The sequence below is a fragment of the Choloepus didactylus genome, chromosome 6, assembly GCF_015220235.1.
Source record: "Choloepus didactylus isolate mChoDid1 chromosome 6, mChoDid1.pri, whole genome shotgun sequence".
Taxonomy (NCBI): Eukaryota; Metazoa; Chordata; class Mammalia; order Pilosa; family Megalonychidae; genus Choloepus; species Choloepus didactylus.
This window is the reverse complement of record NC_051312.1, coordinates 78,717,843-78,789,931: the sequence shown is the minus strand read 5'-3', so window position 1 is coordinate 78,789,931 and position 72,089 is coordinate 78,717,843. Positions and strand designations below refer to the sequence as shown.

Below are 72,089 nucleotides of genomic sequence, written 5' to 3'. Positions count from 1 at the left end.
GGATGATGGAAATATAAAAGGGAGGATGAGATGTAGGAAAAGAGAAAAAGGAATAATTCACCATTAAAGTTTTAGACCATTGCTAACCTTTTTTCAGAATATATATTCTGTCTCTTGGTTTGGTAACTGAAGTTCTACGTTAGATGCCTTTACAAACCAAAACCATTCAGTGGACTCTTTATGCATGACCCTTTTATCTCCTTCTAAAAAAATTCACTCACACTTATAGCTGGATTTTGCACTCTCCCCACTCAGGGACCATGCACAGTTCCTTCTCTGTCTGGAAAGCCCCACCATCCACCACACATTCTTCCTCATCTGAATAATTTTGCCTTTGCTGTCAGTTGTCATCCTGAAAGTAACATCTTTCCATTGTTCATTATTAGTTCAGAATATTTTCCATCTATAGATTATTCAATGCCTAACTTCTTATGTACACTGAAAAATCCTATGCACCAGAAATAACTACTTTAAGTATTTATATATTATTTATTTATTTATTCATTCATTTATTCATTTATTTAGTTATAGTTTTTAACCACAACTCCTTACTCACAACAGGAGTTGGGACATAGTAGGTATGCAATATATATTTGAAAAACAAACGAATGATCTGATTTGGTACCTGGTCAACAGAGCATTGCAGACTATTTCAGAAAAATATCCAAAGTAGTTAACAAAATTAATCTACCAAAAAAAGTGCCAAGATTAGCTTATTGAGCCTATTCTGCATTATATTTCATGTCAAATATATGCAAATATTTTTATTAAAGAAAAACCTATGTTTTGCTTTTCAGAAAAACAGGAAAAATAAGACAAATAATGAGGATCGGTTCATGTAACTATGGGGGCTAGGACTCTGAATTCTGTAAGGCAGGTGCCAAACAGGAAATTTTATTAAAGGTGAATCTACATATGCCCCAGGGGAAACAGGCAGAATGAATTAGAAGCAGAAATTATTCTTTCTGCCTTCTGAAATCCCCAGTTCTTCCTTTTAAGACCTCCAATTTATTGGATGAAGAGAATTCCCACATTGCTGAGGGTAATCTGCTTTGTCAATTGTGGATTCAGTCATCCAAAGATGCTATCACCTGATGAAATGTGCAAATCCATCTATGAAAGACCTTCACAGTAACAGGTCAGCTTGCTTGACCAAAAACCGGACACCATACATAGCCAAGTTGACACATGAAATCAACCATCACACTGGTAGACAAGTGCAATTTTGATTTTGATTTGCATCTTTCATATTGCACTATAATTATACTCAATCTGTTGTGATCATTTACCATAACTAACTAGTGCAAAAACTAAAAATAAAAATAAAACCTTACCACAGAGGTGAAGGGCATAATAAACTGAATAGAACATTTATCAGCTTTAACAAATTTAGAGAAACAGAATAACTGAATACCTACAGGTAAAAATTAATCTATGCATACCAAAACTTCTTAACCTTATCTTCAATCTAAGTCAGTATTGTATCTGTTCCAGTTTGCTAATGCTGCTGTTATGCAAAATACAAGAAATGGATTGGCTTTTATAAAGGGGATTTATTAAGTTACAAATTAACAGTTCTAAGGCCATAAAAGTGTCCAAACTAAGGCATCAAGAGATGATATCTTCACTGCAGGATGGCCGATGGTATCCAGAAATCCTCTGTTAGTCAGGAAGCCATGAGGCTGGCCTCTGTTGATCCTGGGTTGTGTTCCATCTCCTCTAAGCTCCTCTGCATTCTTGGTTCTCCCAGGATATTTCCCTTTAAGTGCCTCGGGTTCCTGTCTGAGCATATCCTGTGGCAAACTCTGGGTTTCATTTCATATCTAAGTGTCCTTCTGTTTGCATCATCTCTAAGTGTCAGTGTTAGCAAGCGTCTGGGCCTGTGTGGCTCTTGTAAAGGACTCCAGTAAGCTAATCAAGACCTACCATGAATGGGTGGGGTCAAACCTCCATGGAAACATCCAATCAAGAGATCACACCTTAATCAAAAATTAATCAATCTGCCCCCACAAGATTGCATTACAGAATATGGCTTTCACTGGGGACATAATATATACAACCTGGCACAGTATCACTATTGAAAGTGTTGACTTTTAGAGAACTTCCTGGAAAGACGGCGAATAGGAAGTTCTAGTACTCACTTCTCCAGAAACAGCCAGTGGACCAGAAGAAACTCTCTGCAACAACTGTTTTGGGGCTTTGGGGCCAGGGGAACCCTCACAACATCCAAGAAGAGTGAATGAGGTGAATGAAAAACTGAGGATAAAGAACTGTGAGTACCTCTGGGGGCAGCAGCCAGCACCTATCCCCCACTCTTCAGGTGAACCAACTTGGGTCAGTTGCTGGCCTGGCTGCTATAGACAGAGAGGGACATGGAAGCCCACCTCCCCAGGAACAGGGGAGGGTGGCAAGCCAAGTAATGCTAAAGGTAATAGTTCGGCAAATTTACTTTCTGAAGTCCCAGCTCTGGACTGCTGTTTTAGCCTGGACTGGGACTGCCACAGCCATTGTTTCAACCCTACCCCCAAGAGGTGGCAACACTGCTTAACACATTCTCTGAGGCCAACATTACTGAAAAGTGAAGCCAGATAATGATAATACAAGGACAGACCAATTTCTGTTATTTGGAGATGCAAAATCCTCAACAAAATGCTTGCAAATTGAATCCAACAGCACATTAAAAGAATTATACACCATAGTCAAGTGGGTTTTACACCACGTACACAGAGGTGGTTCAACATAAAATCAATTAATATACCACATAATATTAATGAGTTGAAAGGGAAAAAAAACATATTATCATGTTGATTAATGCAGAAAGCATTTGACAAAATCCAGCATCCTTTCTTAATAAAAACACTTCAAAAAACAGGAATATAAGGAAACTTCAAAAACAAGATAAAGGGCATATATGCAAAACCTACAAAACCCACAGCAAACATCATACACAATGCTGAAAGACTGAAAGCTTTTTCTCTAAGATCTGGAACAAGACAAGGATACCCACTATCACTACTGTTATTCAACATTGTGCTAGGTGACCAGATTGGAAAGGAATAAGTACAACTTACACTATTTGCAAATGGCATGACCCTGTATATAGAAAATCCCCCCATATCTACAACAATGCTACAAAGCTAAAAAGTGCATGTAGCTGAGTGATAGGATACAAGATGAACACACAAAAATCACTAGTGTTTCTACACATTAGTAATGAGCAATCTGATGAGGAAATCAAGAAAAAATTCCATTTAGAGTAGCAACGAAAATAATCAACTATCTAAGAATCAATTTAACCATGCATGTAAAGGACTTGTACATGGAAATGTACAAAGCAAATGCTAAAATAAACCAAAGAAGACCTAAATAAGTGGAAGGACATTCTGTGTCCATGGACTGGAAGACTAAATATCATTACGATGTCAATCCTACCCAAACTGATATATGGAATCAATGCAATCCCAATCAAAATTCCTACAGCATACTTTACAGAAATGGAAAAGCTGATTATCTAAATTACTTGGGAGGACAAAGGGCCCCGAATTGCCAAAAACATCTTGAAAAAAGAAGAACGAAGTTGGAGGAATTACACTTCTGACTTTAAAGTGTATTACGCTGTTACAGTAGTCAAAATAGCTTGGTACTGCCACAAATATTGATATATTGACCAATGAAATTGAACTGAGAGTTCAGAAATAGATCCTCATGTCCGTGGACAATTGATAATTGACAAGGCTGCCAAGTCCACTCAACTAGAACAGAAGAGTCTCTTCAAAAAATGGTGTTTGCAGAACTGTATATACATATGCAGAAGAATGAAGAAGGATATATATTTCACAGCTGATACAAAAATTAACTTGTAGTGGATAAAAGTCCTAAATGTAAGAACAAACTATAAAACTCTTAGAAGGTGGTGTCGGGAAGCATCTTCAAGATCTTGTGGTATGTAAACATTAGAGTTAAGACAATAAAACCATTAAAAGAAAATGTTGGGAAATTAAATCTTAAAGATCTTTTGATAAGAAGTGGATTCCTGGAACTTGAACCCAAAGCATTGGCAATGAAAGAAGAAATCGATAAATGAGATCTCTGCAAAATTGAATAGTTTTGTGCACCAAAGGACTTTGTCAGGAAAGTAAAAAGGCAGCCTACACATTGGGAGGCAATATTTGGAAACCACATATCAGATAAGGGTTTAATATCTAGAATATATTAAGAGATCCTACAACTCAATAACAAAAAGAGAAGCAACCCAATAAAAAAATGGGCAAAACACATGGTCAGATGCTCCTTTGAAAAGAAAATACAAATGGTTCAAAAAATATGAAAATATGCTCAACTTCTCCAGCTATTAGGGAAATGCAAATCAAAACCCCACTGAGATATCGTCTCACACCTACTACAATGGCCATTATAAACAAAACAAAACAAAACAAAACAAACAAAAAAAACCAGAAAATTAAAAGTGCTAGGAAGGATATAAAGAGGCACACTTATTCACTGTTGGTGGAAATGTAGGTTGGTGCAACCACTCTGGAAGGCAGTGTGGCAGTTCCTCAGGAAGCTTAGTAGAGAAATGCCATATAATCCAGCAATCCCTTTACTGGGTATATGCTCAGAGGAACTGATAGCTAGCACATGAAGGACATTTGTAAACTGATGTTTATTGCAGCAGTGTTCATAATTACCAAGAGATGGAAACAACCCAAGTGTCCGTGAACAGACAAGTGGATAAACAAACTCTGGTATATACATACAATGGAATATTATGCAGCTCTAAGGCAGAATAAAGTCATGGAACATATAACAAGGTGGATGAAGCTTGAGAATGTCACATTGCGTGAAATTAGCCAGAAACAAAAGGACAAATATTGTATGGTCTCAATAATATGAACTAACAATAATGAGCAAACTGAGAGTTAAAACAGAACACAGGTTATCAGCAGATAGAAAGTGAGTAGAGATTGGGCTGTTGATACCGAAGGAGTATAGAAAGTTCAACAGTTTTGATTGTATAGATCCAGAAATTGATAGCACAGAATTGGGTGATGGTAGCACAATACTGTAAGTACACTGAACAAAGAGAACTGTGAGTACAGTTGAAAGAGGAAGACTAGAGGGCATGTTTGACACTCAAAGGAAATATACAAGATAAAGACTGGGACTGTATAACTTAGCAAAACCTAGATGGTCAATGATTGTGATTAAATGTACAAATATTAGAACATTTTTACATGAGGGAGAACGAAGGATTGTGAACTTTGCAAGGTATTGAAAATGGGATGGTATTGGGGTAATATACAATCAATGCAAACTAGAGTCTATAGTAAACAGTCTCATTGTAATATTCTTTCATTAATTGCAACAAAGGGAATATACCAAAGCTAACTATCTATAAGGAGAGAATATAAAGGAGGCTGTGGATTCTTGGTGATGGTGTAGTTGTCTGAACTTTTTGTTGAATTTTATTTTATTTTATTTTATTTTCACTTTTTTATTATTTTTATTTTAACTTTTTTGGAGCAATGAATGCAGTCAAAGGCTGATTGTGGTGATGAATGCAAATCTATATGATGATACTGTGAACAATGATTGTACACTGTGGATGATTGTATGATATGTGAATATATCTCAATAAAATTGAGAGGAAAAAATAAACAGAGAGATACAGGTGCTGGAGAAAATGGGAAGAGAGGGATGTACCTTTTCACAGTTGGTGGGGAAATAGAATGGTGCAGCCCATCTGGAGGGCAGTGTGGTTGTTCCACAAGAAGCTACATATGGGGTTGCCATAAGGTCCTACAACCCCATTATTGGGTATATACATGGAAGAAGTGAGAGCAGGGATATGAATGGACATTTGCACATGGGTGATTATGACAGCAGTATTCACCATTCACAACGGACAGAGGTGGCCTAATGACACATCAAATGATTTTGAATAGAATGGTGAACTGTGGTGTATGTATACAATAGAATATTGAGCAGCTGCAAGAAGGAATGAAGTTTGAGGCATGCAACTAGGTGAATGGACACTGAGAACAGCATTTTGAGTGAAATAAGCCAGAAATGAAAAGACAAACATTATAACGCCTCACTAATACAGAATAACTATAATATGCAAACTCTGACAATTGAATCGTACAGCATAGGTTATAGGGGAAGGCTTATTGTAAAGGTCCCTAGATTGTAAGCTCTTATAGCAGTCACATCTATTCCTGAGTTGTAATGGTTATTTCTAAATTCTGAGATGCTGAACCCTTTCTGTATAACTTGGTCAGTCCCTGGAACTTGGGTATCTGTGTGACACCTGAGACTCAGATCTAGAGTTCAGCAGCTATGGATGTCAGTATTATCCCATACAGCAGTTGTTGAAAAAGCTGAAGAGTTCAGACATCAATTAGAGACATAAATGAAGTTGATCTGGTTAGGACCAAGGCAAATCAGACTAAAGGATAAAAGACAATACAGACTGTGCTTTAAAACATCAACTTCTGTGGTAGACCAAAAGAAGAGAGTTGGTGCAAAGTATATATACTCTATAGCATGCTATTTGATTTAACTTGAATGGTCATTTTATTCAAAACACATAATTGCATGTATCTTTGAGTAGGTTGTGATATCTAGTTGGTTTGTATAAATTAGTGTGAAGCCCGAATACATCCCAATGTAATTTGGGCAGAGAATAATAACATATTTGCAAACCACCTTGAGGGTCTGGGGGAAAATTGGAAATATAATATTCCCTACTTGGGGAATGACTGATATTCTCATAAGCATTGGGAACAACCTTCGATCTTGGGGCTTGCCCTTACGAAGCTTGTTACTGCAAAGGAGAGGCTAAGCCTACTTATAGTTGGGCCTAGGAGTCACACCCAGAGAACCTCTTTTGTTGTTAAGTTCCGGCCTCCCTCTCTAAGCCCACTTGGCAGGTAAACTCACTGCCCCCCACCCCCCTACATGGGACATGACTCACAGGGGTATAAATCTGCCTGGCAATGTGGGACATGACTCCCGGGGATGAGTCTGGCCCCAGAATCATGGGATTGAGAAAGCCTTCTTGACCAAAAGTGGGAAGAGAAATGAAACAAAATAAAGTTTCAGTGGCTGAGAAATTTCAAATGGATTTGTGAGGTCATTCTGGAGGTTATTCTTATGTGTTGTTATAAACATATCCCTTTTTAGTTTTTAGTGTATTGGAATAGCTAGAAGGAAATATCAGAAACTATTGAACTGCAACCCAGTAGACATGTTTTTTGAAGACAATTGCATAACTACATAGCCCTTATGGTGTGAACATGTGATTGTGAAAATCTTGTGGCTCATACACTACTTTTTTCCAGTATATGGACAGATGAGTAGAAAAATGGGGACAAAAATTAAATGACTAATTGGAGGGGTTCGGAACGATGGAATATTTTGGGTGTTCTTTTTAGTTGTATTTTTATTTATTTGGAGTAATGAAAATATTCAAAAATTCCTCATAGAGACAGACATACACACCCATCTTCAGCATACTGGGGGAATTACAAATTCAGTAAGCAATTAGATAAGAAGCAGGTATTGAAAAGGAGCAATAAATGTATAGGTGCATTTAGTCCACAGGTGAAGTATAGGTAGGATGGACCCTGATTGAAGTACCTGCCAGAAAGTGTACATTGCACCTGTCCTTGGGACAGTGAATAGGCAGTCATAAGAGAATGATGCTCCATGAGGAAGAGAAAGACACTGGTGAGACTTTGCAAGAAACTGATAATTAGGTTGAGAACACATCATATCATGCTGTCATCAAGGTATACATAGGAGAGAGAATGTGAAAGAAATGAAACAAGGTTGCATTATTCTCCATGTTGGTTGTAAAACATCCAGAACACACAGCTCTAACTCTGGCTGAAGTTGAATAAAGAGGGAAAATAACACTATCATAAACAATAATAAATATGTTGAGCCCATAAAAATACCCTGGTAAGAAACAATAAATAGCTTCTAAGTGAATGAAAAGAATATCACAGATTTATAAAACATTGACTGTTAGATTAATAAGGCTGTTTTAGAGAATTTTTCAAAAATGGACATAATTCCCTATAATCTATGAAGAAACAGGAAAAAATTCATAGGGATGGAAATGCTTGGATAGCCAGAACAGAGGATGAGATATTATGGTAAGAGGATGAGATCACACAATAGTAAATGTATACAAGAAATTTTAATTATGAAAAAAACATAATAAAATTTTGTATTAAATATTAAATAAAAGCAATTATGCTTTTAAATCAGTAATGTTGAAGGCAAACCTAAGAAGCTGTTATAGACTACAGTGGGTAAAGTGGTCCCATCATTTTACACTCCCACCAATAATGTATAAGAATTACAGCTTCAGGAGTGTATTGTGATACATTTATAAAAAAGCACTTTCAACATTTGCTCCGAGTTTAGGAGAAATCCTCATGCATTCACCCACTGAAATGACAAAAATCATTTCAATTTCTTTTCAATAATTTCAGGAAGTCTTCTTCAAAATAAAGTATTAGGGTGGAAACATAATAAAATATATCTACAAATATATGCAAAGCTGCATTACCACAATCCCTAAAGTATAAAAATATAAGAATTTGTGTACACATGTGTGACTTTGTGTGGACATTCATTAATTCAGTACACTCAGAACCACATGCTAGACACAATTCAGTTCTGTTACTACTCTTGTATGATAGATATATCCCAGGTAGTGAGATTGCTATGGTGGATGCTTTCATTTGTTTTTAACAGTTTGGGGAATTTTCTGGTTACACATTTAGACTATTATTTTACAAATCAAGATAAATGAAAAACAACTAATTCCTATGGCTCTCAGACTTCTTGCTCAGAATCCACACCTGGGAGAAGCTATGGCCCTATGATTGTCTTGTTTTTTACTCCCCCTTGCTTAAAGTGTTTGTAAATATAGAAATAATCTCAAAAGGCCCAAAGGATATTTATCCTCTTATGGGAGCAATCTGAGACATCAAATTGTGGGGATCCAATCAGGTGTAGACCCTCAAGTCTGGAGAATCCTCAAAGGGGACACAAATGTGATGAAAACTTTGGGCCCAGATGTTGTGGAACTCTTGGTGCTCCGGAGACTCAGTCATGCACACAGGTCTGGTCTTTGCTAACACTGAGGTAAGTTTGGGCAATTCTCAAACACTCCTACTTTCCTAAAGTTCAAAGTTTTTCTTAAAATAATACAAGTGTTTGAGATGTGGTTGATGGAAGTGCAGTATTTTTTCTTGATTTCAGCCACTGTAAGTGCCCATTTATTTGGGGACTGAAAAGGGAAGCAGGTTTCCTTAATTGTGAAATAAGCCTAAAATACCTCAAGCTTCACTGGAGATGGAGGAGTCCAGGAAATAGTGGGTTCAAATGGTAGGGAAACAAAAGTTTTTACCTTAATTAAGGGAGACCTAACCTCATTCAGAGCTGTTTCCAGTGAGAAGTTTCTTTGTGGGGAAATGGAAAGTCATCCAAGACCAGACTTGAATCCTAAAATGTGTTGGGGGGAATTCTTCCTGAAAGAATTGCTACCATTTACTTCCCTACTGGGTTCCATGCAGCATCCGTGTGAAATGAGTCCAGGAATAGGAATCTGGCTCTCTCCACAGAGATAGAAACCCTCACTCTTAGAGGCTTCTTTACATTAAGATGAAGATTGACATTCTGTAATTACATGCATTTGTTGTATCTTGTCCCTCACGTACTATTAAGAACAATTTCTCTCTTTTTCACTAAACAATTATCTTCTTCATGTCTCATTATGGCCCATCTAAACTATTGATGCACAGTTTATGCAACTATTGATTAGGGTTAGGATAAATGAACTAGGACAACAGGTGCAGATTTATTAAGCAAAAGACTCTGAAGTGAAAAAAAAAAACAAAAAGCAAAAAACAACAACTTGCATTTGAAATTTGGCACTACTGGTTTTTAATTTTGAGGACTTTAGTCATTTTATACACTCTCTGTAGCCTCCATTTACTCATCTATAACATGAGAATAATAAAATATACCTACTATGTGATTTTAAGTTTGAATATACAGTTAAAATAACAGGGAAATATGAGATCTATAAGTAGCATAGATTTGGGCTCATGTTTTGTTTTTTTTTTTTTTTTCCACTAATGTATCCCTAGAAACTAGAGTAGTGCCTGGTCTGTGAAAGACAATCAGTAACTATCTGCAAAGTGAATTATCTGGCTATTATAACAGGCAACATGTCTTACCTGCATAGCTGCTATAAAAAATACCACAGAATGAATTGGCTGCAACAACTAGCATGTATTGGCTCATGGTTTCAGAGGCCAGAAATCCAACATCAAAATATCAGTAAGGCTTCCTTTCTCCCCAAAGTTTATAGTTTTCTCATGGTGCTCTCCAATGATCCTTGAAGTTTTTGGCTTTTTTTTTTTTCTCTCACTTCCAGCTTTGGCTCTTTATAAGGCTGCCATTAATCTAGATTAAGACCTACCCTTATTCAGTCGGGCAACACCTTCACTAAAAATGACAGCTTCAAGAGATCCTATTTACAATTGGTTTATACCCAAAGGAATGCAAATCAATAATAAAAACCTGTCTAAATTTTAGTACGTAGTTCAACCAATCACAACATGCATTGCTTACTTACTAGATGCCAGGGACTACCTGAAGAATTATTTCTCATTTAACCTTCTAACACTCCTCTGTAGTAGGCATTACAATTACATCCTTCCAAAAGTTATGAAAAACCTACAAAGAAAATTTTGGGACTTGCTCAAGTTCCTTTAGAAAGTCAGTGTGGAAAACAAGATTTAACCCATGCAGTGAGAATGCCCATGCCTCTACAGCAAGCATGCAATAAAATTATGCTATCACTATATTTTCAGAGAGCAGACACTTAGCCATTTGGTTTTCCTTCCTTTGAATATATTCTAAGTTGTAAATTGTTCACTTGATAGCAGATTTCATGTGCATCTTTGAGAATCATCTGAAAGAAAGGTTGCAGAGAGAAATCATTTACTGACGAGGTGGCAGAAGTGACTGGTTCTGTGTTTAACTGTTTTTTCATTTTTGATTTTACAAATGTGAATTGATTGTTTAGTTATATGGTGTTGATGCTTGGAAGGCCCTGAGAGTTTTCAATGGATGAGTGATCAATTTTAGTGTACATCCCAGGTTGGCAGAGTCAAGAATTCCTACTCCTTCTGATTTCTAATATCTTGGTCCCTTCCTTCCAGTCTTGTGGCTCAGGTGCCCTGTGGCTACCTTTTAAGGAAGTGGCATGTCACAAAGACCAGTTCCCTGTGTAGGAAGTCTCAAGTTCCACCTCTTTAGTTACCTAGAGTTTTCTGTCAAGAGACTTGCAGAGCTTTACTTGGATTAGATTTCCCTGGATTTCATTCCAGGGTTAAGGGACTTTCACAATTATTTTTTCCTGTCTAAAATGTGATGATGTATTTAATCTGTTAGAGAACCAGGTAACTAGTATTTGCCTTCTAAAATTCACTTCTGAATCTCCCAATAGAATTAGGGTGTTCAAAATATCATACTCCTTTTCCCACCCAAAAGTAAACAGAGGTACCTGAATTAGAGCAAAAGTATAGTGCCATTTGAATTTCCACTTATTAATCAAGGTAAATTTGATCTCATGGGATGGTATATAGTGAGACCAGAAATGATAACAGTAAGAGTAATAACAACAGTAGTGATTACTGTTAAAACTTATTGAGAATTCCCTAGGTCCTATGCACAGATTTAGCACTTTGTATACACTATCTTAACTGAATAATCCTGACAGCATTCTGAACTTGCCACAATTATTACCCTCATTTTAGACTGAAAGAAACACAAGGTATGAAGAGGCTAAGTGACTTGCACATTGATAAGCAGCAGAAGCAGAAAACAAGGCTAGACCTGAATCTAGAGGGACTTAATCATCACATCATTTCAAAGGTCTTATTAGTCTTATTAAGGAAACTGCCTTTTTGCATTTAGTTTCCAAGACTTCCACACACCTTGAAGTTATTTTCTTTTCCAGGAAACTGCCACTTTTAAAGACTGTAATATGCTCTTCTCCTATCTGCCACTATGTCTGCAGCCAACAGCTCCAGCCTGACCCCAGGATTCTTTATCTTGAATGGCATTCCTGGGCTGGAAGCTGCACACATCTGGATCTCCCTGCCATTCTGCTTCATGTACATCATTGCTGTGCTGGGGAACTGTGGGCTCATCTACCTCATCAGCCATGAGGAGGCTCTGCACTGGCCCATGTACTATTTCCTGGCACTGCTCTCCTTCACAGATGTCACCTTGTGCACCACCACTGTACCCAATATGCTGTGCATATTCTGGTTCAACCTCAAAGAGATTGACTTTAATGCCTGCTTGGCTGAGATGTTTTTTGTCCACATGTTGACTGGGATGGAATCTGGCTTGCTAATGCTCATGGCCCTGGACCACTACGTAGCCATCTGCTACCCCTTACACTACACCACCATCTTCACCAACCCTGTTATTGCCAAGGCTGGGTTTGCCACCTTCCTGAGGGGGATGATGCTTATCATCACATTCACTTTCCTCACCAAGCAGTTGCCCTACTGCTGGGACAACTTCATTCCCCACACCTACTGTGACTACGTCTGTGGCCAAAGTGTCCTGTGGCAATTTTAAGGTGAATGCTATATACGGCTTGATGGTTCCTCTCCTGATTGGTGGCTTTGACATCTTTTGTATCTCTGTGTCTTACACCATGATCTTGAAGGCAGTGGTGAGTCTATCATCGGTAGCTGCTTGACACAAGGCCTTCAGTACCTGTATATCTCATATCTGTGCCATTGTCATCACCTATGTCCCAGCGTTTTTCACTTTTTTCACACACCATTTTGGGGAACAAAATATACCCCACCACATACACATCATTGTGGCCAATCTTTATCTGCTACTGCTACCTACAATGAACCCAATTGTTTATGGTGTCAAGACCAAGCAGATTCGGGAAGTTGTGATCAAATTTTTATTTGGAGAGAGATTGTTTTTACCTAAGACAAATGAATCATAATTTAGGATTATTTCTTTGGGGTGGAGGGGGGAAGAATGGAAAAGAAATTTGTAAAATATCTGAGCGAACTGGTATTAAAAACATATGTCATTCTAATATATACATTTACTAAAGCCTTTGCAAGTATAGATTTTGAAATGCTTCTGATAAGGAAAGATTTCCTGAAAAAGAGAAAGCAGAATAAAGACGTAATCTACCCATTCCATTTAGATCATATATTTTACATAAGAGTTATAGACTTACATGTCTAGGGGGAACAGACAAGTAATCAAAGGAAGGGCACAGGCATGCTGTCAATGTATACATTTACTATAAGAAAAGGAGGCAATTGTGACCTAGAGCAAGCAAATGCCCTCCAAAAAACAAATCCTACTCAGTGCATTTTTGCCATGAAGCAATGTGAGCCCAGTGTTGCAATATTTTCCAGTATTTTAAAGGCAAACTAGATTCAGATGTTTTGTGAAATCTCCCAATTTTAATTGTTGGCTAAATGTCTTTAAAAATATTCTACAGTTCATACAAAACATGTCTGAGGGTTCTATTTTTTCCATGTCATCAGTTTCCCATATCATCATTTAAAATGTATCTAAACCACATAATTGTCATGTAATCAGCCAACATTAAATTACTGCTACCTGTTGCAATTCATTTATTCATTCACTTATTCATTCTATTTTTCATTCAACAGATTCTTACTTAGATCCTATTACTGGTCATACCTTGAGTTTAATGAAAAGAAGACAGAGTTGAGTGGCATACGGTGTGCCGGTTTGAATGTATTATGTCCCCCAGAAAAAGCCATATTCTTTGATGCAATCTTGTGGGGCAGACATAATAGTGGGGATTAAGTTGGAACGTTTGGATTAGGTGGTTTGCATGGAGATGTGCCCCACCCAACTGTAGATGATAACTGATGGGATATTTCCATGGAGGCATGGCCCCACCCATTGAGGGTGAGCCTTGATCAGTGGAGCCATATAAACGTGCTGACTCAAAGAGATGGAACACAAAGTGCAGCTGTGAGTGACATTTTGAAGAGGAGCAAACTTGCTAGAGAGGAACGTCTGAGGAGAACCATTTTGCAGCCAGAACTTTGGAGCAGACGCCAGCCATGTGCCTTCCCAGATAACAGAGGTTTTCCAGATGCCATTGGTCATCCTCCAGTGAAGGTACCCGATTACTGATGTGTTACCTTGGACACTTTACGGCCTTAAGACTGTAACTGTGTAGCCAAATAAACCCCCTTTTTATAAAAGCCAATCCATCTCTGGTGTTTTGCATTCTGCAGCATTAGCAAACTAGAACATAGGGTTACTTTCCTCATGGTGCTCAGAATCTTTACTCTGGTCAGGGATACACCAGAAAATTAAAAAAAAAAAAAAACTTATGAAGGAAAGGGGGAAGATGACAAAAAAAAGATGTGATACAGTGGGAGCACAAGGTTAGAGTAGAAAACAGTTTGGTAAATATAATATGAGTTTTGGATTCAGATAATCCAAAGGTTTAAATCTTGTCTTTTAATTTCTAGACTTTAAAAATTGGACAGGCCACTTATTCTAAACGTCACCTTCTATATATTTTTACAAATGTGAAAAATAAACTTAAAACAAAGAGTTATATGGCAGATTAAATATTCTAAAGCCAAAAAACACAACCACAGTATAATTGCTGCTATATAATAGTCACTTAATAAATTACAGTTGATAATATTATTATCAGCTATCAATTTCAACTCTGATTCATCCTTAGCACCATCATAGTTTAAATAGATATCTTTGAAATTGTGTAGGCAGTAAAATCAATTTATATGGGCCAGCTTTCATTGAGTTTTCAATATCAGTCAACAAAGTTTTCTGGGTATCTTCTATGTATCTGTATTCATTTTATGTACCAAGAAATGTAAATAAAATCAGAAACACTAATGGGTTCCTAGTTTAGTAGAGGATACAAAACACAATGGAATAACAATTCTAAAGTGATAATAAGGTAATTGCTGAATGGAGATCATTACAGAACTCATGGGAACTGAGAGAAAGCTCACTGATATGTCCTGGAGGTGGTGACTGAGGTCTCCCAGGGAAGGTAGTAAGTACGTGAGACTGACCTGGAATTACATGTATGTGTATTCCAGGAGAAACAGCAGATAGGAATTACTTTGAACAAAAATGGAATAATACTAAGGTTGAACAAGAATAGCACGTTTAAGCTACAAGTGTTTTAGTATGTCTCTTTGGAGGTAAAAGAGAAAGGAGATGGAGGAGCAGAAGATGGAACTAGAAAGACAGTCAGAGGCTCTATCAGAAAGTGCTTTATCTGTGAATCCTGTCAAGAACCCCAGGCCTGCCAAGCTCTGCTCTTCACCTTTGACTGATAACAGGAGACTCAGAATTATCCTCAACCCTGAGGCAGACTGCTCATATCTTCAGCACATCCTCTGCTTGATAAGTCCCATTTCCCTCTCCTTTTCCCTCCTCCAACTTCCTCTTTCTTCATAGAAACTCCATTTTTCTCTCACTTTCTACTCATGTCTTCAGTGCCCTTTCCAAGCTCCTTCTCAGCACTCAAGGCATTCCTCTGTGAACTGGAGATCCCTCATGCCTTCCTACATACTTACTTTCTTTTAAAGGATTGACTGTTTCCCCCACAGAAAATGGTTTTCAAGGTAATTATAAAATATAATAAAACAAATATACATAGCAATTACAGTTTGCCAGGTACTTTTTAAAGTATTGTACATTCATTTGATCCTGAAAAGAATTCTAAAAGGATGCTACTATTTTTATGCCCATTATACAGACAAGCAAACTGAAGCATAGAGAAGTTAATAACTTAATGAAAGTCACATAGCCAGCAAGTGGCTGTGCCTGGATTGTAAACAGGCTGCCCGGTTCCAGAATCTTAGATTTTAATGATGAAATATACTTCCACAGTAGTCATTTCTTCAAGCCATTAAAAAACTTAAAGGATTTGGAGCTTATGCTTTATGATTGGGATAAGGATAAGACCTCAGATGATGACCTTGCATAAGCCTTTTGGGAGAACAGCTTACTAGCTTATGGGGAGCTAACATCAAATTCTTAAATGTTTCTCAAAGTACTTCACACCTGCACACTGTTTCATGACCAAACACCATTACTGCTCATTTTCTAACTCACCCTAACAAATGTCTCCTACAGAAAGGCTGAAAACAAGTTTTAGCAATTAAATACTTTATTTCATGAGGTTGGATTTGCTCTTACTGTGAATGAGGCACCAGTTCCTTGCTCAAATGTCACCATATCAAAGATGTCTACCCTGACCATCAGACTTACAAGTTCCCTTCATCCTGCACTCATTTTTTTTTTCATAGCACATATCTGCTCCTAATTTATAGCAATTTCTACACTTTTGCTCTTTATTGGATGTCCTCCCCCACTCTTCTCTCTAGGGTATTAGCTCAATGAAGGCAGAGATTTTTACCTGATATGTATGCTTATGTGCCTCAAGCACCTGGATGATTATCTGCCACATGGTAGGTGAAAGGAAAGCATATCACCTGGGACCTAACCTAGACAGGGTGGGTAGGAAACTCATTGCTGGAAAGAGACATTTAAATAACCACCTGTGAGTAGAGAAAGAGCCAATCAGGCAAGAAGGTAAAAAAGATCCATATTTGACTTACACCTTTTTTTTAAAAAAGTGATTATAGATGAATGGTTATACGTCTCATTTTATTTCATAACACACTATAAACATTTTTTCACATCCATAAGTATACTTGCAACTTATCATTTTTGTTTCACATATTGATCATACATTTTGTTTCATATATTGGTCACATATGCACAAAATCCAACATTCCAAATTAACAAATTGCATACAGTGAAATAAAATCTGCCACAACTTAATTCCCCTCTTTGGAGACTACCACCATAATCAAGTCTTGCCCATTCTTCCAAATTTCAAATTCTTTCATGTACAAGGTTTTTATAAATCTAAATGGTTAACATACTCAATAATGCACTTTTATCTTGTTATCCCTATATGCCATATTCCTATAAATGGAGATATATTTGTATATCCATATTTTTCCAAGTAATGTTGCAGTGCATACAATTCACATACCTAATTTTGCTTATATGGAAGTTTAAAAATATTCCTAAAGAAATTGCTGGGTCAAAAGGCATCTTTCATTTTTTCAAAGTTTATGCCAAATTTCATCTCAACAAGCAAAGTACAAGATCAACTTTTTCCCCAAATCCCTTTAAGTACTGTTTTAATACTTTTTCAAATATTTGCCATGTGGAGAGGCAAAATGATATATTCTTATAATTTATAATTCTCTTATTTTGAATTGTTATGCATATTCCCATATTCATATGACTGCTTTGTGTTTATTTTTATCTGAACTACCTACTTATATCTATGCCTGATGATTTAAATTGGGCTTTTAAAAATGATTTTATAGAGCTCTTTACTTATTAAGGTATTTATTCCCTTGCCTGTGAATTGAGGAACCTCTATCCATCTCCTCAGTTTCTCTGTTGATTTTGTATATGGTGATTTTTATCACAAGGAATTTTTTAAAGAGTCAAATTTATCAATCTTTCTTCTCCTTTAATGACTACCAAGTTTTAACTCAGGTTTATAATAGATTTTGCTCTTCTGAGATCATTAAAAGAAAAATATTCTCTCATTTTTTGTACATTATTTCTTTCATTTTTAACCTTCAAGTTTTTTATAAGTGAAGTATAATACATGTGCAAAGCAGTCCTTAAAGCTCAATAAATTTTCAGCATCCATGTAAGAACCATACAGGTCAAGAAGTAGAAACCACCAGAAGTCACTCTCATGACTGTTCTGCTGATTACCTTTTCATCCTCTCCCCTAGATGGTAACCACTATCCTAACTTTCTTTGTTGATATGTAATTGATATTCTGAGTATACTTTTATCATTTGCATTCATCCCTAAATGTTGTAATTTAGTTTGATATATTCTGGTATCTTTTCTATAGAAATGGAATTGAACAGTATGTATTCTTCTGTGTCTAGCTACTTTGCTCAATATAAGTCATCCATGTTGTTGCACATATCTGTGATTTACTACTCTGCCTCATTTAATTGACAAAGCAAATCACATGATGAGCCCGTATTCAAAGAGTGTAAAAGTAAATTCTACCCTTTCAGTGGGAAAACTTCAAAGTCACAACGCAAAGGACATGGATATTAAGAGAAAGGAATATCTGAGCCATTGATTTACCACAGTCTGCCTTTGATATCACAACTAATCATGTCTCCTCCACCACATACCAGATATATTTATCTCCATCCCAGGGACGCTGAAATTTTTTCCAATCTAAGAATTAGTTTTGAAATTCAAGATATAGTAATTGACTTCAAGTCTGAATACAGTTCCTCTAGATTCTCAGCAGATCAATAAAGCCATTTTTAAAAAGTAAACAACAAATAGCAGAAAAAACAAAAAACAAAGAAAAAACAAAACAAAACAAAAAAACAAAAAGCAACACCAAATGAATGATCCTTTCCTAGCTAAACGGAAAAAAATAGAGAGTAACAAAATCCCATCTTTTAAATTGATATTTTCTTAATTTTATTTTCAACTATTTTAACTGTTTGTGTTAGGCAGTCTCTAAGACAGCCTCCAATGATCCCCTCCTCCTCGTGTTGACATCCTTCCATAGTCCCCTCCACGTTTTACCAGGGCTGGTCTCTGTGATACCAGGGTTTCCAATTTGGTGTCTTTTTTATCTCTGTCTCTCTCTGACTACCTCTTTCTGTCTCTTTCTCTCTGACTCTCTTTCTTTCTCTCTCTCTCTCTCTCTCTCTCTCTCTCTCTCTCTCTCTCTCTCTCTCTCTCCCCACCCCTCACTCTTCTGGAGAAGAGAAGTCCTGTTCACCTAAGGAGGGACCCACTGAACAAGGAACTGAAGCCTCCTGCCAACAACCCTGTGAATGATTTTGGAAGCAGTATCTCCAGGCACAATCAAGTCTTCAGAGACTACAAAGGGTCACAAGACTGACTGCAACCATATGAGAAACTCTTAGCTAGAAATATGTGGCTAAGCCTTAACCAGGTTCCTGACCCTCAAAACCTGTGTGAGATAATCTTTGTTGTTTTAAGGTGCTACATTCTGGCATAATTTCTTACAAATAATAGACAACTGAAACATTTTTAAGGTAATTTAACCATATTTAACTATTTTTTGAAAAGAGAGTTTCTGTGCCATTTTAAACACAATCACAGAAGAGTTACAAAGTCTTCCTCCCATCATTGACATTCATTATCCAGATTCTCTTCCCAAAAGAAATGCCTGATACAAATTTCATTTGATTCCCTCCAAAGTCAATTTCTGCATGTCTCTTCATTTCTTTTCAGAGCTATGTAGCATCACATTATATTGATAAATAGTAAATAGTTTTAAGTGGTGCTCAGTTGATAATCATCTAAATTACATCTAAACTCTACTAATAGAAGAATTATAAAATATAGAGTCACTAATTTTCAAGGAGTTAACCTTTTGTCAAATAAGGGGAAAATAAAGTTTCACCGAGCACAGAACTTGGTCAACAGCAAACAAAAAACTATAGTAGGATCATTGTTTGCTCACTGATATGCCTCTAATGTCTGGGATGACTCATAGAACATAAAAAGCACAAAATAAATATTTATTGAATGAATGTGAATAGATGACGGTGGAGGGATAAATTCAGTCTACAAAATATTAGTGCATTCATTAACTGGAAGGTGGTATAGACTGAAATGGTAAAAGGTTGTAGAAAAGTGTGTGAGCACCATAGTTAATACAGATATAGTGGATGATTAAAGAGGGTTGGAAATCTTCTTCAATCTGAGTATAGGTAAAGAGTAAGAGTTAACTGAATGATTTCCTCCATGTAGGCTTCCCAGAAATATACTTGACCTTCAACACACCTCCATGAGAAATGGTTTCTGTGGATTGTTCAAGCTTATCAGTATTGGCAGTATCCTGAGGTAGTGCATCATGGCACTAGCCAGCCACATAATATAAACAGTAACTAGACTTGATGGTAAGTCAGGGCAGGGAAAGGGTTGATGTTCACATAATTATAAGTACTGAAGGGTAGATATTCGTGTGTTGCCAAGTCGTTCACATTATGCACTGATGTATAATTTTTTGGACCCCAGGCCCCTCCTCATGGTAAGAAGGAGCTAGTGTCCCCCAAATAATGAATGCTGAGGTAGTGGAATAGAGTTAGAAGCCAATTTACTGGTCTGTCTCTCCTATCACTATCTTTGTTTATTTTCGGGAAGGAACTGGATGTTTTAATGCAATTTAAAGTCACAAGGCTCAAGGATCAGGATTCCTTCCTTAGAGTCAGACATCCGTCCTCACTAGATGCTACCCCAGAATATAACAGACAAGGAAAAATCTGCACTATTGCTACTATTCCTGACTCCATAAATGTCTTTCAATAATTGCTGTTCCAAAATGCCTGGTAAGGGTGATTTCTGTCACATTATGTTTCAGTGAGCTGAACATCTGGTCACTCTAGTGTCATTTCTAAAAGTGAACCCAGAAAGTGGATATCCATGAACCACTTGAAAGGTAAGAATAGTCTGCTAAAAGTGGCACAACAGCTAAAGGACAGCAATAGGGAAGGCGTTCAAGAAATGTTTATGGTGAACTGTTTTCAATGCTTGGGATTTCCCAGTGTAGGTGTGTCATATGCAGGGTTAGTATTTCATGTTTGTTATTAAGGCCTTGGAGGGAGTTGCAGAGGAGGGCGTAGATCTCACAGAGAGACAGGTAAACCAGCACCTCAGTTTTAAAGAAGTAGATAGACTCCACTGTGTCAAAGGCTAAACTGGTACTGCAGAAGAAAATATAATCTAAAAATTGAAATGCATGGAAGAGATTCCTGATGAAATGACACTATATCTGTACCTACACAATATAAAGGTGAGACAAAATAGAGGAATTCTTTGACTCTCATCCTGAGACTGGGAGGGTCATGCTTAGGTAGTGTGCTGCTTTGAATCTATTATGTCCCCCACAGAAGCCATGCTCTTTAATGCAGTCTTGTGGGGGAAGACTGATTAGAATTTTGATAAGTGTGGTACCTTTTGATTAGGTTGTTTCCATGGAGATATGACCCACCCAACTGTAGGTGAGAATTTTTTTGAATAGATCATTTCCATGGATGTGTGACCCCATGGTTCACCGGAGTACTTTAAGAGAACTCACAGAAAGGAGAAGCTCAGAGAAACTGAGAGAGACATTTGGAGAGGAGCTAAGATATGTAATACAGAGTTTGCCCCTGGGAGAAGCTAAGAGCCAACAGACACCCTGACACTTGGACTTGCAGACAGAAAGATGTTTGGAGATGCCAAGCTAGGAGATGAAACCCAGAGTTTGCCCCAGAGAATATAAAAAACGACTCAGAGACATTTGGAGAGAGACACCCCAGGAGAACCAAACAGAGATTTGAGAGAAGCTGAGAGAGAAAAAAGCCCAGAAACATTTGGTGAAAGCCATTTTGAAATGTAACCCAAGAGTAAAGGACCAGCAGACACCAGCCACATGCCTTTCCAGCTGATAGAGGTGTTCAGGACACCATCGGCCATTCTTCAGTGAAGATAACCTCTTGTTGATGCCTTCATTTGGACACTTTTAGGGCCTTAGAACTGTAAATTTGAAACTTAATAAATTCCCTTTAGAAAAGCCTATCCATTACCAGTATTTTGCATAATGGCAGCTCTAGCAAACCAGAAGAGGTGGCACACTATTGCTGGGTTTACTACTTAACCTTCCTAAATAGGAACAAACAGGAGGGAACTTCAAGTGTATGATGCATGTCACCACCTGCTTGCGGCCTCCCTATCTGCATCCCCCCCATTATAAAGTCGATAACTCTAAAGAGACCAAGAAAGATCACTGAACCAATAGGTGAGCCTCCCTGATCAAGGAGACAAATGAGATGAGACACAGGGTCTCTCGCATGACTGTGGAAGGGTTTGCTGCTCATGCACCAATTACTTACTTCATAACATAGAGATGATATTAATGGAGTGTGGACTATCTGGAAAATGAAGACAATGAATGTTACAAAAGTGTTAAATCTCCATGAAAGTTTGGGATAGTCAAGCAGCTATTCCACAGGGGTGACCCTGGGAGAATCAAAGACCCTGAAATCTTCTGATAGTTTGGAGGCCAAGACATTGAATTCTAATTGTGGCCCCAACCACATGCCAATTAAGGCATTGGAAAGACAACTCTACCATTTAGCCATTCAGACATGGTCTCATTATTCAGTCATGCTTTGTATCTTCCACAGAGCCTAAGAGTCAAAGGACACTGAAAAGGCTGCCCAAAGACAAACTGTGTGCCCAGGGCCTGCTTCCCCTGAAGATATGAATGAGACACTTGCCTAATGGTATAAACATCCTGAAAGAAAACCATGACTTAAAAACAGCACTGTGGGGTGTGTCACAAGTCAATTCTTAAACATCTCCCAGTGTCATCTCCAATAATGTCAGTGACTAGGCTCTCAGCTTTATGGATTAAAATAGTCTGGGTTTCTAATGGAGTTGAGTACAACGAATGGAGACCATGCCTTAGGATAAATGTTAAGACTGGCAAATAAAGTTAATCTTTTAGATTCCTAGCAGGTTGTCTACCCAGAGAAGTAGTGAGTCTCCTAAAGAATACTATACAAATAGGCTACAAATGAGTAATAAATCTAATCAACACTGGAAGTATGCTGAGTGAGTGGACCATGCTATTGATTTACCATGTCATATATGGCAATAAATAATTTAGTTCTCTGCTAGTTCTTCACCTTGTCTTATTCTCCACTTCCCTCTGACTTCCCAGTTTCTAAATTGCATTTATTAAGCTGTGTCTACTTCCATGTGGAAGACTTTCCAGCCTCTTTACACTGATCACTTCTGTTCTGCTGCTTGGGTAAACTTCCTCATCTGTGGGGCAGTCTACACCCTGGGAACCTAACCTAAAGAGATCTGAATAAAAAGGACATGGAATTTAGACACCATGAGAAGGAATGCCTGGCTCTGAAGGCTGACATGAATGCTGGCAAAACAGGGCTCCTTCTGTGAGGTCACACTGTTGTGGGATCCCAGGGAAGGAATCTAGATCTCTCTGCATGGCTCCAAAATGCATTATGTTACAGGGGATCTGAAAACCTGCTATTGTTCTAGTATCTGGGAATTTTCACTACTTATCATGGTTCTAGAAGATTTGGCATATGTACTGTCTGTCCATTTCCCCTTATTGGGAATGTCTCAGAAGGTCTTGAAGCCTTAAGTCTCCCTGCTATTCTACACCACTATTATATACCATGGGGTTAGCATTATCTTTATACCCACTATCTCTCTGGGTTATATCATACAATTGCAGTTATTTCCTCTTGCTTCCAGTAACCCAAAAGTTAACATCTCCTAAGAGTTAAATTCTGTTGCTCCAAAAGTGAAGCTCAGGGATATGGTCTGTGGGGATGGTCAGAGAGGAGACTAATAACGGAAAATGCAAGACAAAGATCATATGGTTCAGATAATATAATCACAGGAGGATTGCCTGTTTTCTTTCAGGAAGAGGGAACACTCAGACCCTAGGGATTAGTGGTTTTATGGGACATGGGCTGGGGTGGGAAGCCTATTGCTGAATAAGTATAAATGTTCCATTGTAGGAAATGAATAATGTAGTGAAGTCAGAAGGGCAGATATTGCAGCAGTCTGATCCTGAGAGGAGCCACAGGTCATGGCTGAGCAGGTGACGTTGCTCAAGGCTGGACTCTGAGAGCGAGACACCTGAAATGAGGAACGGGAGGTCCGAGAAATAGTGATGCACCAAGACACCCCTGAAATGGGATGCGAGGAGCAGAGGAGTTTCAGCCCAAATGGCAGAGGCATAAAGTAGGGGTTTGAGTATTTTTGAGTATTTTTGTTAGGCAAAGTCTTTCGTGCTCTGTTTCTTTTTAATTTCAGGTTTCCTAAAAACATAGATCAAAGATGGTGTTTACACATAAGGTATATTCTTCCACTTATTTCTAGCGAAAATTTTTAGAGGAACTTTCTATAAAGATAATCGGTAGAAACCTTGAGAAATCCCTGGGAAGTGGTTACTTTCTTGGTCTGTCCACATCTTGGGACTCATTTACTGAAAGTCTCAGGAAAACCCCAACCCAAGCAGAGGTACCCCAAGCTTTAACATACCACATCAGCCACTAGCAAAGAAGAACGTAGCATAAGGAGAAAGAGTTCAGTTCCAAAGTTTACTTTTCCTCACAAACCTGCTTTCTGTTCTCCTAGAGGGAGGTTGACTGACTTCCCTAAAGCACTGTTCCTTATTAGAGAAGAGCAGTTGTCACCACTTTCTGTTCATGCTTCACATGACAGAAGGAGCATTCTTTCTAGAATGCAAATCAGTCTTTAAAGTTTAAGATAAATCAGTTCTATACTGCATTCATATCTCTGCTTTAATTTCACTACTTTATAAGACACAACATCCCTCATGACCATATTTAAAATGACCAGCTTCATTATTGTCCATTTGTCATGCTTTGATTTTCTTCAAATCACTTATATATCTTAAATATTATCTATATACATAGATATACATATACACATACACACATGAATACATATAAAACATATATTTTCTGTTTATTCTGTTTTTATGTCTCATCCCAAAACTAAAGTATCATGAAATCAGAAATTGTTCCTGATTTGTTATACTTTAGAGAAATTAATATTTTTAATGTTCAAATGAATTCATAATTCAGACTGACATATAATTTCCTTTATGACTTGTGTTTTCTTTATGTATATTGTTTGAAATTTTAAATTGTTAACTTCTTTTCCTCAGATTTAAAAAGATCAGAGAGGGGATGTGCCCCTTAAATGACACCAGGTTCCCCCCCACCTGCTTCCTCTTGTTGGGCGTTCCAGGTCTTGAAGAGATGCACGTTTGGATAGGTTTTCCTTTTTGTTGTATATATTTGATTGCTCTTGTGGGGAACATCACTATCTTGTTTGTGATCAAGACTGAACACAGTCTTCATCAGCCCATGTTTTACTTCTTGGCCATGTTGGCCTCTGTTGATCTGGGCCTGTCTACATCTACTATTCCCAAGATGTTGGGCATATTCTGGTTTAATTTAAGGGAAATCAGCTTTGGGGGCTGTATCACCCAGATGTTCTTCATTCATATGTTCACTGCTATGGAGACTGTTGTGTTGGTTGCCATGGCCTTTGACCGTTATGTTGCCATTTGCAACCCTCTCCGGTACAGCCTGATTCTCACTAACAAAACTATTGGACTCATCCTTGTGGTGGTGTTTGGTGTCAATTTCATTTTGGTTATCCCTCTGGTGTTTCTCATCTTGAGGCTTCCCTTTTGTGGGCACCATATAATTCCACACACATATTGTGAGCACATGGGAATTGCTCGGCTGGCTTGTGCCAATATAAAGGTAAATGTGATATTTGGATTAATTCTTATATCAATGGTGCTTAGTGATGTGATTCTGATTGTCATCTCCTATGTAAGAATACTCCGTGCTGTCTTCTGCCTTCCTTCTCAGGATGCCAGACGCAAGGCCCTTAATACGTGTGGCTCCCATATCTGTGTCATCCTAGTCTTCTTCACTCCAGCATTTTTCTCTTTTATGACCCACCGGTTTGGCAGGAATGTTCCTGGATACATTCACATTCTCCTGGCCAATCTATATGTTGTTGTTCCACCTGCTCTTAATCCTGTCATCTATGGAGTCAGGACCAAGCAGATTCATGAGCGGGTATCAAGCTTATTTTTGAGAAAAGACTAACACAAAACTGTCTTGAAAATATACATCTTAATCTGGGACAGAGGCTATACTTTTCCATGACAGAATCTAGCAACCATACAAATACTATGACTTTAATATTACTTCATTCATAATTTCCTGTGATGCCCACACCAGACTACATGATGTAATTAATGTCAGAATAATCACCATGAGAACTTCTGGAATAACTAAGGTTTGGGTCAACTTATTTGCAGGGTATTATTGGGGTTGTTTCCTTTTAATCTCTACAGAGAAAAGTCTAATAGTCAGGATTATATGGAATAAAATGCTTATTTTCTTTTGCAGATAGTTGATTTTATTAGTCACGTAATAAAATTGATATATATTCCTATGTCAAGGACTACAAGATTTTAATACTTGTGACATGTTTTTTCATTCTTTTCTTTTTTAATTCTTTGTATCCATAAATTTTAATATTTCATTATATGTCAGAAATGGATATGTCCTAGGACAATAAAAATAGAAAATACATTGTATTTTGAGAGTCTTAGAGGAAAGAAAATTTCAAAATATTTTCCCATGACACCATAAGGGATTTCTCTGGGCTCATAACATCTAGGAATCTCTTTCCATAAGGAAACTTTCACTCATATTGGATCAGTATGTAGATGTGTGGTGTGAATATGTGTGTGTGTGTGTGTGTGTGTGTGTGTATGTGTACATATATTGAGAGAAAGACTTCATAGAAACATCAGTATGATGCTCAGATATGAACACCCCAGAAACGGGTGAATTCCCATGCATGTCAATTACAGCCTCAAAAGTCAAATCTAATGATTTAGACAGTCTAACAAATCTAATGCTCTCAGACTCACAAACTTAATTTATTCATCCTTCTTGTATTAAGTACCCTGCAATGTCCACATGACTAGTTACAGAAATGAGGACTGCAGTGGTTGTGAATATTTCTTTCTTGTTTTGTTATACATATGTTTGTGTATATACATAAAGCTAATAACTTTGTTTTCTCTCCTATTTTGGCCTGTTATCACTGGATACATGTTATATTAATTTTCTGTTATACTATTTAATACAGGATATAAAGCTTATAAGAGTGTATATTACCCAAAGACTTCTTGGACCCTCTTCTGGGGAAGGATAGTGTGTTTCCAGTTATATGCAGGACAGTTGACAGCTGAGTATTTTTAGTTGAAAATATGATTGTTATTGTTTTTATTTAGAGATTATGTGTGGTTTAAGGAGATGCATAAGGGTGCCATGATGAGAAGGGATAGACTGTCATGGATAAGCTCATGTGTCAACTTGTCCAGGTTATGGTGTTCAGTAGTTCAGTCAAGCAAGCACTGGCCTGATTGCTACTGTGAGGTTATTTGGTGGGTTTATAGACAAGTGAGTACACTGTATCTATGGCTGATTACATCTACAATCAACTGAGGAGACTCCAACACTGAGAGAAGTTTCATCCAATCAGTTGAATTCCTTAAAAGGAGAGCTGATTATTTCACTGTCGGAAGGAAGAATTTCCATCTCTACTTGAGCTAGCCAGCTTCTCCTATATAATTCATCATAAACCTTCATCAGAGTTTCCCGCCTGCAGCCTGCCCTTTGGAATTTGGACTCTTCCATTTCCACAGTTGCATGACCCAATTCCTATAAAAAACTCATACCATCCATTAAGATTCCCAAGAGAACCCTGACTAATACACATATAAGTCTCCAGATGAAAATGCAGCCCATCTGATATCTTAATTGCATCTGAGTGAGCTTCACAGCTTTAGCCGTGCCTGAATTTCTTACCCATAGAAACTATAAAGGTAATAAACATGGTGTTTTAAGCTGCCAAATTTCCTACATGGTTATAGAAATATAATACATTGTGGAACATATCTTTCCTATTTTAGCTCTACCAGTTATCTGTGTGTTTTTTTATATATTCTCAAGTAAAGTTCAATTAATATCAGTGAGTCTTAATTTACCAACCAATACAGTCAGAAAGATACAAGTGCTGGAGAAGATATGGAGAGAGAGAGAAATCTATTCACTGTCAATAGGGAAGAAGAATAGTGCAGCCCCTGTGTAGGGCAGTGTGGTGGTTCCACAGGAGGCTAAGTACAGGGTTGCCATATGATCCTGCAATCCAGTTACTAGGTAAATATTCAGAAGAACTGAAAGCAGTTTCATGAACAGACATTTGTACACTGGTGTATATGGTAGCATTATTCACACCTGCCAATGGATGAGGTGGCCCAAGGTTACATTGACTGATGAGCTGAAGGGTGAACTGTGGTGAGTACTATGATGGAATATTGTGTGGCTGCAGAAAGGAGTGAAGTCATGAAGCATGCAGTCAGGTGATTGAAACTTGATGGCATTGTGTTTTGTGAAATAAGCCAGAAATGAAAGGACAAATATTGCATGGTGTCACCAACAGAAACTAACTATGGGAGCATAGGTTATCATGGGATAGAAAGTGGGCAGATACTGAGCAATCAATGAGTAAGGAGTAAAGAGTGTTAAATAAGGCTCATTGTAAAGATTCCTAGATTGTAAACTCTTACAGCAGTCACATTTATTCCTGAGTTTTATCTGCTATCTCTAAATTCTGAGATGCTAGGCTCTTTGTGTATAACCTGGTAGTTCCCTGAAACTTTGGGTATCTGTGTGAAACCTGAGACTCAGAGTTAGAGTTCTGGAGCTCTGAAAGTCAGCATTACTCTAAACAGAAACTGCATACAAGCTGAAAAAGAGATCAGACTTTAATTACAGATATGAATGAACCTAATCTGGTTAGGAATAAGGTAAATCAGAATACAGGATAAAGGATGATACCGTCTACAATTTAAAACTTCAACTTCTGCATGAGACCAAAGGAAGAGATTTTTGTTTTGCCAAAAATTTAAATTTTCTGTACCACACTATCTACTTAAGCCTGTCTGGTCAGTTTTTTTAAACAACCTAATTACATGGAACCTATAAAAGGAATGAGATATTGTTATTCTCTATAGGTTATTGTAATACCCTGATCCCTTCAAGAGAGTATTGGGGGCAGAGAATAAAAAATTACTTACAAAGTTCCTTGAGGGACTGGAGAAAAAATGTGGAATTATTAAATTCCCCCATCTGGGGAATTTCTCATGTTCTTTCAAGCATTAGGGACTCCCAAATTAATAAGCCATCCCTCAATTTTGAGACTTGTCCTTATGAAACTTATTTCAGTAATGGTGAAGCTAAGCCTACTTATAATTATGCCTAAGAGTCACCCCCAGAGAGCCTCTTCTTTTTTTTTCTCAGATGTGGTCTCACTATCTAATCCAAACTAGGCAAATAAAGTCACCTCCTTTATCCAGTGTATGGGTAGATGAATAATAAAATAAAGACATGCATAAAGAATAATGAAAATGGGTTGGAATAATGGGGAAAATACCATTACATAAACTATGGGCTATAGTTTATAGTACTACTTGAATAATCTTTCATCAATTTTAACAATTGTAACTACTGTTAAAAAAATAGAATTCCAAAAAGTTTTATTGTCAATTGTAACAAACTTTCCAAGGCAATACAGGTGTTGGTTGTGGGGAGGTGTATGGGATTCCTGTATTTGATGCATGATTGTTCTGAAAACCTAGAACTTCTGCAATACATTTTTTTAAATTAAAAATGCCACAGAAATTTAAAATAAAAACTGCAGAAAAGAGCATAAGGGAAACTTCTGACACATACAATGAAGTCTCAGGAGAGTAGCTGAAAAGGAACAGGAGCAATATTTTAAGAAATAATGGCTAAGAATTTTCCAGAATTGACAGAAGACATTAACCCACAGATTTAAAAAGCTCTGTGAAATCAAGCAAGATGAATGAGTTTTTTAAGTAATAAGCCCAAAATAAGTAAAATAGCAAGTAAATTGAGATAAATAATTGTTAGACTTTCTCACTGTATTTTAGATAAAATTTAAAGATAAAAATCTGTTTATACTGCAATCACTTAAAGTGCTTGTTATATTTTAAAGGGTAAACTGTAAAACAACAGATAAAATATGTATAAACAACAAAGCAAATGTGGAATGGACTGCTAATATTTGATATTCAAAAATACGGATAAAAGAGGAGAAATATAAAAACAAAAGAATCAATAAAACAATCAATAATGACAATCAACAATTGATAATAAAAAAGAAGACGGAAAGGAGACAAAAGAAATCAAAAATGGAGTTGGTTAAATAGGGAAAAAGTAGGAAGACTGTAGAAATAAAGCCAAATTTATTGGTATTGCATTAAATTTAAATGTCTTAGATTATTTTTCCATTTCTTTTAATTTAGTGACTTAATTTGTTAATGATTTAAAGATCTGTAGGATTCTGTAATCATGCTCCCTTTTTCTTTTCTAGTATTGGTAATTGTTTCCTATTTTCTTTTCTTTTTTCATTCCTGCTATAGTTTATCAATTTTATTAATCTGTTCAAAGAGTCAACTTCTGGCTTAGTTGATTTCCTCCAAGTTTCTTCTCAATTTTATTGTTTTAGGTCTTTATACTTATGGTTACAGCTTCTACTTTCTTTGGATTTAACCTGGTCTTTTTTAGCTTCATGAGGTAGAATTTATATCATTGTTTTCAAACTTTTTTGTTTCCTAATATTTTAATTCTATTACTTTTTCTGTAAGCATTAATTAACTACATCCCACTATCTTATCATTTAGTTAAAATATTGTCTTTTTCCTTTGTGCATTCCTCTATGATCAGTTAATTAGCACTGTTTCTTAATTTTCAACTGCTGTGAGAGTTCTAGTCAGATTCTGTTATTGATTTATAGTTTAATAAGACTGTGGAGAGAGAGGATACAGTGTATGATTTCAATCATTTGAAATTTATTAAGCCTTGCTTTGGATTCCTTCATTTGCTTTGTTTTGGTAAATGCTTCATGTATGCTTGAGAAGAATGCACATTCTGTAGTTCTTGGTTATAATATTATATAAGTATGAATATATCTGAATATATACATATACAGGCATACACATATCCATATAGATATATAATCAATTCATTTAATTCAGCTAATACTTATATGTTTATTGATACTTTGATCCTCTTGTTCCATTAATTACTGAGGAGGTGTGCTAAAATCTATAAATGTAATTGTAGATTTGACTGTTTTTAAAATTTCTGTTACTTTTTGTTGTGTACATTTTGACAAAATGTAAAGCAAATGGAACTTTCATATACTGGTGGTTCAGATGTAAGTAAGTACAACCAGTATCAAAATCTGTATGACAGTATCTCCCTAAGATACACTTATGCAAACCTATGATACAGCATTCAATCTCAGCTACTCTTTTGGTTCACTAAAGCTGCTGGAATGCAATATACTAGAAATGGATTTGCTTTTTCAGTGGGGTTCTGTTAACTAACAAATTAAAAGTTATAAGGCCATGGAAATGTCCAAATTAATGCATCAAGATGAAGATACTTCCCCGAGGAAAGGCTGTTGGCATCTGGGGCTCCTCTGTCACATGGGGAGGCACATGGTAATGTCTGCTGGTCCTTCTCTCCTGGTTCTGGTTTCAATGGCTGTCTCTAAATGTCTCTGGGCATTTCTCTCTATACTCTCCTGCTTTATCTGCTATTTATCCTCTCATAGGTCTCCAGTGAAGGATTAATACCCACCTTGAATTGGGTGAGTCACATCCCAATTGAAACAACCTAATCAAAAGAGCCTACCCAAAAATAGGTCTGCACCCATGAGAATGGATTAAAAGGACATGGCATTTTCTGGGGTACATATCAGTTCCAAACCAGCACAGCTACATACACATAGAAATATATACATTTCATGAAATAATACAGGCAAGATTGGTCACTGAACCACTAAAAAATTGGAATTGGTGTAAGAATGTACAAATAGAAAAACAAGAAAAAAATAGATTCCAGAAAAAGCCTTACACATATTTTGTTATTTTATGTATTACATAATGACCCTAAAGATTGTAGAAAATGATGTTATTTTAATAAGGAATTCTAGACTAAATGGAAGTCCATATGAAAAAAATAAATTTGACTATATATCACACCATACACTGAAATTAATTTCATGTAGGTTTCATATCTAAATAAGAAAGGTAAAACATTCAAGTATCTAGATTAAAAAACAGGAGACAGGGGAATATCTTCATGTTATTAACTTTGGCAAATATATCTTAAAGAGCAAATGAAAAGAAAAATGATAAATCGAATTTGATTAAAACTAAAATATTCTGTTTTTCTAAAGACATCATCAAGCTTGTGAAAATGCAAACTGCAAAATGAGAGATGATGTTTGCAAAACAGATTTTGAAAGGGCTGATGTCCAGGATATAAGTAGAATGACAAATAAATGAGAAATAAAAGTACAAAACCCAACAGGAAAAAAAGAGCTAAGCACTTCAAAGGTTCTTCATAAAGGAGTATATATAAATGGTGAATAAACATATGAAAAGATAATCAATTTCATTAATCATTAAAGAAGTGTGCATTAAATCTACAATGTGAATATATATAGTCTTTCACCAGAATGGCTAAAAAGAAGGCTAAAAAGAGGCAGAACATATGATGCTGGAAATGTAGTGGAGCATTGGAAACTTTCACATACCGCTGTTTGGAAATGTAATTGGAAGAACCACATTCAAAGATAATTTGGCAGCACTTACTAAAGCCAAACCTATATATACCTTACAGCTCAGAAATTCTGTTTGTGGATATATTCTGACCAGAAATGCATTCATATATTCACACACACACAAAATATGTGCAATTGTGGCCACATACATACTATTCATTATAACCCCAAATTGGAAACTTCCAAAGATCTATCAACATTGAATGGATAGATATTTTGAGATATTAACAAAATTGAATGTTCATACAATGACATTGTATGAACACATTGAGCAACACATACGAATCTTACAAATATAATGTTAAATAAAAGAATCCTAGCATAGAATACCTATTTGTTCAACTTGTTCAATTTTTTTAAAATTCAGCCACACCTATTCTGTGGTATTAGAAGTCAGGATACATGTTATACTTTAGTGAAACAGTGACTGAAAGGTGCAGAAGAGGGACATTTCTAGTGTTCTGGATTTTCTGTTTTGTGGTTTCAGGGCTAATTATAAAGATTTGTTCAACTTGTTACACAATGTTGCAGCTGTATAATTATTTTTAGAAACTTCCTCTATATGATCTAAATCTTAAAAATTGTTTACCAAAACATGCTTTTTGTGTGATGTCATCAAGAAAATGTGTCTTTTCTCCGTGCTTACATAGTTCTTCCTGGAGTGGTATTTTGTTTGAATAAAGAGTTATTCCAGTTTCATTCTATTGCAACAGCAGCAGCATGTGGATTATAGTCCCACCACTCAAACCTCACTGGGATGCTGGTAGAATCACTTTCCAATATTTTTGGATGGAAAGTGGTTGATGTGCCACGCTCATCAATTATGAATAGCTAACCAGAGTGATGAGTTGTATAAATCATAGGTGTCTTGAGCTAAGCAAGTTTTCAATATGATTTAAGGAGAGGAACTTGAAGTATAATAATCTGCACACATTTAAAGTATAAAACTTAATGAGTTTTGGATACGAAACCATCAACATAATCAAGATAAGGAACATATAAATCCCGACCAAAAGTCTTTTAATTAATCTTTGTAACCTCTCCTTCTCCTAACCCTGCCGACAGGCAATGATGGATCTTTCTGACTTTAGACATTGGCCTGCCTTTTCTAGAATTTTATATAAATTGAATCACAGAAAACAGATTTTTTCCTAGCTTCTATTTCTCAGCATAATTATTTTGAAATTCATCAGTGTTGTGTGCATCATTGTGTGATCATTTCATTTTATTGCTGAGCATTATGAAATTGCATGGCTAAAACACAATTTATTTAACCATTCACCTGCTGATAAAAATTTGGGTTCTTTCTAGGTTCAGGCTATTACAAATAAAGCTGCTATGAATATCTAGATACAAGTCTTGTATGAACAAGCATTTTGCATTTATTTTGGGTGAATACCTAGGAGTGGATGGTTAGGTCATGTGAAAAACATATGTTTAACTTTTTAATAAACTGCCAAACTGTTTTCCTTTTTGCACTTCCACTCGAATGTTCCTCCACATCCTTGCCAACAATTGGTATAGCGTCTTTTTTTTGTCTTTTTTTTTTTATAGAAAAGTTGCAGGTTTACAGAATAATCATGCATAAAATGCAGGATTTCCATATACTACCCTATCATTGACACCTTGCATTGGTGTGGAAATTTGTTATAATTGATGATAGCAAATTTTCATAACTGTACTGTTTCCATAGTCCATGGTTTAATTTAGGGTTCATTGTGTAGTATAGTTCCATAGACTTTTTAAAAAATTTTTGTCTCCCTATGTACAATCTAACATTTCCCCTTTTAATTACCTTCAGATATATATTTCAGTGCTGTTAATGCTGTGCTACCATCATCATCATCCATTACCAAAACATTTCCATCACTCCAAATAGGAACCCTGTGGCTAGTGTTTTAAAGTGAGCAATTTTCATAGATGTGTAATTGTACTTCACTGATGATTTCAATTAGCATTTCCCTGATGACTAGTGATGATGAGTATTTTTTCCTGTGTTTATTGGTCACTACTATATTTTTTGAAGTATCTGTCCAAACCTATTCTCCATTTATGTAAATTGGGTTCTTTGTCCTTTATAATTAACTTGTAAAGTTCTTTATAGATTCTGGATAAAAATCTATTGTCTTAAATATATGTTATAAATATTTTCTTCCAGTCTGGGACTTACATATTTAAATTTTCTCAATACTGTCTGTGCTGGTTTGGATGTATTATGTCCCCCAAAACACCATTACCTTTGATGCAGTCTTGTGTGGGCAGGAAACATATTGGTATTGATTGGGTTGGAGACACTTGATTGGATGTTTCCGTGGAGATGTGATCACTCAGCTGTGGGCGAGATCTTTCTCTGGATAATTTCCATGGAGGCGCGGGCCCCACCCATTCAGCATGGGCCTTGATGAGTTTCCTGGAGCACTATATAAGCTCAGACAGAAGGAGCAAGCTTGCTGCAGCCAAGAGGGACACTTTGAACAAAGTAAGGAAGTTGAGAGAGTAGCTACAGATGAGAGACAGTTTGAAGATGGCCACTGAAAGCAGACTCTTGCTCCGGAGAAGCTAAGAGAGGACAAATGCCCCAAGAGCAACTGAGAGTGACATTTCTGAGGAGCTGAGCTTAGGGAGGAACATCTGGGAGAAAGCCATTTTGAAACCAGAACTATGGAGCAGATGCCAGCTACATGCCTTCCCAGTTAACAGAGGTTTTCTGGACGCCATTGGCCATCCTCCACTGGAGGTACCCGATTGTTGATGTGGTACTTTGGACATTTTATGGCCTTAGGACTGTAACTGTGTAACCAGATAAACCCCCTTTAAGGGAGCCAGTCCATTTCTGGTGTTTTGCATTCTGGCAGGATGAGCAAACCAGAACAATCTTTTGAAAAGTAAAAGTTCTTTTCTTTTGATGAAGTCCATTTATAATTTTTTTTTCATTTATGGTTCATACTTTGCTTCCTGTCTGTAAAATATTTCCTTCCCAGGGGTAACAAATATTTTATCCTATGTTTTCCTCCAGAATTTTTATAGTTTTAAGTATTATTTTAGGATTTTGGCCATTTTAAATTTTAAGTTAATATTGTTTGGAATGGTGTGAAGTAAGATTTGATGTTCCAGCTGATATACAGTTTTTCAAGAACCTTTTCTTAAAATCACTCTTTCCCCATTAAATTGTCTTGTCATTTTTGTAGAAATCACTGAAAAAGCAAGCATGTTTAACACTGCTCCATTGCTGCTTCACATAACACATGAAGAACTTGAAATAAAGTGACCTGATACCTAGATATATAAAGTAGATGCTCAAACCACCCAGCCAAAATCTATGTTGGGGAAATAGATTTCCTAGAATCTGATGTTCCACTATAACTTTCTCATTTTTACATGTGACATCATTTTCTGAGTGTTGCAGCCACCAAAGTAATGTTGAAATGAGGAGCTTATGACCATGTAAGGAGAACAAAATATATTGGCCATGTCAGAAATCAATACCTGTGTAGTAGAAAGATAGTGATTGCTACTGATAGGTAATGAAGGATGTAATTTAATTTCAAGCCAGTATTCTTGCTCAGTTTCATGAATCTACATGTTGGTTAGCCATAGGTATATGTTTTAAATCTACTACTTTGACTTAGTCAGTTGAAATTCCTCCCAATTTTCAGAGGAAAATATGATCGCTGTTACTGTGTTGCACAGTACTGGGAATTTTCATTTCTTTCTCTTTCTTGCTCTGTAATTTACTATGGTATGTGCTTGTTAAGAAAAATAAAATGGCCACCTGCATTAGGAGTTGCCAGGAAAAGACACCTATCTGAAAAGGGCTTGTCCAGAAGACAAAAATAAAAAAATAAATAAATAATTGACTGGCAAGAGTTACAGGGAAAAGGAAACACAACCTACAGTGTTGCTGATGAGCAACACTTGTTGATAAAATGAGTTTTGATCCAGTAGAGATAGCTTATAAGTATGGACAACTAGTCTTTTCTAATCAGTGTATATCTGCTTCCCACTATGTAAGATCCTGGCTATGTAAAAAGGAAACAATGTCAGCCAATCAGGACATTTCCTCACTTGCTTCCCTTGGCCCTATATGAGTTTCCCACTCCTCCCCCACCCCCCATTGGAGCTCCCTTCTGCTTTCAAAATGGGATACTTCTAATTTAGGAGTAATTAAATGAAGCTATGAGATCCTAAATTCCATAAGAAGTTTTCTTTTATAGGGTTTATATAGATCTTTATTGATTTAAAAGAAAACACACAACTTTATTTTGAAACACTCACATACTTATGGGACAGTTACAAATACAATACAGACTCCATACAGAGAACTCCAAATACCCCTATCCCACCCAGATACCCAGATCTGCCAAGATTAACACCTTGTCTCATTTGCTACATCATTCTACCTATCCAACTATCCATCAATCCATCTACCTATCTAAACATCTATCTATGTATCTATCTGTCTTTCTGTCTTTCAGTCTACTCCTAATTCTATTTTCTGAACACTTGAGCATAGGTGAGGCTGTATACATCATACTCCTTGAATAATTAATACTGATCTTGTGGGTTTGAATCTTTTATGTACCCCATAAAAGAGTATGTTCTCTTAATCCATTCTTTTTGGGGCAGACCTGTTGTGGGTGGGACCTTTTATTAGATTCTTTTCATGAAGATATAGCCCACCCACTCAATGTGGGTTTTAATTAGTTTACTGGAGTCCTTAAGAGAGCTGAAGGGTGGGGGAACCTAAGATGGCAGCTAGGAGAGACAAGGCAAAAAAACAGCTTGGTGAAAAATACTAAATAAAAGCCAGAAAGTGACCCAGAACACCAATTTCAGTGATGCACCATCTGGACAAGGTCTACTAAATCCACAGGGACCATGCGCTTGGTGAAAATGGAGGTCTGCGTTCTGAAATGAGTGAGTAAGCCTGCTGAATATCTGGCAGCAATGCTGCAGTGTGGGGACGTGGGTTGGTGTGGACCAGTTCTTTTTTAAAAAACCCAAAAGTGGCTGCAGATAAGGCAGCAAGAACAGCACAGTGAAGCACAGCAAGAACGGGCTGTGTGAATGCCTCAATATCTGGTGTGGAAGACAGCCTTTCACACACCTTCTGCTAAGTGTCTCAGAGCAAGGAAGGCAGAGGGGAGCCAAAAGCGGAAAAAAACCACACCCCTTGCAGCCATCTTCCCGGCAGGCTGGGAATGCTCCTGCCCAGTGCTGGTGCCACAGCCCAGAGCTGCACCAAAAAACCCAGTGTGACAGGAAGTGTTTCCAGCAACACACACCACCATATCCAGCACAGACAATAGCATTTTGCACACCCACAGCTAACTGTCCCAGAGCTGGAAAGGCAGAGCTGTGTGAAAGGCGGAAGTTAACATGCCACATATATCCAGCTGTATAGAAGGCTGGGAATGCACCTAAATGCCCAGAACTTCCCTTGAGGGATGGCACACACCTGTGACATAGCACAACCTTCCTTCAGCAGAGGTCCTAGAAGGGCATGGAGTAGAAGAGGGACCCACTCGGAAATCCCAGGGACCATACGCCAATACCAAGGACTTGTGGGTCAGCGGCAGACCACAATCCCCTTTGTCCAGTTTACGGATGGATGATTAGAAAAATGGGGGGAAAGAAAAAAAGAATAAAAAGGGCACCCAATGTTCCTTTTTTACTTTAATTGTTTTTTTTCACTTTAACTTTTATTCTTATTATTTTTGTGTGCATGGTAATGAAAATGTCAAAAATTAATTTTGGTGATGAATGCAAAATATATAATAGTACTGTAAACAACTGAATGCATGCTTTGTTTTGTATGACTGTGTGGTATATGAATATATCTCAATAAAAATGAATTAAAAAAAAAGTAATTGCAAAGCCCGCTTGAGCGACTGGGGGGAAATGTGGAAATATTAAATATTAAACTTCCCCAGCTTGGGAATTCCTGATATTCTTGCAAGCATTGGGGACCACCAGCTTAGTAGGCTGAGCCCTCCAACTTGGGGCTTTGCCCTTATGAAGCTTGTTACTTTAAAGGAGAGGCTGAGCCTAAGAGGGCCTCTTTTATTGCTCAGATGTGACCTCTCTCTCTAAGCCAACTCAGCAGGTAAACTCACTGCCCTCCCCACTATGTGGGACATGACTCCCAGGTGTGAAAATATTTCTAGCAATGTGGGATGTGACTCCCAGGGATAAGCCTGGACCCTGCATTATGTGACTGATAAAGCCTTCTGGACCAAAAAGGGGAAGAGAATTGAAACAAAATAAAATTTCAGTGGCTGAGAGATTTCAAAAAGAGTTGAGAGGCCATTCTGGAGGTAACTCTTATGCAATATATAGATATTTCTTTTTAGTTTTTAGTTTATTAGAATAGTTAGAAGGAAATATCTAAAACTGTTGAACTGCAATCCAGTATCCTTGATACTTGAAGATGATTGCATAAGTATATAGCTTACACTATATGACTGTGACTGTGAAAACCTTGTGGCTCACACTCTCCTTACTCAGTGTATGGACAAATGAGTAGAAAAATGGGGACAAAAAGTAAATATATAATATGGAGGAAAGGGTATGGAATGTTTTGAGTGTTCTTTTTACTTTTTATTTTTTGGAGTAATGAAAATATTCAAAAATTGATTGTGGTGATGAATGCACAACTATATGATGATACTGTGAACAACTGTTTTATACTCTGGATGACTGGTATGTGAATATATTTCAAGTAAAAAATTTTTAAAAAGTAAATGAGGGGGGAGGAGGGGTATGGGATGTTTTGAGTGTTCTCTTTCACTTTTATTTTTATTCCTATTTTCATTTTTTTGGAGTAATAAAAATGTTGAATGCAAAACTATAGGATTAAACTGTGACCAACTTTACACTCTGGATGATTGTATGGTATGTGAATATATTTCAATAAAATTACATTAAAAAATAAAAAAAAAAGTGCTCAGGAAGAGAGAGCTCAGAGCTGACACAGACACAGACACTTGGAGAGGTGCTTTGACAGCAACATCCCAGGATAAACAAGCAGAGAAGCTAAAGAGAAGCTGAGAGAGACATTTTGCAGAGAAGTTAAGATATGAAATCCAGAGGTTGTCCCCAGGAGAAGAAAGCAAGGATCCACAGGAGCTGAAACAGAAACTCAGAGGCATTTTGGAGAAAACCACAGAACTGGAAGCTAAATCCAGGAAAGAAGTTTCAGCAGAGGCAGTCATGTGCCTTCCCATGTTACAGGGGAATCCCAGAGGGCAGCAGCCTTTCCTCAGAGAAGAATCTATCTCTTGGTGCCATAATTAGGATATTTTCATGGCCTTAGACCTGTAAATTTGTAAGCTAATAAACCCCCTTTATAAAAGCCAATCCTTTTCTGGTATATTGCATTCTGGCAGCTTTAGCAAACTGGAATAGATTTTGGTACCAGAGTAGGGTCCTGCAAGATGCAAATACCAAAAACATTGGAAAAGCTTTTTAAATGGTTAAGGAGAAGATTATGGAAGAATTGTGAGGAGCCTGACAAAAAAGGTCTAGACTGCCTTAAAGAGACTGTTGTTAGAAATATGGACTCGGATGATGCCTTAGACAGAAATGATGAATGTGTCATTGAAAATTGGAAGAAAGGAAATCCCTGTTTTAAATTGGCAGAGAAATTAGCAAAATTGGGTCATGGTGTTAGATGGAAGGGAAAATTTGACAGCGATAAGCTGGGATACTTAGCTGAAGAGATTCCAAAATTAAATGTGGGAAATGCAGCCTGGCTTCTGCTTGCAGCTTATAGTAAAATGCAAGAGGAAAGAGATAAGCTGAGAACTGAACTCTTGGGTACAAAGAAACCAGAAATTGATGGTCTGGAGAATTCTGGGCTTCCACAAAGTGAGACCCCAGAGGAGAGTCCCCCACATGAGGATTTAACCAAACATGGAAACTGTCAGCCATTTCAGTACAAACCAGGATTGGAAATGGAGTTATCCAGAAAAGACTTGTGGAGAGCCCTATTGTCTGATGGTTGGGATCACTGCAGGCTGCATGGGAGACCAACAATGTTTTTGTGTGATCTGTATAATTGGAACCACTGCCAGTCTGGACTGGAGGGGATGGAGAAAGGACAGATTGAAGGGAAAATTACTTCCAAGACAGAACCATGGAAGCTGAAGTCTAGAGTCAAGAAATCTGGGGTCAGGAGAGTGGAGCTGCCATGCACATGGAAAGGATGAATTTGCCCTGGATTTTAAGAGTGCACCAACTAATTGTTCTCAGATGCCTGGGGAGTTGATGGGACCTTGGCATCTACATTGGTCAGAGAATGTTGCTACCCCAGGCTATATACATGATGGAGCACATTCCCCAGGAACTGGGGAGAGCCATTGTTCAGAGAAGGGAGAGTCTTTGCCCCAGAGATGGCAGAGAGGCTGGGTGGAGCCCCAATGATTGAGGATGGTGGGTTCAGGAACAAGTGGTCCCCCCAATTCTTGGATATGTTGGAACAATCACTACCAGAATTTGGAGAGAACAGGGCCACTGCAAAGCCCTTGGAAATGGTGGGACTGCCACTCTTGCAATTCCTGAGGAAAAAACATCATTCTATAAATGATTCTCAGACTTTGAAATCTAATGGAGTTTGCCCTGCTGGTTTTAGGAAGTGTTTGGTCCTGTGACCCTGTTTTCCTTTCAATTTCTCCTTAAGCAATGGGAATGTTTATTCAATCCTGTCTGTCCCTTGGATAGTGGAAGCAGATAATTTGTTCTAACTTTCACAGCCAGAAGGGATTTTGCCTGAGGACAAACCACATCTGTAACTGATTTTGATAAGACTTGAAATGATTTAAGGCTTTTGTGATCTTGTGATGGAATGAATGTATTTTGCATATGGAAAGAACTTGTCTTTTTGAGGTCCAGAGGGTGGACTGTGTTGGTTTAGAGCTGTTAGGTACCCCAGAGAAGCCATGTCTTTTTAATCCAATCTTGTGGGGGCAGACCTACTATGGGTGGGAATTTTTGATTAGATGGTTTCCATGGAAATGTGACCTTGCCCATTCAAAATGGGTCTTAATAGTATTGTTGGAGTCCTCTGTGAGAGGATAAAAGGCAGAGACATTTTGGAGAGAGCTCAGAGAAATTAAGAGAGGCAGATGCCCAGAGACATTTTGGAGAAAGCCAGTTTGAAACAAAAACCCAGGAGAAGAAGGTTAGCAGATTTCACCATGTGTCTTCCCATGTGACAGAGGAACCCCAAATGCCATTGGCCTTTCCTCAAAGAAGGTATCTACCTCTTGATGCCTTAATTTGGATATTTTCATGGCCTTGAAAGGGTAAATTTGCAACCTAATAAATCCCCAATGTTAAAAGCTAACCCATTTCTTGTATAGTGCATATTGACAAATTTAGCAAGCCAAAACACTGCCTAAACATTCCTAAAAACAAAGGTATTCACTTATGTAGCTAGTTTATGAAGTTATCAAGTTCAAGAAATTTAATATTGATATAACACTTACACTCTATACTCCAATTTTTCCATATGTCCCAATAATGTCTTTTTGAACATTTCTTTCTCCCCTATGAGAGCGCATCAGGAGGCATGTATTGCATTTATTTGTCACTGTCTCTTTATCTCTCTTGTTGCTTTCTTTTTAAATCATGGGAACATATATACAACATAAAGTTTCACATCTCATCCACTCCCAAGCATATCATTCATTACGATTAACCACATTCACAATGTTGCTGTATGCTTACTACAAAAACTTCCCCAAATCCCTAAACAGAAACCACATACTCACTATGTATTAACTCTCCATTCCCCCTTCCCTCTTCCCCTAACAACCTATACTCTAATTTCTGTCTCCATGAGCTTGAATATTCTCCCGTAGTTTCCTTGTAGTTATAATGTGGCTTAAATTTAACATCTAAAATCTATAACAATCTAGTTCGCTCTTATACCAACTGAACTTCAATAGATACACAATATTACTATGCTCCTCTTGTAACCAACCTTGTGTAATTCTTGCCACAAATTACATGTTTATATATTATGAGTTCAAAACCACTGATTTGCCATTGCATTTTATGCATTTCCTCTTTAGATCCTGTAGGGAGTAAAAAGTGGAGTCACAAACCATAAAATAATGCAGTACTGGCACTTACATTTATCCACGTTGTTACCCTTACTGGAGATCTTTTTTTACGCATGTGGATTCAATCTATTTGCTATTGTCCTTTATTTTTCAACCTATGATACTCTCTTTAGAATCACTTGGCCTAAGGTAATGAAAGAGTGGTGACAAACTTCCTCATCTTTTGTTTATCTGGGAATATGTGAATCTCTAATTTGGGTCAGACAGTTTTGTTTATTTGGCTTTTTTTTTTTTTTTTGCTTTTAGCACTTTAAAAAATGTCATTCTGCTCCCTTCTTGCCATCATGATTTCCAAAGGGAAATCAGCATTAATTTTATCGAGGGCCCCTTTTATGTGACATATTGCTACTCTCTTGAGGCTTTCAGAATTCTTTCCTTCTCTTGGGCATTTGACAGTTTGGTTATAATATGTTACAGTGTCAATATTTGGATTCATCCTTTTTGGAGCTCACTGACCATCTTGAATATGTACATACAAGTCTTTGGTTAAATTTGAGAAGCTTTTAGCCATTATTTCATTGACTATTCTCTGTGTCCCTTTCTTTCTTCTCCTTCTAGAACTCCTATGCCTAGATATTGGTATGCTTGATGGTGTTCCACAGGTCCTCAGACACTGCTTTACTTTTCTTCATTCTTTTTTCTTTATGCTCCTCAGACTGGATGATTTCAATTGTTTTGTCTCCAAGTTCACCGATTTTTTCTTCTGCCTGCTCCAACGTGTTGTTGAATCATACTAGGGAATTTTTAATTTCTGTTACTGTGCTCTTCAGCTCTGGTCCTTTTTCATAATACTTTTATCGTTATACAGAATGAAAAACAAAAGCTCAGAAACTATTCTAGAACCAGGAAATAAGTTCTATCTGGATACCACTGTGCTCAGTACAGGTGGGAGTGGAGTGGTAAGGGCTCTCTCGGGGACTGGAATTGCCTCTCAGCACAACACGAAGCAGGCCTAGTTCAGGAACTGCTGCTTACCTCTCAGAAGTCTGTCTTTATCTGGGGAAATTTTTGGAGAAAGGGCAATACGTGACCTGAAGAAATTTTTACTGTGAGAACTCTATACCAGAATACACCAACTCAGATAACATCCAGCCTCCCAACCCATAATAGACAGATACATAGCTAAATAAACTCTCATGATCTGGGGGAAGAGAGAAAGACTCACAATCATGTACTTTTCCAAAACTAGACCCTTGTGTTAGAAAAATAATAAAAGATAGGATGAAAGAGGAAATTAGTGAGTGACTGAGTAAATGAGTTCTGCTAATATTAGGAATTTTTATGAGGAAGGAAAAAGTGTCATAAGAAATAAATTGATTTTTCACTTGCTATGTGTGTTTATCTACCACTTATATAAATAATCTAAAATATCTTGGTAGAATGGAAAACTAAAATAAGAGTGATTATGTATGCAAACACTTGGCCATATATGCACATATCAGAATGGAAAAAAATTACTGTGTGCTATTAAGAATCTGCATGCAGTTATTTGGAATCTGGAGACAGTCAACTATTGCTACTCTTAATCATTAGTGAAAATGAAATTTAAGAAAAACTGATTTGCAAAATTTTTGAGAAAGCTATATTTTGGATTTTAATTACTAATAATATTCTGAAATAACCAGTAACATGATAAACTACAGTAAGTCAAGCTAAAAGAGAGTTAAGAGAGAAAAAAATGGGGTTGGATTAAAAAATAAATTAAAACCAGTTGCTTGTTTGACTGTTTGGATTTTTTTCCCTTATGATAAAATGTAGGTAAATTTATTGTTTTAAAAAGATAATATTTAATATTTTAAAAGATGATATTTCTGTAAACCTATAACTTTTCTAATTAAAAAAGCCTATACCACTAAAATATATAGAATCACCTGAATTTCCAACAATTAGAAATAATCCTCCAAATAATCCTCCAAATTAATATTTGTATCATAAAGTGAATGAGAAGATTAAACCAATAGATTCAAGTACAAACCTTCCCCATCTATATGTTCAAGCACCTATAGCACCCTACCCAGCACCCAACTCACCAGCCTCAGTTATACCTAACATTGAGGGAATCTGCAAGTCTGACTTCTCCAAGTGTGCCTCAGCTCCATAACTGTGGTCCAAGAAAGAAAGTTAATACTGGAATTGAAAATCCTCTCCCTGAACAAGAGACGCTGCTCCTCTGTGGCAACATGGAATGAGTGAGCATGAAAGACAAAGTATTCACAAGTTCTCATCACAAGTTTATGGGCATAAAAAAGGAATCCCTTCAGTCTTTAAAGTCTTCCCCCTTAGGTCCTGAACCTGCAAGAAGTTCTCTTCCTCTAACAACTCCACCATTTCTAATTACTCTCTTGCCATCAGTCTCACAGGAAAAATATCCAACCCAATCAGTAATTCCCAATTTTCTTACACAGAACTGTTATTTTCTCTGATGACTGTGCCACTTTTTGTTCAGCAAATATCATTTACTTGATCTAGAAGTCAGTTAAGCCACTCAGTACTTACTGTGTATAATTAGGTAGTTTTTTCATCCATAATTCTTTCCCCTAAGAAACTCATATTCTGGTTGTATACATAATACTTAGCATTTACAGATAGGCACATATAGAGTTTTAAGTTGTATGATGGTAACTATAGAGTTAACAAATTCAGAAAAGCCTGAAATAATCTATGTTTTCTAATCAATTTCCTTTATAAAGGAGTTGGAAGGTGATACAACAAAATTGCAAAGCAAAATGGAAACAGGTATTATTTGAGGACATCATAGAGAGAGCAGATACTTTGTCTAGTCTGGGTAAGTAAGAATCATGGGAGACTGGCTTTCTTCTCAGAGAGAGTAAAGCAGCTCTAATAGTTGTCAGCTTGTAGCTGGCGTGGTGCTAACAGGTTAGCCGTGGCAATACCCACTTACCATAATTTCACAAAACACAACATCAGATGAAGTCACTTTGTGTCTGTGATGAAGTGAAATTAAAAACAAGATGCTAATATAATAATGTTTGAGCAGAGACAAACACAAGAACACTGTGCAAGCAAACAAAAGACCAAATGTCTCCTCCTGGGGAACATGAGACTACAGCTATTTTATCAAATACAGTATCTCAGCTGCTGGGAGAAATACCACACGATAGGTTGGTTTAAACAACAGGAATTCATTGGCTCACGGTTTCACAGGTCAGAAGTCCCTGTCAAAGCAGTGGCTAGGAGGCTTGCTTCCACCATGGGTCGGTAGCATCCTGGCTGGCAAGCAATCCTTGGGTTCCTTTGCTTTCCCATTTCATGGCAATGTCCTCTCCTTCTCTTTTGGCTTTCAGCTTCTGTCTGTGGCTTTCTCTAACTATGCTGGAATTTACTCTGTTTATAAGGACTCTAGTAATCTGAATTAAGACCCAACCTCATTCACTTTAACTATAATAACATCTTCAAGAAAATGTCTAAATTAGGGGGTATAATTCCATCTACCACATATAGCTTTAGCACTTCTCTATTTTTCCCACCTCCCATATAAAAATTAGGATATCCAATAACAGAATTACCCTCCTCCTTGAAATCACCTGTTTCTATAAATCCTTCCAAAACAAGCCCAAATCCAGTATCAAACCTTTCCTTGCACACTCTTACACAATTTCCACACAGACTGTTCCCTCACACACAGTTGCACAACATACTGTCTCCCTTGTTTCAGAAAGTAAAAAATCCAGCATGGTTCAACTATACGTGTGTTTCTGGTGATTGTTGGCAAGAGGATACCATTACTTCCCATAAATGAGATTATCAGTTGTTCCACATGCTTGCCCACACTTGGCATTCTCAGTTTTTTTTTTTTTTTTTTTTTTTTTTTTCCTTTTAACCCACTTTATAGGTTATAGTGCAACCTCATTGAACTTTGAATTTCCATTTGCCTGGAGTCAGATGATATTGAGCACCTTTCCATGTGCTTATTCACCATCCATATATTCTTTTAGTGAGGTGTCTGTACAAATCTTTTGCCCATTTTTAATTAAGTTTTCTAGAATTCTTTATACACTCTGGGCACAGGTCTTTCATCATATGTGTGTTTTGCTAACATTTTCTCCCAGTCTGTGGTCTGTCTTTTCAGTCCCTAAGCAGCATGTTTTGAAGAGCATAAACTCCCAATTTTTAACAAAGTCCAATTTAATATTCTTTTTCTTTTATGAATTATGGTTTTGGTGTCATATCTAATAAAACTTTACCCAGAGTAACAAAGAGTTTCCTTATGTGGTTTTCTAAAAGCTTTATACTATTAGGCATTACTTTTAAAAATCTATATTCATTATTTCTTAAGGTATACTTTTAGTCTTCTTTATATTGAACTATAACAGACTTCCAGGGAATTTAATAAAACACTAAGTGTAGAAGTATAAATTTCCACAGAATGTAGGCATAAGACAGGCCAAGAAACAGGATGACACTTTTAGAAAGAATCCTCCTATTAGCACTGAGTAACCACTATACCCTAAAAGTAACCACAAGCCTGACTTCTAAGAGTCCCATGGATTATGTTTATCTAATAGGAAGCACAGGAGTAGCAACAGGCCTGAATCCATTTATTTTTCTTTCCTTCATTGAGAGGCTCAGGAAAAAACAATTCCTCTAGTAAATTCCCCTTATAAACATGTGAATAAACAGACATCCTACACACTAATGCCATTTACTAATAGAGAGTTTATATGATTTTTTTTTATTTTCAGGGTGTACTTGGTCCATATAAGTTACTTGTTATATCTAAGTGTAGATTTGATGGAATCATGGGAGCTTAGATTGATGGAGAATGGAAAATAATAAACTGTGTAAGTAATGTATAAGATGGAGATATGCCATAACCAAGAGAGCTCCCTCTCTATGCAATCAATTTCTGCACAAAAAAAGCTCACTCAAAATAAATAGTACATGTTAAACCAATAATCAGATGATGTAAGAACAAGGGAGAGAAAAGAATTTTATAGGGATCTGTGTATGATAATATACAATTTCTCAAGGGGAAAAATGTTTCATGTGAAACATAATTTTCTTTACCCTTTGAATTCATTTTTTTTTAATTCTTGGTATTGGGTCATATGTACCTGATTTGACAGTTCAGCCCCTTGCACTATCACTCCTGCTTTGAAATGTATATAAATATAATAATATATTATAAACTGTTTTCTATCTGGCTTATTTCACTCAATGCGTTGTTTGCAGTTATAGTTTGTTCATTCTCATTGTGCATTCTATTATTAATGTACACTTGACTTGCATCAAATATTGGCCATTACAGGTAGTGCTTCTGTGATCATTTCATGTACATATCTTCAGGTGAATATATGTACACACTTTTGTTGAATATAAATATGAGTGGAATTTTGGGGTCATAGGATGTGTACTGATTGGCTTTGGAAGATACTAAAAAACAGTTTTCAAAAATAATTTTACCAATTTACCTTCTCACCAGCAACATATGAGTATACAGTTGCTTCATGTTTGCTACCACTTAGCATTTTTCATTTTGGCTGTTCCAGTTAGTGTACAATGAAACTGTGTAGTGATTTTAAATATATATCCATTATGACTAAGAAAGTAGAGTAACTTTTATGCTCACTAGAAATTCTGAGACATGCCATACAAGTCCTTTTTTCATTTTTGTATGCAGCAGTGTTCCCTTATCTTATTGATTTGAAGAAGTGCTCTATATATTCTGTATTCAAGTAGTTTGGATTGCCTATTCTGTTAATGGTGTGTCTGATGAAAGAAGTTCTTAATTCTAATATTCTCTAATCAATTGGCTTCCAATATTGTTAGCCTGAATACGCATATGTACTTGTATCCTATTTTAGAATCTTCTCTTATCCCTAGCTAATGAAGTTATTCTTATACTTTTCCAGAAGTTATATTGTTTTGTGAGATTGCATCAAGATTCTTTTCTTTTTCCATATGGGACTCCAAATCACCCTGCATCTTTTATGGAAAATATCATCTTTTGTTACTGTACTGCAGTTTTATATCTGCCTGAATTCAGGTAAATGTGGATCTCTGGGTCTGTTTTTGTACACTATTCAGTTTCATTGTACTAGTTTTCTATACTTGTGCTGAAAACACACTGCCCCAATTAGTACATCTTTATAATGGTTCTTTACTACACATTTAGAACAAATCTTGTAAATGTGGTAGTGTAAGCCCTCTAAATTTATTTTGCTATTCCTAGCCAAATATGTATGTTCATACTAGCTTTATGAAATAAATTACCAAGTTTTCCTATTTCTTTCTTTTTTGGTTACTACCTGCCTAGTATATCTTTTTCAACTTTTATTTCCAGTCTTTCCATGCCCTGTAAACAGCATAGGTTTTTGTGCAGTTTAATCCATTCTGGCAAAATAAGCTTTTTACTGGAAGATTTTTTAGCTTTTCCCAACACTGTTTTTCTTTCTCTGGACAACTAAGCCTCTGGCCTTCTCCTGTGCCCCTACTGCCTCCCTCCCATGCCCTGACTATCTTAAAACTCATTTTACAGCTGTGAGAAGGCTGAGAAAAACAACTTGGACCACAGAAAAAAAAAAAAAATTGGGGAGCAGGCAGACCGTTCAGATATCAGCTATTCCAAGATATGAACTTATCCCCAAGTTTCCCCCTCCCCTCCTTTGCCAGATGGCCCACAGGTACTTTCATACTGCCCTTATCCTGACTACAAAATTCAGCCACCCCCTGCCTTCCTCAGAGTTGAGTACTACTCTCTCTCCCCTACCAGGGCAGCTATAAATAAAGTCCTCCTTGCTGTTTCACATTGTCCAGTGCAGTTTTTCTTTGTCACCATTTATACTTAATTGTAATTTAATGTATATGCTGATATAGTTTGGCTGCTGTACAACACCTAACTATTTTTGTGTTATTGACCTACCTCATTTGTTTTTGTTTTTGTTTTTTTTGTTTTTTTTTTTGTTTTTTTGCATTCTTATATATTTTCCTCTCTTCTTTTTGGATTATCAAAATATTTTTTTTACCTTTTCCCTCTAATAAATTGTTGTCTATGGGTTCTTTCAGTCCTTTTTAGTTGTTATTCTAGAGATTTCAACATCCATTGTGGACCTATTATAGTCTAATGACAATTCTTTCCTTTATCACTTTCCAATCCTACGAAATCAGACAGTCATTTAATTCTGGTTACTCCTTCCCCACCTGTTTTTAGGGTTGTAGTAAATGTATTTTAGTCTACATATATTTAAATTCCACATTTTTTCTTGTATGAGCTTCAGTTTGGATACTTCTCCTCCTGTATTCTGTTTTGTCTTATGTTCTTTTATTATCATCTAATGATGTCTTAAATTGAAGTACAGTACTTTTTTTTTATTTCTCAAATATTCTTTGGAATCTCTTGTATAGGTTACAATTCTCTAGTGAAATTTTAATTTATTTTGTCTATATTTTCCTCTATTTTTGAACATATTAGTCAATATGGTTTTAAAAGTCTATCACAATTAATTCTAAAACTTGGTTCATTTGTGTGATTTTGTTTCCCTATTGAATTTTTTCCCTTGATTTTTGGCCATGTGGTCCTATCTTTTGTCTTTGGCTAGTTTTGTTGCCAGATAATCAGTGCAAAAAAAAATTTGCTTTTTTATCTCAGATAAAGACTTTTCTTCCTGGTAGAGTGGCATCTGATCATCTCATTGAGCCTAGATTGAAGCGTGACTAAGACTCACTCTCTGGTTCGCCTCTGGAGTTGTGTGTTGTTTTCACTGTGACCCACTTGATATGAAGGACCCTCTAATCTTTAATAAATGGCATTTCTGAAAGCTTTTCTCTGCTTTTCTGAGGCTTTAATTTAGGATCATCAATCTTTCACCTGCACAAACCAGGATTCAACAAAATGTCATCAGGAAAAAAATCAGCTGTGTGACTGAGGCACCTCAAATCTGACAAAAACTCTGCTATTTATCTAACACCAAGTAGAAAGCAAGCCTAGATTGTATCCTCTTTTCTGTTCCTGGAATTGGCAAATGTTTCTATGTTAAAAGCAGTTGATGGAATTAGCTAATATCTCAAGATGATGTGGTTCTCTCTTTGGAGATTTAGCTCCCTCCTGTTCTTTTTGCTTCAGTGGCTCTCTGTTTCCTTCATATAAGTGATATCTGGATTACATCTAAACTTTCTAATTATCTAAGTGGAGGCATTACTCTGTTATCAGTCAGTCCCTGCCTTCTGGAAGTGGAAGTATAAAATCTGCATTTAGGAGGAGATTTTATGTGGTCTTCCAGAACACTGATGTGATTTTGTCAATATTAGATCTGCCACAAATTTTGTTCAACTTGAATCTGCCAATGTGTTTTTAATTTATGTGTTTATTGTAAATCACTCACCTTTGTTTGAGTTTGTGTCATCATTGCCAAATCACTCATGGTTCCTGCTTCTATGTCTCAGAATCCGTAGATGTGATATCAGTTACGATAGGCTAGGTTATGCTGAAGTAGCAGTGGCCCCTCCCAAATTTCAGGGTGCTAAAGAATCAAAGGTTTACTTCTTATTCATACCACATAACCAATGCAGTTTCCTGGGGTAGGAAGGGGCTCTATTATAGGCATTAGAGGATTTATTCTGATGAGGAACAGCATTTTATGACAATGCTTCCAGGTACACAACATTAGGGGGAGAGAACACAGAGGAGCACATAATCACTCTTAAATGTTTCTTCCCAGAATTGACACAGATCACCCCTACAAATCGAACAAGTCACATGGCCAAGTATAACTTCAGGGGGCTGATATGTTACCCTTCCATTTTCTCGGAAGAAAAAGAAAACTGGAAATGTTGATAAATATCGTTGATGTCTATCCCAAGTAACTTCAGCAGCTATTTCTAATTTTCATCCTCTAATTACTAAAAACACATTTCCAACTTGTATACCCTTCCTTCAAGAAGCCTTCAGGAAAACTCCTTTGCTTCCTGTGATATTTTTGTCCAAAAATATTGACTACTTTATAGGGCTACTAGTTGCTGTAGATAATGTTATTAATTTTTATGTTTACTTGCGTCTAAATGGCATAACATTATTTAAATTGCTTAAGGTACCTGTAGATAAACTTCTGTGCTATCTATTTAGGTGAGTCAAGCTTCCTTACTTTCTGTAGAAACAAAAGGCTTTGGAAACAGGCTAGCTTGACTTAATTTGTCTGATTTCTGTTTATGCAATTGATCTTGGATCTTTTCTTGATCTATTAGATTTTCTAAATGCAAAAATTTAATTGTACCCTATGGATATTCTTTTAACAAGTATGGTACATGAATATGCTGTCGTGTTTAAAATATTTTTGCTAGAATAGCATACAAAATTTAAAAGGCAATATATAAAATTTTTATTTTTCTATAACCTTTTCTGGTGGGTGCAGTTGAAGTTCCAGACTCAAGTACTGATGAAGAACCAGATAAAGATAAAGACATTTTAATGGATGTAAGAGAGAGAACACAACTCTAGCAGACTAACTGGAATGTAGTTTCACAGAAACCCCCCCTTATGGAGTAGGTAAATACCTTGCCATATGATTATTACAGAAAGCAGAGAGAAGTCAAGTATATTTCTTGTTGTGTATGGATGCATTCAATATCTTGGCCCAGTTTTTAGAACATCTGTTGCATATCATTACAAATTTTTACTCTCCCCCCAAATATGAATTAATATGTATTCCCATAACATAGTATTCTTAGCCCTAACAGTCTATCTGTCTTAGCATAGTTTTCTAAGGACATACAACTCTGTTTTCATCATTCTATCACCAAACAGCTACATAAAACTTGGTACATGTATAAGTTTCTACATATGTATTTAATGAACATAATTTCCATAATTATGCAACATTATTCCCTGCTCTCTTTTTTCCATTTCTAAATGTATTACTTCTCTGATTCCCTAGGATCCTGGAACCAAACTCTCAATCACACATCATTATGAAGAACTTTCTGAACCAGAGTTTATTCATATGAAAATGGAAATAATAAAAATAACAATATCATAGAATTCACATAAGAAATATATGGCTTAATATAAGTAAATTGTTTAGAATAGTAACTGCTAAGAAGATTTATATGTCCTCATTATTTTTATTCAAGAATATTGTCATCAAAACTACTATCTCTGAGAAAATGTTATTCTGTTGCTTTTATGTTACCTCTGGTGATTCAGAAACTGCTGCAATTTAAAAAGTATCTGCCTTAATTGCTTACCTAAAAGTGAGATTTTGAGGTGAATCATTTAACAATTCAAAGCATCAAATTGTTCATCTGAAAATTAAAAAAAATATTGACCACTTTATAGGGCTACCTAGATGACCAAACTACATAAGTGAAAGCACATGGTAAAAATACAATCCTAATGACTTCCAATATTGTCATTAGAAACTCATTAATATTCTCAAGTTCAAAGTCTTCAGCATGTAGAGAAAGGAAGGGTATTAACTTTGTAGCCATTTGCACCTCTGTTTTCCGTTTTTAGACAATAAAACTCTATCTTACCCACAAACCCTTCTTATGAGCATATGGAGGAAATATAAATTCTTAGATCTTCTAAGACCACTGATTATCAACCATCATTTTTGAAAAAAGACTCTCAGCACTCGCTCCCGAATCTGCTTGGTCCTGACCCCATAGATCACAGGATTGAGGGCTGGAGGAACAACCACATATAGATTGGCCAAGAAGATGTGGATAAATCTGGGAATGCTGTGGCCAAAACGGTGTGTCAAGAAAGAGAAAAATGCTGGTGTGAAAAAGGCTAAGATAACACCAGTGTGAGAGCCACAGGTGTTGAGAGCTTTGAGTCGGGCCTCCCAGGAGGACAGGTGGAAGACAGCATAGAGGATTCTGACATAGGAGAGAGTAATAAGGAGCACATCCAATAATAAAAGAGACATATCCCCAAGGCCAAACATAATGTTGACTTTGATGCTGGCACAGGCCAGATGGGCAATGCCCATGTGCTCACAGTAGGTATGAGGGATGACATGGTGCCCACAGAAGGGCAGCCTCAGGAGCAGAAACACCAGGGGAACAACCATGCACAGACTCCGCAGGACAGCAACACCTGCAATGATGCTCAGGATTTTGTTGGTGAGGATCATGGTGTACCGGAGGGGAATGCAAATGGCAATGTAGCGGTCAAAGGCCATGGCTACCAACACAATGCTCTCCATGGCAGTGAAGAAGTGGATGAAGAACATCTGGGAAAGGCAGCCTCCAAAAGATATATGCTTGAGATTGAACCAGAAGATGCCCAGCATCTTGGGGATGGTGGCTGTGGACAGACCCAGGTCAATGGAATCCAACATGGCCAGGAAGTAGTACATGGGATCATGGAGACTGTGCTCAGTCAGGATCACCAACAGGACAGCAGCATTCCCCAGGAGTGCAACAAGATACACAAGGAAAAAGGGGAATCCAATCCAGATGTGCACAGCTTCCAGTCCTGGAATTCCCAACAGGAGGAATGAAGAAGGATAGAACTGGGTGTCATTAGGAGTGGACATTCTCCCTGCCACTGTTTGCAACTGTGCTTATAAGACTTAGATGAAAGCTTTCCATTAGTGATTTCTGCTTCTCTTCTCTGTTTGTCCAGATTCCTGATAAAATGCAAAATAAAATTGTAGCAGTATTTTGCTGCTATTGTATGTTCTGCAAACTTTTCTGCTATCCTTAACTGAGTATCAGACAGCTACAAGAATGCAGCCAACATCACTCTTCCTTAGATCATTCCTGAACACAAGAAAAGGAAGAAAAATATCCACATGTCAGGTAGAAATATACATGGTAAGGAGTCAAGAGGAAAATGGATGAGAATAATAAAGGCCTTTGCTCTTTGCATCTGCTGGTGTTACACACAGTACATTTAATGTACACAAAGAATATTTTAGTTTGTGTAACCCAACCCACTCCCTTATTGGGGAACTTGAGGACCTTTAAAATATGTATGTTTGATTACATGTATATACTTCTGGCAAATTCATGTTTGTTGGTTCATGTGCCTAAATCAGTATTTAACACATATAAATTATGAAATAAAATATTTGTAAAGTGAATGAGTGAGAGAGAGAGAAGGCAAAATGACAGCCATCTTATCCCAGATGATTAGCAACACAATTTCCATCTTCACGAGGTCTTCCAAAAGCCATCCTCATCCAGAATATTTTGGATCATGAATAAAGATAAGAAAATGGTTACATTTTTCACAGGGACTTTTGAAGTTAGGATGAATCTTGGGTCCATGAAAGATTTTAAATAGAAATGGCCTGATCATTCATTCAATCTGCTAATTAGGAATATCTAAAATGTTTTCAAATTCCTGAGCTATATCCTATTCAAATCCTATCTAACCCTGCTTATACATGAAAAACGGAGTATCACTTTAGATACCCTTGAGATTAGAATCCAACAAAGCTCCCCTATAACCCAGATTTTGTTGTCTTTCTGGATGTTCCCCTTTTAGTACTAAAGAAAGAGCATGTATTAAGTGATTTTGCTATAGAGCAACTAGCTTGAGTTTATTTATTGAATTTATTTATTGTGAATTAATACTTTGAGGCAATCAAGGGTAAATCCTAAGATGAAATAATTTTGTAAACAGTGTAAAAATGATAGGCTCTGGAGTTGCTGGAAATTGTGGGACAGATTCATAGAAAAGGTATCATATCCTTCTTTAACCCAGGATAGGACAAGCATATAGCAAAGAATGTGGTTCATCTGTTATCTATGAAGAATAGCAGAAATGAGGAATAATTTGAGACATTATTTCCAAAAAGTGATGTTATATAAATAATTTGGTTTGCTGAATCAGGAGAAGTAATATTTGAGGAAAGACATTTTTTTTCTTCTCAGTTATCTAAAGGAGATCTGTCAGAGGTAAGACAATCAATAAAGGGAGCAGAGGAGGACCACTTACAGTTCATGTTGGAAAATATTTATTGACTTCCTGCTATGTGTCAGGCCTTAGATTAAGCAATTTAGACAGATAACTTGAAAAGTCTTGAATCATGCTCTCACAATATAGCCAGGAAGATATACACAGGACGATGAATGTGAATAAAATAATGTATTATTGTAGGAAAAAAAAAAAAAAACAGAAACTTGCCTTTGGTAGGGTTGAGCCAGAAAAAGCACCATGGAGGAGGCAAAGTGGTTCAAAAGCTTAATTATATTTTTACAAAGAAGTGCAGAAAGTTTACTCCAGGTAGAGAGAAGAGCATTCATGAATTGGGAACGGGATATAAAATTATCAGCAGCCCTACCTCATGGGATGAGATCATCATTTCACCATTCAGGACTTGGACTCTTTGGCCTGTATACAACTTTTTTTTAGATTGCGGACATTGATGACTTTACCTTTGACTGAACAATGTCTAGATCACTCCCAAGTCCTATGTGGAGCATGAAGTCATAGAAGTTTTACTGTTTATCCAAAGTAAGGAAACCGATCCTATTCTCCCCACTGATTTTCCAAGAGGCGTTGCCAGAATTGGTGCACCCATACATTCATATTTCAAAATTAATAAACAATGTACAAAACAACCAGTCACTTATTCATTTCATAAGTATATGCCTATCTATTCTATCAACATTTATTCATAGATCCTGCAATCTTTACCCAGAGCGGTGATGAGTCTGAGCCCCATCCTCTTCTCTTTGAGTTCACAACTTCTACAACCCTGAAGTGAACATATATCAAACAAGGATTTTTCCAAGTCTGCATCCTGCTACTTTACCACATCCCATGGCCTCCCCACAACTTCCCATCTTGTCCCACCATCTCATGTCCTGTTACTGATGAGGATAAGGAAAAGAGATTCTCTACATCAGTGATTCTCAACCACCAGGTACGATTTTTTCCCACTGATAATGTCTGGAGACATATTTGGTTGTCATAACTGGGGGAAAGTGCTACTGGCATCTACTGACTAGGGATGGTGCTAAACACCTACAGTGAATAGATAGCTTCCTAGACCAAGAATTATCCAGTCTAAAATGTCAGTGGTCCCTGGGTTGAGAAATCCTGGCTCTATACCTTTTCATTAGTTTTTTTTTTAACCTAATTCCCAGTCCCACTGCATTTGCTACTATGAAAATACCTGAACTATACACTTACCTCATTTCTCAGCTGCTTTCTCATATTGTTCTTCCATCCTATTAAAAACAAAATTAGCAAACAAATAACTCTACCAGGATTCACAACCATGCTTCATGATACATTAATTCATGAATTCTTTTGTTCAAAAATATACTTATTGATTTCATACACTAGTCCAAGAAATGTGCTAGGTACCAGGAAAACATTGTCTTTGACCTCTTGATATTCACATTTGGTCCCTAATATAAAAGGTGAGAAATAATAGATGAACCGATACAGAGTTTTCCTCAACATCTCACCCATGGCTGCATGTGTTGGACTATGGATACAAAGAGATATATGTATTTGCAGGAAGTTGTATGTAGCCATGGTAGTTTATGGGTATAAAATCTGCAATGCTGAAAGCTTGCCTGTGTGTTCTCTTTTCGTCCTCCTCCCAATTATCTTCATTACACACTTACTTGCTCATCCTCTGCCTGTCTTAGCTTACCATGAAATCATTTCCTATCTACTCATGCTACTGTCATACACCACAGACTTACCTTGATTTCCAAACATCTCTGAAAGGATGGACTTTGAAAACATCATCTGGACTCTCTTGACCCACATTTTCCTGAACAAGGAATAGGCATTTAATTGATACCTGGAGCTCTGGATGGACTGTAGTCTCCCTGAGTTTTTGGCACAGACTAAGTGATATTCACTAGAGAGCATTCCCAAGAAATATCCCTCCCTACACTGGAACTATGGAGGAAGTGTCAGCTGCTATTTCTCTTCCAATGACAGATTCTGTATATTTTTCTGATTTCCAAATTAAAAGTATGAGCTCCTGGTTAACACCTGGCTGTTAAAATGACTCTCTGCAGTCTCCTTCATTATCATTGTTCTGGTTTGCTAATGCTGCCATTTTGCAAAACACCAGAAATGGATTGGCTCTTATAAAGGGGGTTTGTTTGGTTACCAAAGTTACAGTCTTAAGGCCATAAAGTGTCCAAGCTATGGCATCAACAATAGGGTACACCTCCACAGAAGGGTGGCCAATGGCATCTGGAAAACCTCTGTTAGAAGGCAAGTGGTTGGTGTCTGTTGCTCCCAGGTTGCATTTCAAAATGGCATTCTCAAAAATGTCAGCTTTCAAAAGCTGTCTTCAAAATGTAATTCTCAGCAGCAGCACTGAGTTCCTTCTGTTTGTCAGTTCTTTTATATGGCTCCAGTGATTTAATTAAGACCCACCCTGAATGGGTGGTGTAACTCCTCTATGAAAATTATCCAATCAAAGGTATTGCCCTCAGTTGTTGAGTCACATCTCCATGGGAATACTCAATCAAAAGGTTCCAACCTAATCAACACTAATACATCTGCCCCCACAAGATTGCATCAAAGCACATGGCTTTTTCTGGGGGACATAATATATCCAAACTGGCACAGACATATTCCACCAATCTTCCCTTGTTCTTTTTTCCTATAGCATCTGTGATATAGCTTAAATCATGATGTATCTATTTATCCCTTTGCCCTTCTCCTTATGAACTATCTGGGTGAAAGACTTTCTAAAGCAACAAAAGCCCAACATTACTAAGGTGAGCCTAACTTTTTAATCACTATTTTTCCCATAGTGAGTAAAAAGTCTTTGTTTAAAGGCTATAGGGGCAGGGAAAGAGGCTGAACACCAGGACAGAGTGGAGCCACTCACAGGCAAGGAAACCTGCAGAATTTTTATAACATTATCAGCACTAGGAGGCAAAAGATACTTTGAGGGGCTGCAAAAGCAGCCAGAGTTCAAGAAAGCAAGGTCACAGGTGAAAATAGGTACAAAGAATGAGCCCTAAAATTAACACAACTCTTCTACTATAGTTATTTCCTGATTCTGAATCTGCATATGAAAAGTTGAAAACACAAATGAAAAGAGCATAATTTTGGCAGTCTTATGGTGCTAAGGAGACAAAAATTATTGTTCTGGACATATCAAGGAGGGTGGTGCATAATAAAAACCCCTGGAGCTACAGCTCAAGAGTAGATTGAGCCTTACAAACACTGTAATTCTTACAGAGCTCAGAGCTTGATAGCAGTGATGTAATCTGCCAGAGTAGAAGAGAAACATTCTCTTTAGAAAAATAATGTCTTCAAAAACTTATACAATTTTCAAAAAGATTATCTGGCCTTCAATAAAAAGCTGCCAGGTGAAACAAGAAAGGAGACAAAGTAAATAAAACAGAAACCACCCCACAAGAAAAACAAGCATTGGAGATATCATCCAGGGACTTTAGAATTACTGTTTTTAATATGTTCAAGAACACAGATGATAAGATGGAGAATTTCACAAGAGTACTGCAATCTACAAGATTAATCAAAAGTGAATTTTAGAAATGAAAAATAATCTCAAAATGAGAACTCAACAGATGGGTATAAGAGAATATTGAATATCCTTAAATAAAGCTTAGAGTTAGAAAACTATCACCTCTGGAACAAATTCAGCCCCTGACCTGTTCTCATCCAGCTAGCAAGCTAAGAATTCTTTTTGAATTCATAACAGTTTATAAAAGAAGAAGTTTGTATAACTGAGACCCTATGTGGCCCACAAAGCCTAACATATTTGCTAACTTTTGCAAAAAAGTTTGCCAACTCTTGAATTATTCAAATTAATATAAACAGGTAAAAATACAGCCAGAAAAAAAGAATTAAAAAACACATAAATGAGCACTAAAAGCAGGTGGGACAAAATGAAACTATCAAAATTAATATGGTGGTTTAAAATATGGCTACAATTATTTGACTCTCCTTCAGTCAAGCGTCAACAAAATACGGAAGTAACACTATGGGATTTCTGAGTTTAGGTCATAAACAGCCATGCATCTATATTGTGCTGTTAAGAACAAAATGGAAGAGGATGTCATCAACATGGTGATGTAAACAGCTACTGAAAACTCCTCTCCAGAGAGTCAATGAAAAAAAGGACAATTCTGAATTATTTGAAACTCTGGAGGAGGACATAGACTGGAGAAGGACCCTGCAGGTGCTGAATTGAAGAAAGAGAAGAAATATCAGGTAGGAATCTTCCATCCCAGACCAAGCAGTCCTGCCCTTTTCCCCTCAGTTGGGCTTAGTGCAGGAAAGGCACAGAATCAGCAGATGGGAACCCTCCCATCAGGGACACAGATTTTAAAATCTCTCACAGCAGTGAGACATACACCCAATGTTTGAAGGCCTGGGGAATAGGGGAGAACATTTCAAGGACCAGGTCAGTGAGGGACAAAGAGACTGAGAAAATATGGAGAGACTGTTTTCAGCCCTGGGTTTGAAAATCTTCCCCCACCATAGAGGGAAGTAGCAGCCGGCAGCCATTCCTTTTGGGATGGCTGGAGTACTGGGACAGCTGAGGGAGTATTCTGTCACAGGTTTCAAATCAAGCCAGATTTGGGCTTGAAAAGTGAGGGTATAGGAATCCCACAGTTTCAGCTCACCTGTGTAGACACAGCATGTGCTCAGAGGCAAAAGCAGCCTCTGACGATGGACAATTAAGTTACTGAACACCACCATCTGCTGGACAGTCAAGAAAGTGCAAGGGAGTAGAAAACACTTTTAAAAAGATGCCCCAGAACTGTTATTAGTACCGCAGGAGCTGGTCTACATACCCTGCACAGAAACCCAGGCTGGTTTGGGCTGAGACATATGGACAACCTGACCATTAAAGCAGGGCTCTAAAACCCAGGTCAGAGCACCACTGGAAGCCAGAAGATCTATATTACTGTACACAGTGAACATGCTGGGGTTCCCAGTGCCTACTACCCATATCTGTGGCAGGCCACAGGGGGTGCCTGATTTGGGGGAAAGCCTGGGGGGCAGAACCAATCTGAAAACTGGCCACTGAGAGAAACAATGAAATACAGAGATCGAAGAAAGCCCACAGGAAAACCAAAGGCAAAAAAGAGAAAACAACCTCCAAAATAGACTAATCAAGAAAATCAGATGCCTAGACAGCAAAAATTCACAAGCCACACCAGGAAACATGAAGACATGGCCCAGTCAAAGGAACAAATTAACACCTCAACTGAGATTCAAGAGTTGAAACACCTATTTATAGATGTTAAAACAAATATTATAAATCAAAGCAATGATATGAAAGAAAATGTTACCAAAAAAAGAAATGAAGGATATAAAGAAGATAATGGGTGATCATAAGGAACAATTTGTAAGCTTGAAAAAGCAAATGGCAGAACTTATGGGAATGAAAGGCACAATAGAAGAGGTGAAAAACACAATGGAGACATACATGAAGAGACCTGGAGAGGCAGAAGAAAGGATTACTCGACTAGAGGACAAAACATCTGAAATCCTACACACAAAAGAACAGATAGGGAAAAGAATGGAAAAATATGAGCAGAGGCTCAGGGAACTGAATGACAACATGAAGTACATGACTATCCATATTATAGATGTCCCAGAAGAAGAGAAGAGAAATGGGGTAGAAAGAATAATAGAGGAAATAATCAATGAAAATTTCCCAACTCTTATGAAAGTCATAAAATTATAGTCCAAGAAGTGCAGCATATGCCAAACAGAAATGATCCAAATAAACATACTCCAAGACACTTACTATTCAGATTGTCCAATGTCAAAGACAAAGAGAATTCTGAAAGCAGAAGAGGAAAGCAATCCATCACATACAAGGGAAGCTCAATAAGAATAAGTGTGGCTTTCTCAGTAGAAACCATGGAGGCAAGAAGGCAGTGTTATGATATATTCCAGATACTGAAAGAGAAAAACTGTTAACCAACAATTCTATAACCAGAAAAACTGTCCTTCAAAAATGAGGGTGACTTTAAGTTATTTAGAGATAAACAGACACTGAGAGAGTTCCTGAACAGGAGACCTCTACAAGAAATGCAAAGGGAGTGCTACAGACAGATAGGGAAAGACAGGAGAGAGACATTTGGAGAAGAGTACAGAAATGAAGACACCAGGAGATAGAAAGAGGGTAAAGATTGGGCATTTGATACTGAAGGAGTAAAGAATGTTCAACAGGATTGATTGTATAGACCCAGAAATGGATAGCACAATACTGGGTGATCGTAGGACAATATTGTAAGTACACCGAACAAAGAAGACGGTGAGTACAGTTGAAAGTGGAAGTATAGGGGCATGTAAGACACCAGAAGGAAAGATAGAAGATAAAGACTGGGATGGTACAACATAGTGAAAACTAGAGTGGTTAATGATGGTGATTAAATATACAAATATAACAATGTTTTTATATGAGGGAGAACAAATGAATTTAAATTTTGCAAGGTGTTGAAAATGGGATGGTATAGAGAAAAAATACCATCAATGCAACACCTAGAGTCTATTGTTAACAGAACATTGTAATATGCTTCCACTGATTGTAACAAAGGCAATAGACCAAAGCTAAATATTTATAAGAGGGGGATATAAGGGAGGTGTGATGGTTAGGTTCATGTGTCAACTTGGCCAGGTGATGGTACCCAGGTGTCTGGTCAAGCAAGCACTGGCCTAACCGTTACTGCAAGGACATTTGTGGCTGCTTAATAAACCAGAAGTCTCATTTATTAAATCAGTCAATTGGCTGCAGCTGTGACTAATTATGTCAATGAAGGGCGTGTCTTCCACAATGAGAGAATGCAATAAGCGGGATTTAATCCAATCAGTTGAAGACTTTTCAGTGAGACTGATAGAGGACCTTCACTTCTTCTTTGGCTAACCAGAGAAGCATTTCCTGAGGAGTTTGTCAAAGTTGCCAGTTCATTTTCTGAGGAGTTTATCGAACATGTTCATTGAGGTTGCCAGTTCACTGCCTAAGGAGTTCATCAAACATCTTCATTGGAGTTGCCAATTTGCTGCCTGCCCAATGGAATCTGGACTTGTGCATACCCACAGTTGCATGAGACACTTCTATAAATCTTATATTTATAGATATCTCTTGTTGATTCTGTTTCCCTAGAGAACCCTAACTAATACAACAATCAAAAGCAATATATATATTTTTCCCAAGCTTCCAGGGCCTCAAGGAGAACATAGGGATTGATGCCATCACTGTTTCTTCTTCTGCTGTGTCCTCATCCCACGCTGGGTAGCCGTGTGATGCAAACTGTGCAGTACCCATGACTGCCTCTGGCTGTTAAAAACAAAAAAGGGCTCCTTTGGAACATCACTTAATGCCAGCCCCAGAGCAACCAGGACAAGTCGGGCACTGTTTAGGAGCTAGGAAACTAGAGGAGACTTACTTTTTCACTTCCATTTCGCCTCTATGTTATATGCTTCTTTATTGATAGCCTAGAACAGCATTTTTAGAGGAAGCTACAGACTAGACCACAGAATAAAATCCTGTTAGGAATTCTCTGCTACCGCTTCATCTTCTGATATACTCTTTGCCCGGCCCGTTGATGAAAGGAGGTGATATAACTCAGCCTGTATGTCTCAAGCGTATGGGCTCTAAATTAAATTAAACCAAATTCCATTAAGCATCCCCCATTTGCCAAGCAATGTACCACTTGTCACTAACAGAAGGCTTCTTTGTGCATCTTTTAGATTTACTTTTAGATTTGTATTACATATAAATAAGAAATCTGTAGACAGACTATAATACTTATCCACATGCCTAGTGAAAAACCAGCAACAGTATTATTTTTCTCTGTATTTAACAATTATTTAATGAATGCATGAATTTTATCACATTCATATAATGACCTACCAATTCAATGTTACTATGGTCACTTTATCTAACCAAGAATCAGTATGTCCAACAGCTTTCCCAAAGAGACACACTGAGCCCTTTTCACCAAATACAGTGAGGCATATTCCCATCAATTTTAAGCCAAACCCAGTTCTCTCCTGGAAAGTCACCTTTCTTCCGTATTATACCCTCAAACTTTCTCCCTCTTTCATGATGATGATAATTTGGGGGTATGCTAGAAATATTTGTATATTTATCATATCCTTTTACTGATCTGTAAACTGTTTTAGTGTTTGGAGAAAATGAGAAAATATACCACCTATTTTGCCCCATGAATGAGAACAATACCTGGACTAAAAAAAAAAAAATAGGTAAGTTGGTGTTTATTTGTCTCACTAGAACTTCTATGACTAAATTGAAGAAGAGAAAGAGTGTACAGAAGGTTGGGTTAATGACTTGGAGGGAGGAGGCTGTACCTTGTCATCTTTTCTTCAGTTAAAGGTGCTCAGGAATGTTATTATCTAATTCTCTGTCTGCAGCATGGTACCACATATTTTAATTTTAGAAATATATAAGAGGACAAGAAATATCTATATTCTGAAGATTTTGAGAGCATTTAACTAGTCTCTTGCCCACACTAGAGCACACATCCATGGCCAGTTTTATCTCTGCTTTGAAAGTAGAAAGACCATGACCAATTTAACTTCTCCCATACTAAGAATCACCAGTGACATCCTCTGTAGGGCAGTGCCCCATGATCCTTGTGACACAGGGAGACTGGGACAACAGTAGACTTTGTCATGCAATAAACCAGGGATTGAAATGTCAGGAGGGCAGAAATCACCCCTTACCCACAGTGAGACTCCAGACAAGAAGGAATGTGGAAAGGGCTCATGCCAAGGAGAGGACCTAAGAATGCATGTGAGGGCGGCACCCTGGTTTTAACTTACAGACCTCGAACCAGGAGTGCTCAGCCCAGCTGACTTCCCAAAGGGAACTGGCATAATCTCGTAAATCCTTAGGAATACTGAGGCTTCTGGGTGTGAAAATGGGCTTAGGAATCACCAGAGAACCCAGGATCCTAAGGGAAGACATGATGCCAAGCTTTATATATCAAAATAAAACAAAACAAAACAACTGCCTCAACCACAGTTGGCCCCCAAAAGAGGGAAGATCACAAGAGAACTCCCATGCCACAGATACTCCATTCTATTAGGACTAGACATTGGAAATTCTGGTCTAAGGCAATTCAACATAAAGGAAAGATGTACATGTGTGTGAGAGCTTATATACTAATGTTTTAGTTCTTTATTATTATGATTCCAAAAGATTAAATGTTGATTGATTAAAAAAGAAAAACAGTAACAATAAAAACATTTTAAATAAGTCATACTTGTGAAACTCAGAAATGCCTGTTAACATTTCGGTGTTTTATTTCCATGTGTATGTAATATTTCTGAAAATCAGGATCATAAATCACATGGTATTGCATAACTAGTTGCTTACATTTAAAAATGTAACAGGTACATTTCTCTCATCAATAACTCTTCTATAACATGAGCTCCAAAATCAGCATATTTTTCTACTATATCGCTATAATCGTTCCTTTACATATTCCTCTAACTTAAGACATTAAGTTTATTTCCAATATGTTGTATTATAATAAGGTTATAATGTACATCGAAACATTCATGATTAATTCCATAAACAAATTCAGATTTGGAAATGTTTAATCAAAATAGGCTAATTTTAAAAGATTTATATTGCCAAGTTTTACTAAAGAAAAAATGCAGCAAAATTGTCTACCCTTTCCCCTTGAAAACAAAGGCAAGTATACATTTCAATTCTTTCAGTAAGAGTCTCTAAGTGTACCTGGTCTTCTCCAGCCCTTGGTGTCAAGGAATGGGGAGTCTGTGGAGACCGTAAGTAGATACAGGTGGGACCAGCCTTACCCAGAATCAGAGTCAGGGATCACATGTTACACTGGATTTCTTGGTGTGGAAAAATGACTTCTTTATTTTTTGATGAATTGCAGTTCTGAGCTTGAAGATTCTGAATTTAATCCCATTAATTTTGAAATACATTTGAATTTCTATTCAAATAAGGACAAATAAGTTCTTAGTCATGCCTTCATTCACATGGACTTATTCAAATTACTTTTTTAATTACTTGTCTGAACTATTCCCTGTCAAGAAAGTGGAAATAACAATGTGGTTATGAGTTAAAATAAAGGAGAGGGCTGTATCCCCCCCTGACATTAAAAAGTACCAAATGGAAGGCAGGACACATCATACTGAAGAAGAGTTAAGAAGTAGCAAAGGGAAGCAGTTTCTCTTAGAGGAAGAATTTCAACAAATTCTCAGAAGAAATTAAATAAGGCAGGATGGCGTTAATGAAAGAAAGGAAGTATAGGAATTTGCTCTCAGAATATGACCTCAAGGGGAGCTGCAAGGATCATTAGATCTGATCTACTTAAACCCCGCTCAAGGAAGTCCTGTCAATAGTGGTAAGATGTTCAGGTAATGCTAACAATGAAAAATTGGGTGAATTTCAAAGTAATCAAAATTTGGTCTGCAGAAAACCGTCCCTATCTTCAACCTTTTTCATCTCTGTGTACAGAAAACCAGGTGCTCTCTTAAGTCCAGGAAACATGCACACACCAACACAATAAGAATACCACACAAACACATCTCTGTGTTTTAAATTGAATATAACACCTTACTCCCCAAATCCAATGAAGAAAACAAACAAAAGCAAAATGCATAACTGAGATTTTTCTCCAAATAAATTGAATGAATTGCTTGGGGTGAGTTATAACTTTTAGTAGGATGTACCCATCCGATACTATAGGTCTTCCTTCTTTGGTTATTTTGGGGAAACTGCAGGACAATGGTGAGCCCTCTGCTCATGTTATTTAGAACAATATTTGGTAATTGAATCCTACTCATATTTGTGGTTACCACTCATTCCCCTAAGTTCATGTTAAACAGTAATGACAACAACAACAACAGAACAATTTTAAAGAGTTAAAAGCCATTCAATTTTCAGTCATTGAGGAACAGACTGGGGATTCCTGGAGGACAGTACAAGAAATTGTTTCTTGCTTGTTTTGTGTATGTGTTTATTTTAAACCTTTTTGCAATATTTTTTTGCTATGTGTTAAATGCTAAAAAACTATAGTTTTCTGCACAGTAAATTAGTATGCTTTTTATTTCCTTCCTTGGATTTTTCCTACCTCACCTTTTTCAATAATTTTTCCTGCATTGCTTTAATACATCCTCAAATTTTATTTAAATGTCTGAAAAAGATTTCTAACATATAGATTCCTCTCTTTTCCCAAGGTAACTTCATTCTGGACTCCCCTAATCAAGCTTACTGAATTCTTGCACCTCTTTCAAAGTTGTGGGAATGGATTCTTTCTTTCCTATACTGAAGCCACTGGTTCTGAATGCCACGTATCAGCCTATTTTAGTTTATTCCCTCATCATTGGGGAGTCTAACCTTAAATAATTTTCTAGGAAATGTTTCTATACAGGTCAACTTCATTTTTGCATATCTGAAATATCTTTGCTCTTTTCATCTTTGATTGATTGTTGGGTTGGTACAGAATTCTAGGTTAACGATCATTTTCATAATTAAAGAAACACTGCCCCATTGTCTTCCAGTACCAACATTTACCAGATGGTGGTAGGTTACCTTTTTTATTTCTTTAAATGTGACTTGCTTTCCTTGATATTTGAAGGTTTGTTTTCTACCTGGAAGTTTAATCTTTATGATTTTTCATTTCACAGTGGTATATCGAGGGTCTGCCCTTGGTAATTTCTAGTTAAATAAAAAATTTTGAATTTAGTTATAGGATATATTATTTTATTCTTGTTTTTAAAAATTCTTCCTGTTTTTTTTTAAACAGTTTTCTCCTTTTATGGCAATCCTAATAGACATCTGACTGCCTGGAAAGTGATCTATAATTATATCTCTTTCCTTTCCTTTTCTTTCATATTTTTCATTGTTTTACCCTTTTTCTTTCTTTTCTTTGAGGTTTTTCTCAATTTTATTTTCTTTTTCTTTCTCTTTTTTTGCAATTATACATTCTTTGTTGTTATACAAATGTTTTCTATTTCTCTGCTTACTTCTTTGTCATAGGAATTTTTTCTTGTCTTATGGGTGCAATATATTCATAAATCTCTCTGAAAAATTTCATTAGAATTTATTGTTATTTTTAATTCAGTCATTTAAAAAATACCCATCTGTATCCTAAATTTACTGCAATTTTTAGTAATATTTTTTACTTCTGAGTTTATTAGTGGTTGACATTTATTTTGCAAATTTTCTTCAAATATATGATGACCCTCGAGTTTCATTCAATCTATATATAAAGGCATCCAGGGACTGTGTGTAAGTTTCAGTAGGACTTACCTTTTGGCACACTTTCTCTTAGAATATGTGTAGGGATGTAGTCATTTTTCTGTGAGATCACAAATTTCCAGAATAGAGAGGGGTTTATTTTGAAGTACCAATGTCTTTAGCTGTCTTCCTTTTTTTCTGAATCTGTTCCCCACCCAACAATTCTGCCTTCCAGAGAATTGTTTTCCTCCCCCTCAGCAGAAGCATAAATGCCTGGCTGCTGGGACTTTTGTGAACCGGAGTGGTGTAGGTATTTGTTAAAATCAAGGATATGTGTATTTCAATTTATTTCCTCTTTTATGACCCACATAACATCCCTTTTCTCCACTATACCTAATGGTTCTGGGGTTCTACTGAATATATCAATTCCACTTTTCTGACAGATGCATTCTGTTTGTGTTATGGAGTTTAAAAGGGATGTTCATTTTTCCTTGATGGAAATACTCTCTTTCAAAAAAAAAAACACAAGGATTGTGGTATTGGACAAAAAGAGAGGGAAATACAACACTGACTTTGCTATAAAGTGATCAGTATTTATATAGTTAAAATGATCAATATTCAAAGAGTTGCAGTAGTTTAAATACTGTTTGTTGGTTTTCTTTCTTTGTTGTTTTTTCTCTCTTTATTTTATTATTCATCTGCCATTGACTGGATAAAGGGAATATCAGTCACAAGGTTTCTACAATCACACAGTCACAACAAAGTAGCTATATAGCTATGCAATCATCATCAAGAATCAAGGCTACCAGTTATTCTAATACAATAGAAACTAAAAAGGAATATCTATAAAATGCATAGGAATAACCTCCAGAATGGCCTTGACTCCATTTGAAATCTCTCAGCCACTGATATTCTACATTGTTTCATTTCTTCCCCCCCGCCCCCAATTTGGGAAGAAGGTTTTCTCAATCCCATGATGCCAGGGCCAGGTTCATTGAGTCATGTCCCACATTGCCAGGAGAATTATACCCCTGGGAGTCATGTTCCACGGTTGGGGTGGGGAGGGGGAGGTAGTGAGTATATTTGCAGAGTTGGCTTAGAGGGAGAGTCCACATCTGAGCAACAAAAGAGGTTCTCTGAGGGTGACTCTTAGGCATAGTTATAAGGAGGCTTAGTTTCTCCTTTGGGGGAATAGGATTCATAAGGGCTCGGCTTATTGGGAGACCCTAATGCTTGAGAGAATATCAGGAATTCCCCAGGTGAGGAAGTTTGATTATTTCCACATTTTTCCCTAGTCCCCCAAGGGGACTTTGCAAATATTTTTTGATTTTCTATGCAAAATACTCTGGGATATATCAGGTTATTACATTAATCTGTACAGAATAACAAAATATCATTCCTTATTGTAGGTTCCATGTAATTAGGTTATTTAAATAAACTGACCAGACAGGTTAAATTAGATAGTGTGCTAAAGGAAATATAAATTTTGTAACAAATATCTCTTCCTTTGGTCTCACACAAAAGTTTTAAAATATAGGCAATATCACCCTTAACGCTGTATTATGATTTACTTTTGGCCTAATGAAATCCATTTCATTCATACATCTAATTGAATTCTGATCTCTTTTTCTGCTTCTTTAACAGTTGCTGTATGGAATAATGCTGACTTTCCGAGCACTAGAACTCTAACTCTGAGTCTCAGGTGTCACACAGATACCAAAAGTTCCAGGGAACTACCAGGTTATACACAAAAAGCTCAGAGACTCAGAATTTAGAAATAACACTTAAAACTCAGGAATGAATGTGACTATTCTAAGAGATTACAATCCAGGAACCTTTACAATAAGTCTTATTGAACATTCTGTATTCTTTAATCGTTGATTGCCAAATCTCTGCACACATTCTATCACATGAGAGCCTATGCTCTCAAATTCAATTCTCAGAATTTTCTCATTATAGTTAGTCCATGTTAGTGATGCCTTACAATATTTGTCCTTTCATTTCTGGTTTATTTCATGCAACATAATGTCCTCAAGGTTCATTCACCTTTGGGATGCCTCACAATTTCATTCCTTTTTGCAGCCAATCAGTATTCCATTGTATGCATGCATCACAGTTTGGCTTTCCATTCATCAATGGATGTACCCTTAGGCCACCTCCTTCCATTGAAAATTGTGAATAATGTTACCGTAAACACCAGTGTGCAAATGACCATTCATGTCCCTGATTTCATTTCTTTCAAGTATATAGCTAATAGTGGGGTTGCAGGATCATATGGTAACCCTATACTAAGCCTCCTGTGAAACCACCACACTGCCCTATAGATGGGCTGCACTGATCTACTTCCCTACCAACAGTGAATAGTTATTTGTCTCTCTACACATCTTCTCCATCACTTGTACTTTTCTGCTTATTTTTAAACAGTTATATTCACACACCATACAATCAATCTTAAGTAAACAATCAATGGATCCCAGTATAATCACTTAGTTATGCATTAACCATCACAATCTAGATGAGAACATTTACATTTCTTCTGCTAAAAAAGATGAAAATACTTATGAAGAAATAGAAAATTAGAAAAGTAGAAATAAGAAAACAAGAATCCCATACTTCTCCCTTATATCTACCTCTTATTTACATTTAGCTTTCTTATGCTACCTGTTACAATTTATGGAAGAATGCTACAATGTTACTGTTAATGATAGACCCTAGTTTGCATTGATTATTCACTATACTATCCAATTTAACACCTTGCAATAGTGACATTCATTTGTTCTGCCTCATGTAAAAATTTTCCAAAATGTGTACATTTAATCACCATCATTGTCCACTCTAGCTTTCACTAAGTTATACATTCCCAATTTTATTCTCTATCTTTCCTTCTGGTGTCATACATAACTGTAGCCTTCCACTTTCAACCATACTCACACTCTTATCCAAACTTCTCTCTCCTCTCTTTTCCTGTTTGCCTGCAGCATTTCCTTTAGTATCTCCTGCAGAGCAGGTCTTGTTCACAAACTCTCTCAGTGTCTCTTTGTTTGAAAATATTTTAATCTATCCTTAAGTTTTGAAGGACACTTTGCCAGGTATAGAATTCTTGGTTGGCAGTTTTTCTCTTTCAGTATCTTAAATACATCACACCACTTCTCACCTCCAAGCATTCTGCTGAGAAATCCACACATAGTCTTACTGAGCTTCCCTTGTACATATGTGATGGGTCACTTTTCTCCGGCTGCCTGCAGAAATCTCTCTTTGCCTCTGACATTTGAAAATCTGATTAGTAAGTGTCTTGGAGCAAATCCATTTGGACTTCACTGTTTGGGGTATTCTGCACTTCGTGGATATATAATTTTAGGTCTTTCATAAGAGCTGGGAAATTTTCATTGATTATTTCCTCTATTATCCTTTCTTCTCCTTTTCTCTTTTCTTTTCCTTCTGGGACACCCATAACATGTATATTCATGCACTTAATGCTGTCATTCAATTCCTTGAGCCCCTGCTCATATTTTTCCATTCTTTTCTCTAACTGTTCTTCTGTGTGCAGGATGTCAGATGTTCTGCCTTCTAGTTCACTAATACTTCCTTCTGCTTCTTCATATCTGGTATAAGTCTGTTGTGTTTTTCTTCTCTTCTAGTGTGTCTTCCATTCTCGTAAGTTTTGCCATTGTTTTTCCAAGCTTTAAAGTTCTTGTGTATGGCCACCCAGTGTCTTCTTTATATCCTTCATCTCTTTTGCCATATTCTCTTTCAACTTGTTGATTTGATTTCAAAGATTTGTTTGAACATCTTTAATTAGTTGTATCTTATTTGAAATATTAGTTTGTTCTTTTGACTGGGCCACATCTTTTTGTCTCCTAGTATGATATGTGATTTTTTGCTGGTGTCTAGGCATCTGTTTTCCTTGATTAGTTTATTCTGGAGCTCATTTTCACTCTTTTACCTAGGGTTTTCTTGTTGGTTTGCTTTGTTCTCTCTCTGTTCTTTGACATTCAGTTCGACTTATTCCAGACCTCTATCATAGCTTCTGTTTAAGTGATCAGAGTTTTTCAGCTCTTGTTTTTCTGGCTCTTGCTTTGCTTATATGGAAGTTTTAAGAGGAGGAACTCCCCAGATATGATTGATCACAAAAATAGATTTTCCCAGACAAGATAGGTGCAGGTCTCAGAAAGAGGGTGTCATCAGTATCAAGCTTTCCTGAGGATCAGACGAGCATAGTGTCAGTGTTTCCTGTGAAGTCTCTTGATTATCTGTTTTTCCTATCCTGCCCAGCAGATGATGCTTGTCACCCCATAGCTCCCCACTGTCATTAAGT

At 36.9% G+C, this 72,089-nt stretch overlaps 2 protein-coding genes and 1 pseudogene across 2 annotated transcripts; 2 read left to right on the top strand and 1 right to left on the bottom strand.

Moving 5' to 3' along the window:
• The first annotated feature begins 12,099 nt into the window (after positions 1–12,099).
• Positions 12,100–12,805, top strand: LOC119537724 (annotated as a pseudogene).
• Positions 12,806–24,956: 12,151 nt separating this feature from the next.
• Positions 24,957–25,895, top strand: LOC119537722 (olfactory receptor 52E4-like). The gene has a single exon (XM_037840260.1). The coding sequence runs from the start codon at positions 24,957–24,959 to the stop codon at positions 25,893–25,895; it is 939 nt and encodes a 312-aa protein (XP_037696188.1).
• Positions 25,896–53,205: 27,310 nt separating this feature from the next.
• Positions 53,206–54,157, bottom strand: LOC119537725 (olfactory receptor 52E8-like). Its single transcript, XM_037840262.1, has one exon. It carries the CDS (start codon positions 54,149–54,151, stop codon positions 53,216–53,218), a length of 936 nt encoding a protein of 311 aa, XP_037696190.1. The 5' UTR covers positions 54,152–54,157; the 3' UTR covers positions 53,206–53,215.
• Positions 54,158–72,089: the final 17,932 nt, after the last annotated feature.

What these genes read in the sequence shown, in the direction of transcription:
- LOC119537722 (XM_037840260.1), top strand. Translation starts at nt 24,957, where the DNA reads ATGTGCCCCTTAAATGACACCAGGTTCCCCCCCACCTGCTTCCTCTTG.
- LOC119537725 (XM_037840262.1), bottom strand. Translation starts at nt 54,151, where the DNA reads ATGTCCACTCCTAATGACACCCAGTTCTATCCTTCTTCATTCCTCCTG.